General features: G+C 32.5%; 6 protein-coding genes and 1 long non-coding RNA gene across 7 annotated transcripts; all 7 read left to right on the top strand.

Moving 5' to 3' along the window:
• Positions 1-1062: 1062 nt before the first annotated feature.
• Positions 1063-7080, top strand: LOC132725744 (uncharacterized). The gene is made up of 3 exons (XR_009625104.1): positions 1063-1556; positions 2255-2383; positions 5586-7080. It is a non-coding gene; the product is annotated as an uncharacterized LOC132725744 (long non-coding RNA).
• Positions 7081-30383: 23303 nt separating this feature from the next.
• Positions 30384-33773, top strand: LOC132725742 (uncharacterized). Its single transcript, XM_060710931.1, has 2 exons — positions 30384-30804; positions 33430-33773. The coding sequence occupies exons 1-2, from the start codon at positions 30520-30522 to the stop codon at positions 33448-33450; spliced, it is 306 nt and encodes a 101-aa protein (XP_060566914.1). The 5' UTR covers positions 30384-30519; the 3' UTR covers positions 33451-33773.
• LOC132725746 (uncharacterized) lies at positions 33457-35007 on the top strand. The gene is made up of 2 exons (XM_060710934.1): positions 33457-33691; positions 34225-35007. Exons 1-2 carry the CDS (start codon positions 33457-33459, stop codon positions 34752-34754), a joined length of 765 nt encoding a protein of 254 aa, XP_060566917.1. The 3' UTR covers positions 34755-35007.
• Positions 35008-36692: 1685 nt separating this feature from the next.
• On the top strand, positions 36693-43099 carry LOC132725743 (beta-1,3-galactosyl-O-glycosyl-glycoprotein beta-1,6-N-acetylglucosaminyltransferase-like). The gene is made up of 3 exons (XM_060710932.1): positions 36693-37934; positions 41353-41585; positions 42629-43099. The coding sequence occupies exons 1-3, from the start codon at positions 37024-37026 to the stop codon at positions 42943-42945; spliced, it is 1461 nt and encodes a 486-aa protein (XP_060566915.1). The 5' UTR covers positions 36693-37023; the 3' UTR covers positions 42946-43099.
• A 2825-nt stretch (positions 43100-45924) lies between these two features.
• On the top strand, positions 45925-46741 carry LOC132725741 (beta-1,3-galactosyl-O-glycosyl-glycoprotein beta-1,6-N-acetylglucosaminyltransferase-like). Its single transcript, XM_060710929.1, has one exon. It carries the CDS (start codon positions 45959-45961, stop codon positions 46739-46741), a length of 783 nt encoding a protein of 260 aa, XP_060566912.1. The 5' UTR covers positions 45925-45958.
• A 436-nt stretch (positions 46742-47177) lies between these two features.
• Positions 47178-48036, top strand: LOC132725747 (N-acetyllactosaminide beta-1,6-N-acetylglucosaminyl-transferase-like). Its single transcript, XM_060710935.1, has 2 exons — positions 47178-47407; positions 47703-48036. Exons 1-2 carry the CDS (start codon positions 47188-47190, stop codon positions 48029-48031), a joined length of 549 nt encoding a protein of 182 aa, XP_060566918.1. The 5' UTR covers positions 47178-47187; the 3' UTR covers positions 48032-48036.
• Positions 48037-49126: 1090 nt separating this feature from the next.
• LOC132725745 (beta-1,3-galactosyl-O-glycosyl-glycoprotein beta-1,6-N-acetylglucosaminyltransferase-like) lies at positions 49127-52283 on the top strand. The gene is made up of 3 exons (XM_060710933.1): positions 49127-50163; positions 50678-50913; positions 51233-52283. Exons 1-3 carry the CDS (start codon positions 49163-49165, stop codon positions 51553-51555), a joined length of 1560 nt encoding a protein of 519 aa, XP_060566916.1. The 5' UTR covers positions 49127-49162; the 3' UTR covers positions 51556-52283.
• The last annotated feature ends 19806 nt before the right edge of the window (positions 52284-72089 follow it).

Genomic DNA, 72089 nt, shown 5'->3' on the forward strand with positions numbered 1-72089 from the left:
TGTATGCGAGTCAAATACGACTAGCATATACTCGCTGTTGAGGCTAGCTGTACAGCATTTTAAAAATGAGTTGCCTAAAACAATAATATGCAAACTTGTTTTTCTAAAAGAAGATTTTATTGAATATCATATACAATTTCAGTCAATGGGAAAGTAAAAAAAATTACACCCGCAAGGACTGGGATCCTTAGACTGATGATTTTTCCCCCGCCCAGACTTTGACAGGTTTTTTTGTAGGTATGGGGGAGGGATATTGCCAAAATTATAAAGAAAGATAAGTAGTTGTATTAAAATTCAAAACCACAGGTCGATAATAATAAGATAACTGATTATATCATTAAATATAACAGATTCCAGATAATGTGAATATCGGCATATATTACGCTTTAAAATCAACTAAAAACGTACAAGGTTAACAATTTGTTGCTATATGAATTATCAGACTCAACTATAAGATACTAAAGAAAAAAATATACAGAAACATAATTGATAAAACATTAGCATAATTCACAAGAAAACAATTCATGTACATCTTTCAAAGGTTTAATTTTGAAGATTGGAGAAAAAATATGTTTTGGTAAAGAAATTATCCGAGACAAGATGGTGGCTTACATTACTTAGCAAAAACTGGTCGTATAGTGGTGATTTTGGTTATCTTGGTCTGTGAATACAAGCAAAAATTAAAAAGATAGATCAATCTTGGAAGCTTTGCATATTTCAGAAGGCCAAAAATTGTTTCAAACTGGCTGAAATTTTATTCGGACATGACAACTGACTGTATCGAAATTTATCTCGACCCTACTGATTTTTAGTTGGCGAGGTCCGAGGACTGACAGCCTTTTCGTACAGACTGCAGTTTACAGTTGGTATAGTAATTTGTAGTGTTTGATGATCAAAAGATTTTTTTTCCTTCTGAAAATCATGGAGTTGAATAATTTAAATCTGTGTGAAAGAGAAAGAGACTGAAAATTAATTTATTATATTTTTATGGACATTATTATATAGATACATTTGTAATCAAACATGTGGTTTATTTTCCAACAGTAGTTGAATTATGACAAAGTTTTTTTAATAATTTTATTTCACTTTTAGCTACTTGAAAATTTCATGCTGGATGTTTGCTTACCATTACATTTTGCATAAGAGCTCTATGATTGACATTAAAGTCCACGGGCCAATTCATTTCTGATATATCTTTCCGATATCTTGTTATAATATAAAAGGCTGAACGTCATCGTAGAATTATTAGGAAAAAATATATATGTTCATTCTTTGTAAAAATGTTAGAAGACTTGCAAGTTACCAATTTTATCATTGCATTTATTTATTATGGAAAAAATGCTGAACGGCTATCCTCAACAGTGTGTATAGGCTAGAACTTTCAGTTTGCATTTAGGGTCAAAATATATTGTTACAGTTATGACAGCTTTCCCGTTGCTGTCAACAAACTTCAACCTTTCATAACTTTTCAGATCTTGGTGTATTGTCTTCATACTTGGCCACAACAACCCTTCAAATAGACCAGACTAAACTTGACCTCCATATAAACATTCAAGGTAAAATATTTAAATTTTCCTGATTTTTGCTATTAGTGGCTATGACTTTGTTATTTTTGAATGGATTGTCTTCAAACTTGTACACAACAATCTTTCAGGATAGGACCTGATTCACTCATTAATGTCCTTGAAGCTTTTGTGATCAGAAGTTGTGTAAAATAATACAAATACAGAACAATTTCATTTACTTGGTTTTGCAATTTCTGAGACAATGGATTTTAAAGATAGTTGTTTTCTTAAAATTTAAGGACAGTATAGTAGATTGAAAAGACATTTAGTACATACTGTATATACACTATAACTACTATAGTATACTATAAAAATCTTTGTTCTTGGACAATTTTGAACAAATTGTTTCTTAAACAGTGTAAGAAATTAGGATTTGAATCGACTAGTCTGGTCAGACTACCAGATTGGAATATTCACTAGCCCAAAAGACATTCTCTGGCACGATTAATTTGTTTCAAAACAGTTGTTTATATTGCCTCTTAAAATACAGTAGCTTGGTCAGGCCTGTTACTGTGAAAAGTTGGTAGCCCGAGGAGAAATTTAGTATTCAGGGGCTATAGGACTACTGCTAATTTCTAACACTGCTTAAATTATTGATTTGACTATTGATTTCAACTAACATAATTATTGGGATACTATATGTATATCTAATAATAATTATATTTTATCTTTCCAACTTTCTGTTTCAGATGGTCGGCCTACATGTCAGATTTGTAAATGTGAACGGCACGATATCGATTTTAAGGATGCTTTAGGGTCAATGAGGATGAAATAAAATGTGAGACTGTCAATCTGACAAACCTTGCAGTGAATAAATGGTAAAATGTTTCTTTCAGTAGCATGGCATTTAAGGAAGCGGTACATGATGATTTAGAAGTGGTTGTATATGATATTTCTTAATTATTATGTTCTAATAGCTATTTAGTCCCCTACCGGTTTAACCGGAGGGGACTTTAGGTTTACCCGGTCCGTCTGTCTGTCTTTCCGTCTGTCAGTCCGTCAGTCCATCTGTCCACAAAACTGGATCCCGCAATAACACAAAAAGTACTGAAATATTTTAATGAAACTTGATATATGGATATATGGCAGTATGGAGATTATGCACGTCTTTTTTTTTTTCTTCCTATGTTGAAAATTCTGGTTGCTATGGCAACAAATAGCCTGAAAATATGGCAAATTGAACACATAAACTGGATCCCGCGAAAACGCAAAAAGTACTGAAAATATTTTTATGAAACTTGATATATGGATAGATGGCAGTATGGAGATTATGCACGTCTTTTTTTTTCTTCCTATGTTAAAAATACTGGTTGCTATCACAGGCAATCGGTGCGTGGCTTGGATAGTATACATGTACATGACCACTCCCACTTACTTTTTTATAAATATTTTTTTTTTTCACTAATAAAATATTTTTTTATTCAAAATATTTTTAAAATATCTTATTTTCAATAAATCAACAAAGAAAATTTGTTTTTAAAAAATTTCATCCATATATACTATTAATATAGTAAAGGTAGAAAGGTTCGCCAGCGGACCTACCACCAGGCCTTATGTTACCTCCCAGATCTTTGTTAATTGTCAACCAATTTTCACCAAATAAAGTGCAATCTACGCAGAAATGATTTTTCTTTCGAAAAATGTACAATATTAGAACAGTTGGTACGACAAAAGATGGAATTTTAAAGCAAAAATGCACTTTTTGTCTAGGTCGGCCATCGCATGACCGAGCCGAAAGTAGACGATTTTGAACATAAATCGATCTTTTTCTTAATAACAAACTAATGTCAGTGCATGCAAACAGTTGAAATAGAAAAGGCAGCTATAAAACTATCGCTTACCGGTCCAAAGTTAATCCAAAACGTCTGCAGGTACGCACTTTCAGTAGTTATTTGCACTAACTTTTTAAATTTCCCGACATTGTACATGTATACAAATTCTGATCCGGATATTCAAGGTACGCATGCTCGGTTCCCGCTGGTACCCAGCTTCGCTCAATTTTTATTATGCGAAAAGGGGTACGCATCAGATACATCCGGGTCAGCATTTGTATACACGTAATGTCAGGGAATTAAAAAAGTTAGTGCAAATAACTACTGAAAGTGCGTACCTGCAGACGTTTTGGATTAACTTTGGACCGGTAAGCGATAGTTTTATAGCTGCCTTTTCTATTTCAACTGTTTGCATGCACTGACATTAGTTTGTTATTAAGAAAAAGATCGATTTATGTTCAAAATCGTCTACTTTCGGCTCGGTCATGCGATGGCCGACCTAGACAAAAAGTGCATTTTTGCTTTAAAATTCCATCTTTTGTCGTACCAACTGTTCTAATATTGTACATTTTTCGAAAGAAAAATCATTTCTGCGTAGATTGCACTTTATTTGGTGAAAATTGGATGACAATTAACAAAGATCTGGGAGGTAACATAAGGCCTGGTGGTAGGTCCGCTGGCGAACCTTTCTACCTTTACTATATTAATAGTATATATGGATGAAATTTTTTAAAAACAAATTTTCTTTGTTGATTTATTGAAAATAAGATATTTTAAAAATATTTTGAATAAAAAAATATTTCATTAGTGAAAAAAAAAAAAAATTATAAAAAAGTAAGTGGGCGTGGTCATGTACATGTATACTATCCAAGCCACGCACCGATTGCCTGTGGTTGCTATGGCAACAAATAGCCTGAATTTCAAGATTTCTGATTTAAATTTTTCAGCTTTTTCACTATAAGTTCTTTATTTCTTAAGGTGTTTACTTCAAACTTTAAATATAAGTTTCTGGTCATCAACCACATCATATGTGACACGGTTTACAACTCTAGCACAAAAATTATCAGTATTACCTCCCTTGAACTTAGAATTTTTATGAATATAAAAATTGTCTTTTTAAAATAACTTCTTTATTTCCTAATGTATCTACTTCAAACTTCATATATATGTTTCTTATTATCACTCAACATTTTTGAGAAGGTTAAATACTCTAGCAAGACTATTTCCAGAATTATGTCCCCCTTGAACTTTTTCGAGAAATTGGTATTTTTCACTCCAACTTCTTCATTCCTTATAGGATTTACTTTAAAATCCAACATTGTAATAATATGACAAGGTTGTATAAACATAATTTCCTTACTAGGCAGGGAAACTTAACACATTACTGTGATATAGACAAACTTAGAACTCAAAAGATTCAAGTTCATTCATGTCATTCATTCACTGGTAAAATTGACTGGCCAATGGCCCATCAGAAAGTTGCTGGGGTTCTAACCGGTAGGGGACTTATGGATTGCTTGCAATACTATGACAATTGCTTGTTTTTCTTGACTTGTTTAAAGGCTGACACAGGATAGTTTATTTTAAGTCAGTGAGCTTCTATCACTGGATAGACTATAGTCACAAATGTCCAAATTTATGAAAAGGAATTACAGTGAATTTAAATATCATCTTATAGAATAGAAATTAGGAACAAAATTAATAACAAGAACAATTGTGACATGTAACATGTATAATTTAGGAATTCAGCTTTCCTTTCCTTTTCACCTCAGGAGAATTCACATTAATTTAAAATAATGGATATTCACAATAAGCACTCCGACATATCTGACATATATGATTATCTTATCTTCACTTAGCTGTCTATAGCTTATCAGAATCACTCACATTTATAAATTTAAATGATTTTGAAAAAATTGCTGCTTAGCAAATAGATAAAATACTTGGGGTGTCTGTGGCGATTGGTTGACTTTAAACCTTTAAGCCTTTCACTGCTGTAGGTTCGTGCTCTGCAAGTGTTTACGGATCATTTCATGTGAGAAAGCTATCTAGCTCATTAATGGAGCATTGATGGTACCCAGGTGCCTGAAATCATACACATAGGTGCACCAAGGTCTTCCTCCAGCAGTTAGGCTGGAAATTGTGCTTTAAATTGCCCCCACCCCCCCCCCTCCCTGAAAAAAAAAAAAACAACAAAAATAATTGAATTTTTATTTTGCTATTAACTTTTTCTAAACAAATATTTCAGGAAACAGTGGCGTTTGTATGATAGAACAGTAATAGCAGGAGTGATAAGGACAGATGCATGTAGATGTGTCTTCATGTCGGAAACACTAGAGAAATTGACACATTTGGGTTTTTCAAAATTAAAGAAATTGGAATACCAGGAGACTGCTTGCCATTTGCAATGTTGAAATGTGTGATGTCGAAAGCCTCATGAATAAAGTAACTTGACTTAATCTAATAAGAAAAAGAAATGACATTGAGGAGAAAACTAGTCACCAGTCTTTCACCAAGAACATGAGATAACTTTCCAATATTTGAAATATCATAATATGTATAGAACTTGAATAAGCGACATAATATGTATTGATATTGAATGAGCGACCAGTTTTTCACCAGGAAAATAAGATCACTTATCTATTTTTGAAATATGTATGAACAGAACTCTATCAACTTCAAGGTGAGAGTTTATCATGAAGAACATGAGATAACTTGTGTATGAACAGAACCACATTTGAATATAGAGGTGCCAGTTCATCACCAAGAAGATGAGCTAACTTATCAATGTTTGAAATCTGTTATACCCCCGCACAACAAAGTTGTAAGGGGGCTATACTGGAATCAGCTTGTCCGGCCGTCGGGCGTCCGTCGCTTTTTTCTTGTCCGTCCATAAAATTAAGATTCCTTTGACCCACAGTCTTCATATTTGGCATGGAGTTAAGTCATGATTAGTAGATGACCTCCATTAATTTTGAGAACACCAAGTCAAAGGTCAAGGTCACAGGGGTCTTTACTGAAGAAAGCTTTTCTGCCCAATAACTTAAGAATCCTTCGACCCACAGTCTTCATATTTGGCATGGAGGTTAGTCATGATTAGTAGATGACCCCTATTTATTTTCAGGTCTAAGGTCATGGTCACAGGGCCTTGGCTAATTAAAGCTTGTCCACCCAATTACCTAAGAATCCTTAGACCCATAGTCTTAATATTTGGCATGGAGGTTAGTCAAGATTAGTAGAATACCCCTATTGATTTTGAGGTTACTGGGCAAAGGTCAAGGTCACAGGAGCTTTTATTACAATTAGCTTGTCTGCTCAAATGGTCTCATATATTCATCATAAAACACCTCCAGGCAAGGCTGCATGAAATGGGGGGGGGGGGGTTATTGAAGTCATTCAATGGCAGTTTTAGTTTTGAGGTCAGTAGGTCCAAGGTAAAGTTCACTTTGATCTTTTCTACTAAAACATGTAGAATATATAACTTAGCAATGCACTGGCTTACTTCCCTCAGATTTGGCTGAGCTGTAAATGACTACTGTTGATTCTGACAAATTGGTATGTGGGGGTATTCACGCCATGACAATGGCAGTTCTAGTTTGTACAGAAAATATCAAGATGCAAGTTTCTTTTATTAAGAATAGACTTATTGATTAGATAACTTACAATATTTACAAACATTTATAATACCACACCCATTTAAAGTATTTCAGCAGAGAGTGTATTATCCAAAATACATGTATTGTTATAATGTACTTTATAGTACATGTATATTTATTGATATATTTATTGTAAAGTTTTGATTCTTCTAGATTTTAAAAACATTTAGATTTTACTTGATCTTGAAAATATTTTGTTCCATGCTCTTTCATTTAATTTTGAATAATGAATCCAATAAATACCTATAATAAGTATAGGATTAAAATTGATAATGTTTTCTATCTTTAACTTATATAAAAAAGTAATGTTTAAACTGCTGGTTAGATTTCAAACAGGACTAAACAAGGGTGTACAGTGCCATCCTTAGTTGTGCACATTGTTGGCATGTTCTCATTGTCGGATACCCATGGCCAAACCATTAATATTCATCATTGATTGCATGTTATTTGACATGTTTATCAATTGTGGGTCTCCAACGATGGCAGCCATGTCCTGTTTCTCTACACAAAATGGCCGAAGAGTTAAAAAAAGAAAAATCTATCACATGTACAACTGCCAAAATTCAAAAGAGTGATCAGAACCATACACAGTTTTGGGAGACATGTTTTTGTGACAAAAGCCCTTCAAGTTCATATATGACTTTGACCCTTATTTGATATAAAATATCTTTGGAGTTAGCTGGAATTGTCATTACTTTGTTATTTTTTACAGATTTGAATCATGCTTGAACAAACAAACACAGAACCAACATGTTGATTTTTTTCTGATATACTTTGACCTTTAAATGACCATTACCTCCAAGGTTAAACAATTGAAATTCACTCACATTGTCATAACTTTGTTTTTGTCTATGATTTGATTCATCCTTGGACAAAAGAACAATTATCATTCAACTATGACCTTTACTATTCAAATTTGAAATTTACTTTATACATTTATATTATTTTTTCTAGGAGTACTCTAATAGATATTACAATATTCTCCTACTGATGTGTTTGACTTTCAATATAAGAAAAAGCCAAGCATGGCCCAAGCTAGATAGTGGCTCTTGTTTTCAATGCCAACTTGATTATATGTATCCATTCCAATTTACATTCTCACATGTATTATCTATTGTGCTTGAAAGGTTTCTACAAAAAATAAGTTTGTTCTTACAGTCCTGGTTTTATTTTAGAAATATTTTATAGACAGTTAAATTTTCTGTTTATTTTCTATCTGCATAATCATTTCTTGGAATAAATATAGTAAGTACACTGATTTATGTGTTATACATTCACATAAGGAAGTACTTTACATGAAAATTGGTTAAACAACTAAAGTTTCCCAACAAAATCCAATGTCATAATTTAAAATGTTTATTCATGATAATATGATATCAATTATGCATTTTGCCTGGGTTTGTTAGTATGTTCTTGGTACATGATTTTCAATTTTGACAAGAGTTTGGAAGCGATACTATTATATTGTGTACAAAATGGGCACTTATTCAACTTTGAAAGAAGAATGATATCAGATTGGAACACCTAAAGTAGATTGCTATACAAATCTCGAATTTAGCACATATTGCGCCCCCATCAGTGCTTTCAGCACTTTGATTATCCAACGTACGCACCGGACCTCTAAGGAAGAGATGGATAATGCCTTTTATATATGGCAATGAAATAGAAATTACTTCATGTCTGTTTTCTTATTTGCATTTTCATCTTGTACCATGTGTTTAAAGATAATCACTTCTGTTGGTATTCAAAAGTACCTTTTTATGTTAATTTTGATACGCTTATTAATAAACAAAACCTCCTCAAGCTTTACAAAAGTCAAATTGCGTTAATATCAATTTATAATTATGGTTTTGTGTGTTTCAAATAAACTTTTTAAAATCAATCTATATTTAGATTTTCGCAGGCTGCAATCGGAACGTCCTAAAAATAGTTATAAAACATAGTTTAGATGTGAGTAATGTAACACGGAAGAATATATTTATCATCCAACGACGATAAAGTCTGTTTCGGTACAAATTCTGATTAAAAATATGTCTGGCAACCATTGTTGATTTAAATATGCCCACTGATGTATATTTTTAAACAAATCCGACTGAATGTCAACGGGTTGGAATTTTGCACAGGTGGCAGTATCAGTGTTTGGACACCTCACTCACCACACCCTGCCCCTGAACCCCTGCTACAACCCTGAAAAAAATCACTGATTAGGCTAACTACGTATAGGATACTAAATACAAAACCACCTATAAAATTATATATAAAAAATTCACTTGTATATAACAATAATTTTGATTGTTATATGATTTTATCGGTGGTTTAGTATTTAGTATCTCATAGTACTAGTTAGACCTTTCTATCTTAAACTGAAACGGAATAGCAGTAAATCTTAGGGGTTTTCTCAAACGTAGTAAACCTTGAATTTATTACTCAACAAAATCACAGGGTTTCGTATTTTCTAAAGTGACATTCGTCTCAAAGAGATGAAAAGATACATTCCACTGATAATGAAAATAAATATAGTGACTGTTCTACAAAAATTACTACATAAAAATATCTTTGGTTAAAATAATACGTCACATCTCTGCTTGTAACATTAATTTAGAAACTGCTTATTGAATGTATTTTGTTGACTTACATCTTAATTCAATTATTTTTTTTGTTTAACATTTTCATTCCGAATTCATAAGTCGTCATTTTAATGTATCATTTGCAGCAATTTTCTTCGTCGCACCAAAGAAGTACATATATTAACGACTCGGGGAAGTAGAAGTCTAGAATGGCGCCAAATTGAACTAATCGACCTGTATTTCTTGATCTCCCCTATAGCATGTTCAACTAAAACTCTATATTTCTGAATAAGTCTGTTAATCTTTCTGCATTTTCTTTTCTCTCGAACATTACGTCTGTTAATTTGCTGTGATGTATATGGGGTCATAAGGGGATGTCGATTAGGATAAATTTTATCTCCTTGAAGAACACATTCCCCTGGAAATGGAAGTCTGTCGCTGCCAATGTCTGGCATAAGATTAAATTGCTGAACATCATTCAGATGACCGGGAAATCCTGATTCTATATGACAAACGTCACCATCGGAATCCACAATAACTTGCGTATTGATTGGAAGTGACGGTATCCAGAATAGAATTGTTCCTGTGGCACATTCATTGGTCGCAATATTTCGTGTGATGTTCCATGTATTGCACCAACTGCGGGGTACAGTTTATCCCAATCACAACGTTTACTAAGCCACTGATCTATTGTAGGCCAAGTAATGTAATGCGAAAATGCTGCGTAAAATGTGCGAATCATTATGCGAATTTCAACATGTACATACGCGGTGCACACATTGAATATTGCTAAAAGTGTCATGAGAGTTGGGTAACACTGAATCCATATAACAAACAATAAGATTCTGTTTACTGGAGACAGTTTGTGACGACTGTTATTCCTAAGGTTTACAATTTGTAACATATCTATTAATGTTTCTGGTGTTTCACCAGTAAGATTATAGAAATTGTACCTATTTGCAGAGAATATTTGGAAAACGTTTCTTCCTGAATATATATATGAATCATTTGAAAATAAACGGTGACGAATTTACTCCTCAACATATCAGGTCAAAAATCAATGTCCTCTATGTGTCACTTCTTTACACCCCTCCCACCCCCCTACAATTATGATACAGAAGAATGCAAACTTCATTTCAAACAGTTAAAAAGAGGACAACTGCAAATTTGCAAGATTTATCGTCTGGTTTTCAAATGTCGTATGAATCATTTCAGGTGCATTGCAACGTCGAAGGAAAGTTCCTTTTTCAAAGGAAGAAACCTTATTAATTCTAAGAGCATATGAACTTCACCAAAGTAGCTGCATGGGCCAACGTTATTACTGATATCAAGGCAAATATAGAACAACTAGTTGCTGTACAGAACGGCTACATCAAATCAGTTGAAAGACAGAGTTTCAAATAAGTTTGGTCGACTTCTTCACAGCAATATTGATACCATTGAGGATGCTGATATAAGGTAAGATTTTAACAATGCTCAGAGGAATAAAACAGCATGCTAGTATCTAAGCTAAGAAATATTTCCTGTAATGAAGACCAACAAACAACATTTCAAAATTATGGATTTTACAAGACAACATTTACGTTTAAAAATCGGACATGTTTTGACAGATGATTTATATAAGCGGTCGTGTAATAAGTTTATATAAAATACTCTTTTTTTCAAGCGAAACATAATTGAAATAAAAAAAAACAACTGCACATTGTCTTGTCAACAAAATATTGCTGTTGATGATAGACACTACTTTTGTTTATAGTGTAATATTTTTATTATTAAACTTGATGTATATATGTAAAAAATAAGTTGTACATGAAGTGACAGTCTCTTAAAGTATCTCCAGGGATACTAACTGAGTTAGTTCTCAGTTCAGGACATATGTGCAACGTATACGGGATTTAGAGCGTAGACTTGTTCCTCCGCCAAGCGAAGTTAACACCAGGCAACAGAGCGATCAAAGGGAGCTCCTACTTCAACAAGTCAGTGAGTCCGACGACGATGATGTTGGAGGAGGAGATAGAGCAGCTCCACAGCCCGCAGGCAGTCAACATCAGCAAAACTTGCAGGTTGACAACAACGAAGAGAGGGCAGGTCCAAGCAAAGTTCAACCCCCACTGCCGGCTGTTTCAAACGTTGCAGCCGGTCAACGTAATCGACCGGCTCAACGCAGGAGGAATAGGCGCTCCCTTGCCGATCAAATTAGAGAAAACCAGGCTCTCTACAGGAGATTCCTGACAAAAAAAGTTCCAAAAATACTCCGTGAACTTGGCGTCAGCAGTGACAGCATTGATGACAATTACGTTTAGCCCCTTTTCACGTACTCACAAATAACTATAAAAATGGTCAACTGAGTTATCTTTGTTGAAAAATTAACATGACAATAAAGTATATGAATTAAGAAACTTGTTTTGTTTTTTTTTGTCTGTATAAACATTTTGGTTATATTATATCTATTATTGTGTTGGTGGTTTATACAAACATATTCATGTAAAAAAACGCTACAAATTACAGCGTCTTAGTTTCCACATTTATGTTCTGAGAAAATCCTCCATTTTATTCAGTATTACGGAGTCCGTTTACATATAGAAAGGTCTTTTTTATGCTTGCTGCATGAAAGGTGTTTTGTAAAATGAACAAACATGTCATCAGATATTTTATATTTTAAAACATTTTCATGGAATGTAATAAATCACGGATTTATTTGTAATATAAATCCTAGAATAAATGTAACATAATATTAAAGTTGTATGCCTTCAGATGAGAAAAATAATTTCAAGAAAAGAACAATGCACGACCAATTTACTGCTTTAAAACATAAACACAAAATTACACATCTTCCACTGAACATACCATATGAAAATCTTGCAAACCCACAGAAATAGAAATATAAATAATTAAACCCCGTTTTGCTCGCGCATTTCTTTGTTTTCTGAACTCGTAAATCTGGTCACCAGTTTATAAATAAACATAGCTAACACGGACACGATCTTTTTTCTTTCTTTCTTTTTTTATCTTACCCATTCTATAATATGTACGTGCTTCAATCGGCAAAAAGAATAAGCTTCTTGTGTAGTTAACAGTTACTTGCTGATGTCTGTGAACATGCTATAAATGGAATTTACGTTGACTCCGTCGACTGCATTGCTCTGAAGCGGACTATAATTGATCTGCTATATGCGATAATGATGCAAAAACAACACTCATAGTAGTAAGTTTTGGAAAGTGAACACAATACATTCTTTTTAAAACTACATTCATTAATCAGAAATGACATGTAGCAAAAACAATATTGCAAGTACTGAGTTCGTACATTGATAAAGGTATTTTTCAGTTGTACGAATAAGTAACACGACAAAGCATGGCGGTTGGGCGAGTCCATTTAAGGGGGCAGGGGACCTAAAAATGAACAATTTTGTATTTCAGTGTGGCCAGAAACACAATTCCAAATATTTCAAAATCTGTTTCACGGCAGAATACCAGTTGCACAGCATTATATCAATGATATATATGACATACATTGGAAGAAAATAATAGTTTGCATGAATTGCTCCTTAAAAAATGACTGACAGCAATTTATATAACCCCACCACCCAGCCAAATCACACCTAAAAATATACCAATATGGGCAATCTTCAATGAAAGGTGCAGCATAAACCAGAATCCCCCCGATTCCTTTAGAAAAATATCACTAAACACGCAGTGCAAGCTATGGCATTTCAAAAATGACCAATAAAGTGTCTGTCCATACCGTTTAGATTTTTCACAAAATTATCCGAATTTCTTACTTGTTTGGCGCCAACTGTCAAAGCTTTGATTTTAACTCTTTCACCTCCATTCGAGAGTCACAAATACATACAAAGCTACCAAAATGCTTAGTTTCGGGTAAAACCCAAAATAATACTGCTCATTCCTACACACAAACAAGAAAAGAAATTACAATGCAGAAAAAAATCAGAAGTTTTCCAGTACCTTCAAAAACCATGTCTGAGTTATTAAAAAATATGATCGGGCCTTCATTCGAATATGTCCCTGCCCCCTTAAGCATCCCTCATTGAAAGATTTTTGAGGTCCATTTTGTTATCATGTGATATTGAATTATTCGCTATGATTGGCTAAAGGCAGGCGGTGTACATGTAGAACTGTTCAAATCTTGTCAATTGTATATATCGCCGTCCAGGAACGGCGGTAATAATGTTTCTTTAATTGATTTATTAAAGTTTTTTAGCAAAGTTTTTTCCAATATATCAGAACATTGATAACATGCTTGACTTTATTTGTCTGTTTTGATCAAAGCATATATTCTTTATTTTTTAAATTTAAGTGTTTTACCCACTTTGTTTTACTCGATAATTACTGCCAAATTCAGAGTGTCATTCCTATGTTTGTCTTTGTTTTGTTATATTAGATTAGAGAATAATTAATTTACTCTCGAGAGTAAGGTTAGTTGTTGTTTACATTTAGTACATTTAGATGTTTTATCGCTGTCCCCATGTTAATTACAAACTTTATTTTCTGTCATGTTGTTCTGTATATGAGCCTGACATGAAGAAATGTTTATGTTGTTGTTAACTTGTTGTATATATATTCTACAGTCCTTCCCACTTTATGAAATGTAAGTAATAATGACATGCTAGTAAAAATGACATAATTGTTTTTAGAATATACTTTTGCCGAATTCTTGACAATTTGGTTTTAATTAGATCTATACTGTTTGTTACTATGATGCTCACTGCATGACTGTAAAAAATTGACATTTCAATGTAACTTGGGGAAGTCTGTCAAATACATTACTAGAAAAAAAGTATTATAGTCTGTTTTTTGTGTGTAAATTTGTTATTTTTACAAAAAAATGTTCTAAAACAGGTTGTTACTAGAACCCTTAAAAGCTCAATGTGGCGGGGCCCTTAAGTCGCAACGGCGCTAAAAAGTCGAAAGTCCCCCCGTAAAGCGCACCATTTTCCCCTAAAAGTGAAAATCCGTTAATTGTCCGTTTAAAGTCCAAAAATTAAAGGTTAAATGGGGGGTTGATTTCCCCCCACCGTTTAAATAAAGATAAATCATCGTTTAAAAGTCGCAAAAATCAAATTTAAAGTACAAAAACGATAATTTTGTAAGTAAAAGTATTAGTTTAAAAATTCTAATTTTTAAAAACCCCTTTACTTTTTGGTTATGAAAATTTCCCTTTTTCAAGCTTTATTTATGATGAATATTTTGTTTTAAAACATTAAGGTAAGTTGGTTTCGAAAATTAACCGGGAAGGAAAAACGTGGGGCAGTTTTTCGTTAAAGTTTGCCCAAATTTAAAAAGGTGTCAATTTTACGAATATTTTAAAAGGCGGGTTTTTGGAAAATTTTGCGGCAAATGGACAAATTTAAACGGCGTTGCCCCATAGAACCGCGCCCCCCAAAAATAAATTGACTTTAAAACAAAACCTATTGTTATTGGGAATTTCAATTACCCCAAAATTAAATGTACCTTTTAAATTTTTTATTCAAATTTTTAGCATTTTAAACCCAATTTTTCAAAAAAATTTTTTACGCCCGGGTTAAAAATTAAGGGGGAGAAAAATGCAAAAAACAAATTTAAGAAATTTTTAAGTTGGTCTTAAAACAGAAAAACGTTTTTAATAAATCGAAAAATCCCAAACCCTTTTCCCCTAAAAATCGAAAAAAAAAACCCCGTGTCAGGGGTAATTTTTTTGAAATTCCCGAAACCCAAAACAAATTAAAAAAGCAATTTTTTGATGTTTTTCCAAAGTTATAAAGCAGTTTTATTTTTCAGATTTCCAAGGGTTTTGAAAAATACAAACAGGACTTCCCTTTAAATTCCCTTTTTTTCATTATAATCCCATTTTCAAAAAAAGGGAATTTTTTAATTTAAGTTAAAAACCCCTTTTAACTTTTGAAGAGATAAAATTTTTTGTTTTAAAAAACAAGTATAATTTTAAAAATTTAACTGGCAAGTTGAATGTCGTTCTGGGTAAATACGGGTGTGTTTGTCCCTTTTTCCAACGTGTTTCCCAAAACCTCCTTTTTGGGTTGAATAAAGCAATTCTTCCTCTTATGGGCCAAAAATTGAAAAAATTGGTGTTTTTTTGAAATTTTTCCGTGAAAATTTATAAAATCAAAGGCCCTGACAATCCCAAACAAAAAGAAAACTTTTTCGGTTTTCTTTTATCCAATTAAAAAAGACGTTTTTTTTTGGGGGGAACAAAAGGTTTAAAAAAAGATTTTCATCAGTAAAAATTGACGAAATTTTAAGGCTTGGGAAATTATAAAAATGAAATTTCGTTGGGCCTTTCCTAAACCTCACGTAATCAGGATAATTTTGCAAACCCCAAAATCGACAATACATTTCAAAGGTATATTTTATTACATATTAAATTTTTTAAAAAAAGAAAATACCAAGGTTTTCATGTGCATTCAACTTCTTATCTGTTTTTATGACACTATTCATTTTCACTCTCTTAACGATCGTTTAACAAAGGAATAATATTTTTGACGAGCATTGATAATTTTTATGATGGACATTATCTGTGCTATAAAAAGTAATCCTAGAAGTCAAATTGACAGTAGGCCCTACTTATTAAAGCGAGTATCGCATAAACAGGTTAAAATGTTATGTAGTCAATATTAGTAATTGTAACATGCATTATGTATACTATATATTATATATGTACTTTTTTCATTTTTCTTTTTTCATATCTATTTTACTGTCCCCTCGAAAATAATCATACTTTGTTCTAAGTTAAACCCACATACTGTTTTTGAAACTTATATTGATTATATGTCATGTTGTTACTATTGTAAACTCACTGGAAAATAAAAGTGATTGTTGCTGTTGTTGTAATACCTTATATAATAGCATTGATCTGAAGAACTTCCGTAATAAAATGGGATTTTGAATGTATTTTATTCTAATTAACACGACCTATTTCAGAGGAAATTGGTTACTTTTCAATATGATTATTAGCTTTTAAGTTATATGTTTGTTAGAATGAGTCCATACTTATATTTACCATGACCTTTGTGGTGTAAATAAGTATACTGTGATCTTAATTGTTGAAGGTTTTCTTTAGAGTTTTGTTTCTGACGAAGCTATTGCTAATTATTTACAGATAATTATGATAAATAAAATACCACTTTGCAAAGATATCGCACATATTCAGTGACACTTATTGTAACATTTTGGACTGGTTTCTATTACTTTTACCACGACTGTACTATAGATGTAAGGTGTAGATGATAAGTGAGCCGCGCCATGACAAAACCAACATAATGGGTTTGCGACCAGCATGGATCCAGACCAGCCTGCGCATCCGCGCAGTCTGATCAGGATCCATGCTGTTCGCTATCAGTTTCTCTACTTGTTATAGGGTTTGTAAACGAACAACATGGATCCTGATCAGACTGCTGGTCGCAAACCCATTATGTTGGTTTTGTCGTGACGCGGCTCAAGTATTCTATGATCTTAATTACTGCCAGTTTGAGGCTTAATGTTTCCTCTGTTTGTCACTTTTTTTACAACGGAATTGATGAGGCATATGCTTTAATTATGTTACGGAATCTCGGTGATAATGGTTAACAGTAACATTAATTTACATGTGATCTCTGACGACATTAGACAAGTAAGTTTTCATTTACTTCTATATCTTAACATTTACTTTCTTTTTCTGTATTTACTTTTTTGAATATATACGTTATTATTTTAATTTAATATAGATTGAACAAAGTATATAAGATATAAAAGTAATCAATGAATAAAATGAAAGTAAACAAAAATAGATCGAATAGCTGCGTATCGGAGCGAATCTTTTAAAGAACTGTTTTTGCGCAAACATTACATTACATTACTGAAAATATCTTATCCAGAAAATGAACGGTTTCCACATGTTTTAAAGGAGAACTGAAAAATAGTTTCAGGTAAACTAATCATCTTTTGTAGTTTTGTTTGTTGTCTGTTTTCTTTTTCTTTTTAATGCCAATTTTCACATTTTTGTCATATTTCGGCGTCGATCCAACTTTTGACGCCTTGTCTTGTTGTCGCTAGCGATAAAACGACGCACAAAAGTGTTCCAAATCAGCCACCATAGTATGATATGAATGCATTCATTTCATATGTTTTACAATCTTACGTACTCCGACGCACTCCCTTCCAATTTATTATTTCTATGATGATTTTCGGGGACGTTATTCTATCTTTCCTTCAAACAAAATTGTTGTAATGAATCACATCTATTCTAATGTGTTGTTTCGCTTGCAGTGAATTGTGAAATTTAACTGTGTTGGCGACTGTGGACAGTTTTGAGTGATATCCATTTACCACAGCACACACAATATGCCGTATTCCGGTAAATTCAGAAATGGCGCCTATATATGATTAAATGCTTAAATCTCATTTTCACCCACCGAAATGCACTTTAATGCAAATTTATCACATCACACCTATCTACATACGATCAAGGTAATGCATAGGGAGTTATTTAAAGTGGATCTGCCTACAATGGGTATATTCAAAATAGGCCTATATTATTATCATTATTAAAACAACAGCAATGTATCATGAAATACATCTGGTAATAAATGTTTTGAGGAAGGTTCTTAAGTAATTTAGTTTGAACATTTAGATCTACAAATGTATATATATGATGAATAATAACATTTTGTTCTAGAACACTTTATTACTTTCCAATGAGTTCTGGAAAATAGTTGCTGGTTCGAACCTAAGTGGCAATTGTACATCGCAAATCAGTCTTATACCAGAAGAAAATACAAATTTTTTTGTAATAACTATTTTATTTCTTGTGGCGCATAATTTCCATCATGAATGGGTATAAAAATAATTTTAGAACTTTTATATACACATCATATTTGCTGCGACAACGGTCGCAAATAAAAAACACTTTATGTTAAATTTCAGTTCAGAGAGTCAAATATGAAATATGAAATATTGCAAACTAACACAATTAATTTTAATATGTACCTACAACGGTTGCACGTGTTATGTATGTCCGATATTTCACACAAACATTTTTGTGTCCTTTGAATCATATCATAGTGTTGCAAGAGCACCGACAACGATTGCAATTAAGCAACTGACTAATGTCTTTTCGATTGGCAATCGTCTGTAATTTTAGTACTCCGTCGCCCAGCGTATATAACATTTGTTCCGGTCAAGTCGAAATGTAGCTGACAGCAGAAAAAATGTTGCGGTGTGTAGAAAATTACAAATCCTCAGACTGAGCATGCGTATTGATATGCAGTTCTAATGATCGATAAATTAAGAAATGTGTCATTCGTGTTTATTCTTTAATAATTTAACTTTGATATTATCTCATTCTGCTATGTTTTATAAATAACTTCCAGTTACCAACAACATCCGCATGTATAATTCTTTTTTCTGGTATTAATTAAAGATCTTCCATTACAGACCAATTCACTTTAAATCCTCCTAGACTACGTCAGTACACATTTGTGACGTCACGATTTTAAGTTATATCGACCTGTACATGCACACATTGGAATATGTTTTTATAAGGTTTGAATTTTCTTATTGATTTATTACACATGACTGAATTAAATAAAATTTAAAAGAAATTAACCGATACTGTATTATGAAAATTTGATTCGATTTGTTTTATAGATCAGTAGATTTTCAGATCTATTGTAATAACATGCATAACCTGTAATGTATACAGTACAGTGCAGTACGTTCCTACAGAAAAACAAAATGAAATGCCAGGGACAGGGTGCATATATTTTTTTAGACAACTCGTGGACACACGGACACGTGATAAACAAAATTGAGCCGCGTCACGACAAAACTAACATAATAGGTTTGCGACCAGCATGGATCCAGACCAGCCTGCGCATCCGCACAGTCTGATCAGGATCAATGCTGTTCACTATCAGTTTCTATACTTGTTTTTGTTTGTTTGTTTTGGGTTTTACGTCACATCGACACAGTATAGGTCATATCGCGATGTTCCAGCTTTTACTGGTGGAAGAAGACCTCAGGTGCCCTTCCGTGCATTATTTCAGGCACGAACGGGTACCTGAGTAGAACCACCGACGTTCCGTAAGCTAGCTGGATAACTTCCTCACATGAAAGAATCCAAAGTCCCTGTCGGGATTCGAACCCACAGAGGTGGGGGGCAAGTGGTTTGAAGTCAACGACCTTAACCACTCGGCCACGGTTTTATACTTGTAATAGGGTTGGTAAGCGAACAGCATGGATCCTGATCAGACTGCGCGGATGCGCAGGCTGGTCTGGATCCATGCTGGTCGCAAACCCACTATGTTGGTTTTGTCATGACACGGCTCAAATTTTGTTCGTTGAAAATACGCTTTAAACTTTTCACAGTGCTTAAAAGTTGAAAAAGGCAACAAAGAAAAGCGGGCATAGATCTATTAGATCTACTGCAAATACAAAATAATAGATAAGTGACCATTTTTTTAAAGTTTGAAGTGATTTACTTTGACAATTTTTTTGTGAAACTAACCTTGAAAAAAGTAAAAAGCTAAAAAATAGGATTAGATCTATACAGTATCTACAGTTCTGAAATGGTTATAAGGTTTGAAAGTGAATATAATGTAGATCTATCGAGATCTATATCAAGTTTGAAGTGAATAACTTTGATAATTATAATTAAATTTGAGACAAAATGGATCTTAACAAAAAAGTTAATCAGGGCTAAAAATTATTGTTGAAAACTTTAAAGGGGCGTAACTTTTCAAAAATAATTTTAGGATTAACCTCTCTTTTGAAATGGCCTCCTATTATGACAATAAACATGTATCCCGAGCTTGAAGTGAATATCTTATATAGATCTAGATCTACTTTGTGAGAAAAAAATGAACAAAAACATAACTCGTTGCCAGGAAAAACAACATGCCCCATCCCCCTCTTGTGTTTCCGTACAAATATTACAGGGATTTTTTCCAACATAACCCATACCCATGGAATTAGGAATTTTAGCGATATTTTGTTAAAAATTAGAAAAAATGTATGCAAACATTCACTGTCTAGGATGACATCCTCAAAAATTAAGCACTTTTACCAGTCGGGCATACTTCCTGATCGGGAAACAAGGGGATTCCCCTTCAAGGCTTCCCGATCAGGCAGTAAACGTCAAAATCCTTCCCGATCGGGAAGTTTTTTGGCCTATTTTTACGTTGTTCAGGAAAAATGGCCGGTGCATAATAGTTTTCAACCCACTTCAATATGAACATCACATTTAAGTGCAGAAAAGATACATCTAAAATCCTACCGAGTCATTTTCTTTTTAAATGCCTAAAACTAAAATTATCTGAAAGTGAATTTGAGTGAAATTTTACGATTTTACTAAGAAGTAGCGGCTTCCCGTTTTGGAAACACTGTTTCCTGATCAGGTATCTAGCATAATATTCACCATTAAATGTTTCCTGTTTGGGAAGTTTTCTTCTTTAAGTTAGCGCGTTCTATTCTGGAATTATTGCTTGGGACAACACCAACAAATAAAGTTATCTGTGCAACAAATCAACATGTGAGTCATGGTGTGAATGTTTTGAAGTCTGAAGTGTCTAGCAGTTCAGATACAAATGATAGCATCATAGGCGGTGTCTTCTCAAATTTTGTAAAAATGAATATTTGAATATATTCAAATATGGAAAACGAATATTCGAACATCAATGTAAGTTCTTATTCTTTCCCGACCCTTGTTATTTTTATTATGTCCCACTTTGAAGAAGAGCGGGTATATTGATTTGCTAATGTCCACACAATATCTGTATGACTATAAATTGTATGTATACAATTTTATGTTGAAAAAAAAATGTTATGTTATGTTAATGTTGGTCGGTCAGTCCATCGGTAGACTTCACTTATTATCTTAAAAACTATTTATCACAGAGTCTTCATATTTTACATACTAATTGGTCATAACTATAGTAGATGAAACCTATTGATTCCATGGTCACTTTGTCAAAGGTTAAGGTCACAGGGACCCTAAATGTCAGAATGGTTTCCGCTCATTATCTTAATAACTTTTTCTTACAAAGTCGTTATATTTCCAAATTAATTAGTCATATGTAGTAGATGACACCTATGATTTTGTGGTCACTAGTTCAAAGGTCAAGGTCACAGGGGGGCCTCAAATGTCTGAATGGTTTAAGCTCATCTTTTAAACTATCTATCACTAAGTCATTATATTTCACATATTGATTGGTCGTAAGTAGTAGATGACCCTATCGATTTTTGGGTCTTTAGGTCAATGGTCAAGGTCACAGGGACCTTAAGTATGTTTGTTTATCCGTCGTTGTACCACATTGTTTCTGCTGATTATCTTAAAAGCTATTTATCAAAAAGGCTTCATATTTCATATATTGATTGGCCATAACTATTAGATAACCTATATTGATTTTGGGGTAACTAGCTTAAAGGTCACAGTTGCAGGTGTTTTAAATTTCGAAACGGTTTTTGCTCATTATCTTGAAAACTATTTATTAGAAAGTCTTTGTATTTCACATATTGATTGGTCATAACTAGAAGATGACCCTTTTTGATTTTTAAGTCACTAGGTCAAAGGTCAAGGTCACAGTGACTTGAATGTCAAAATAGTATCCGCACAATAACTTGAAAAGTATTTTTCACAAAGTTTTCCTATTTCATGTGTTGATAAGTCATATGTGGTAAATGACCCTTATTGATTTTGGGGTCACCAGTTTAAAGGTAACAGGGTCCTTTAATGTCATAATGGTTTGTGTTCATTATTTTGAAAACTTTTAACTATTATTTGAGAACTATTTATCACTTAACCTTTTATATTATTCCACTTATTGATTGGTTATAATTAGTAGATGACCCCTGTCGATTTTGAGGTCTTTAGGTCAAAGGTCACAAGGACGTTAACTGTCAGAATGGTTTCTACTCATTATCTTCAAAACTACCCGTTATCAAGTTTTTGTGTTTCACATTTTAATTGTTCATAACTAGTAGATGGCCCCTGTTGATTTTGAGGTCACTAGGTCAGATGACAAGGTTACAATAACTTTGAATGTTCAAAGTAGATGCTCAAAGTTACATTTACATGATAGTATAACATTTATTCCAGCTACTCTCCATTTTGTTCAACTTAATAATGATAGATTTCATTCAATTTCAGCTAGAAGAGGGGGGGGGGGGGGCATATATGTCATTATGATATTTCTTGTTTTATTTATTTATTTATTCTATCTTATATTTTTATTCATTTTTTTTAAAATTAAAGTGGCTTAAAGGGTATGCTCTATATCTTACGAAATATTTAAATATTTATTAACAGCAAAAATTATGCTGGTTCCCATTATTTATCATAATATGGTTGACTCCTGAAAAAGTAATGTAACATAGAATATCACTGTTATTAAATACAAATGAAATCTTGTAAAGTAAACAGGAACACAATACTGTTTTGCTGTATTAAATAGGGTTTTATCCCTTTTAGCAATGATTTTGCTTCTTTGCGCCATTCGCGTTTTAAGGCAATAAATTATCATATTTATTTCATACATTTTGGAAGTATACTTTTTTAAAAATGTTAACAATAATTTTTTTGCATCAGATATTGCTTTTACACTTAAGTTTCAGAAATATGACACAGTCACTACAAACACATGTAGTATGCAAACACGTCTTGAGCTATAGCCAAAAAAAAAATTTAAGTGAGCTCTAGTCAACATTTGAATTATTTGAGCTGCATGGTAATTGTTTTGAGAAATTACACTCTATGCAATGTTGTTCAACATGTGCTTTACAATCTTAGCAGTATGAAACTTTTGTATTGTAATGATGATTTTTGAACTGTCCGTCAAGTATAGCTAATGTTTTGATAGGTATTATTTACGCCTAACAAGAACATAGTTTCGCCCAGATATATTCTAATCGTCGTGATTGAAGTATGTGCCACATGTCTTTAAAAACTGACCAGGCTTTTGGCAATTTCTAATCATCAAGGCCAGGTACTACAATAAATATAAGGTACTTCCAGATTGGGAAGCAATGTATCTTAAAACTTTTAATGATGAATATTTTGGCTAGATGCCTGATCAGGAAGCAATGTTTCCCAAAAACGGGAAGTGGCTAGTTTTTGGTAAAATTTAAAAACTTTACTTAAGTTCACTTTCAGATTATTTAAATTGTAAACATTTAAAAAGAAAATGACTCGGTAGGATTTTAGATGTATCTTTTCTGAACTAAAATGTAATGTTCATATTGAAGTGGATTGAAAATTGTTATGCAGCGGCCATTTTTCTTAAACTACATAAAAAAGGCCTAAAAAACTTCCCGATCGGGAAAGATTTTGACGTTTGTTGCCTGATCGGGAAACATTGAGGGGAAATCCCCTTGTTTCCCGATCAGGAAGTATGCCCGACTGTTTACAGTGAAGAAGCCCTTATTTTTTGAGATTTTAGAATTCTTTATTAATTTTTTTTTATTTTTGTTACTTTCAAATGGAAATAGTGTCCTATGGATTGGGAAAATAAATTATTAATATACTATTTTCAATTGGGAATGTGACCCAATAACGGCTAAAATAAAATAAGCCCCAAAAATACCTGACTTATTTAACATCTAGGTGATGGTTTCTACCCTCAAATATTTTCTTTCTTTTTTTGTTAATTTTATTTGTTGTGAATCGTATTCAAACAACTAAATTTCTGAATTATTCAAATCAGGTTCAATTTGCCGGAAATAACTTTCGTAGGTTAAAGAATGCCGAAAATAATGTTTGTAGGTTAAAGTATGCCGAAAATAACGTTCGTTGGTTAAAGAATGCCGAAAATAACGTTCGTAGGTTAAAGAATGCCGAAAATAACGTTCGTTGGTTAAAGAATGCCGAAAATAAAGTTCGTAGGTTAAAGAATGCCGAAAATAACGTTCGTAGGTTAAAGAATGCCGAAAATAACGTTCGTAGATTAAAGAATGCCGAAAATAACGTTCGTAGGTTAAAGAATGCCGAATATAACGTTCGTAGATTAAAGAATGCCGAAAATAACGTTCGTAGATTAAAGAATGCCGAAAATAACGTTCGTAGATTAAAGAATGTCGAATATAACGTTCGTAGGTTAAAGAATGCCGAATATAACGTTCGTAGGTTAAAGAATGCCGAAAATAACGTTCGTAGATTAAAGAATGCCGAAAATAACGTTCGTTGGATTAAAGAATGCCGAAAATAACGTTCGTTGGTTAAAGAATGCCGAAAATAACGTTCGTAGGTTAAAGAATGCCGAAAATAACGTTCGTAGGTTAAAGAATGCCGAAAATAACGTTCGTTGGTTAAAGAATGCCGAAAATAACGTTCGTAGGTTAAAGAATGCCGAAAATAACGTTCGTTAGGTTAAAGAATGCCGAATATAACGTTCGTAGATTAAAGAATGCCGAAAAATAACGTTCGTAGATTAAAGAATGCCGAAAATAACGTTCGTAGGATTAAAGAATGTCGAATATAACGTTCGTAGGTTAAAGAATGCCGAAAATAACGTTCGTTGGTTAAAGAATGCCGAAAATAACGTTCGTAGGTTAAAGAATGCCGAAAAAAACGTTCGTTGGTTAAAGAATGCCGAAAATGACGTTCGTAGGTTAAAGAATGCCGAAAAAAACGTTCGTAGGTTAAAGAATGCCGAAAATAACGTTCGTATGTTTAGGATTGCCGAAAATAATGTTTGTAGGTTAAAGAATGCCGAAAATAACGTTCGTATGTTAAAGATTGCCGAAAATAATGTTCGTAGGTTAAAGAATGCCGAAAATAACGTACGAATTTAACGTCAATATCATTTGAATGTTTTCATTTTTATTTCATTTTTTTGAAAGCCTAATATTTACTTTGTTACAATATGAATATACAAACATGCATGTATTGACCAAACCAACCAAAATGTGACAACTATTTCATTCATTGACTACGGAATTTGGTATTTTATCTATAGTTTAAACTGTCTGTAAAGATTTATTGAATCTACTCAACATTTACGTGTTTCATGATATGTCTATTTAGTCTCCAAGACTGCTGTTGATGGAGTAAGATTAACTAAACGATAATAAGGCAAAATTCAACAAGTGTACATAGACACACCCAACTCAAATTGTGACAACATGAACTTGTTAAAGTTACTTTTATATCACAAGTTGTAATCTTAAACTGTATCATATAGGCTCTATTAACAATCTCTGCTCTAAAATTCATCTAAAGGTTTGACTAAGTAAAGAACGTTATCATCTGCTTGTAAAGTGCCGACCTGATATAACTGTCCTACCCTTAGTGTATAGACTTAGAAAACTAGGAATGTTAGTTTACGGACATCGGGTAATATATGTGAAATTCTGCCACAACTATTGAGCGTATTTTCGTATTTATTTTGTGATAAGATTCACTATTGACATTTCAGGAGGAAGATAAAGATGATAAGAATTATTGAGAATGGTGTAATAGTGTAATTAATGGAAGGATTAACCAGTTTACAATATTGAAACCTCCACGCTGATTCTCGTGTACGGATATCGTTAACTGGTAAGAATCAGTTTCTTTCTTTACATATCTATTTATTTTTTTTCCTTTAAAACATCATAAGGTTTGCGATCTTATATTATCATTTTAATTGTAAAACATTTTTCGTATATTGATTTATATTTTTATTTTTGCAACATTTACTGTTCTGTTGTTTTCTTACCGGTTCATTCTTCGTTTCATTTGCTTATTTCAAAATGTTAGAGCATATGCGATAATTATTGGCATAATTATATCTAGTTTGCTTATTTTCTGACTTTTTCTTTCTAAGCATTACAAATTAATCAAAAAACACTATTCTGCTAGATACTATAATATAAACCGAGAAAGGGACATGACTTATATTTTAGTATATACGTAAAATATACTCTATTATCCATATATAACAGAAGCCTATAATAAAACGCCTCTACCAAATTGAAATGTTCTTAAAAATTAAATCATCCAATTTTTCCAAAAGCCTGAACTGACACCATTTTTTCTTCCCAAATTAACTATTTTAGCGATATTCCCCAAAATCAAGAGGCTAAGGCCTCTTCCCAACCATACATGTGAGAAAAATCACTGCTTGTTTGACTATTTAGTATTATACTCGTATTTCAATTTTTCAAATCATATATTCATGTATAATATCATTACATTAGCTTAAGCTTTGATGCCTTATGTTAAACAAACAAAAAAATACTTGTGTCACAATACAATTAAATGCTTTTTTCTTATCTCATTTAGTCATATGTTTATGTGTGAATTTAATCATTTTGCATGGATAGAAATTGAAACTTTATCTTACAAATTTTATGGAGGGCACTGCAGCACTTATATTAGTATGTTTGATAATAAAATTCTGTGCAGATAATTCTGAGTATTGTTGTTTAACAATTAGTAGTATATATACGTACATGACGAATTATACAAATAAATAACTGATTTCATGGAACATGTCGTATTAAAATAAATAATCATAAAAGCTTGTATAACTTTTATGCTGAGAATGCATATGAGCCGCGCCATGTCAAAACCAACATAATGGGTTTGCGACCAGCATGGATCCAGACCAGCCTGCGCTTCCGCGCAGTATGATCAGAATCCATGCTGTTCGCTATCAGTTTCTCTACTTGTTATAGGGTTTGTAAGCAAACAGCATGGATCCTGATCAGACTGCGCGGTGGCGCAGGCTGGTCTGGATCCATGCTGGTCGCAAACGCACTATGTTGGTTTTGTCGTGGCGCGGCGCAATTATATTTCCGTATATAACCCCTCATTATCGAGTGTTAATGTATAAGCAATGTATTCCTTTGTTTAAATATTTAAAGCAAATTTTTACAAGACGTTTTATCAAATTTGAACATCTGATCAAATATTTGTGACATGGTCGGCTATTTGCACAAAAAATGCTTATCGTTGCAAAACAGATCTATTATAGTGAAGTAAAATTCATTACTATGTTTACATTATTTTAATGGATAGCTTTTCTTATATTAAAAATATGCTGATGGTTTAAGCATGATTTTATCATATATTTTTATACTTATCTAATATTTAATTCTCTACATAAATGAAAGTACATTATGATTACAAAATTATCAGAAAGCAGAAAGCGGAAAGCAAACGCTTATTGATGCCAATATTTGAAATGAAGTATATTGATTTGGTAAGCAATTAAAACAACTGATACTTACATTTAAAAAATATAAACGTTTCATATTGTGATTTCTACTTTTTTCATCTTTTATTATTTAAAGCCCATTTTTTTTTACTTCCGTTTATATATTTTACTCTTATTTTTATCGTAATCTAATATTTATATACAGGAAAATAATAGATATGCAAGTGTACGCCTTTGATAAAGTTTAAAAAGCTTAAATATGATAAAGGACTGATCAAGCGAATTGAATTAAAGTTTCATTGAAAACGTGCACTTGAATTTCTTTGATAAAAATGTCAATTTATTTCAAGTGTTCAAAATTTACATATAGACAGCAGACACCTATCTTTCCGTTATATAATAAACAAAATGTTTTAACTGGTCCTTATAAAGGTAATTGATTCTAGCACATAAAGTGTCATTCAGCCGGTGCTACAGGGAATGCCAGTTTTTTTTTCATTATCTCTCACGAACAGACTTGCAATATTATTGAGAAGCCATGCTTGATCATATCTCTCATAAAGTACACACATTTATCATTGACATTAGGATTTTACATTGGGCACTAACGTATTTAATTAAATATATCAATTTCAACTAACAATAAAAGTAAATATATTTCGAACCTTGGCTCGGAACGTTTTATTCTGTCAAAAGCTATCTTGGGGACGGTATATCTTAAATCGTCCTGTTATCTTGACATATTCATTTGCGTGTTTTTTCCCCCGTTTTTTTCCCATAATTTCTATGTAAAAAACACTCGTGATTCACACCAAAAGTGACATTCTTACTTGAGGTAACAACGAGGAAGAAAAAAAACACGTGAAAATCGTGCAAGATAAATATTTTAACATGTCAACGTTAAAGTGACATTTTCCTATTTTTTTTACTACCAAGTTGAGCTGAATTAATACAATATTTAAAAAGATTGACTATTATAATGGTGATTTACCAATTATTTATGATGAAACATGTTAAGCATAAATTATAAAAAAAACTACTTTAACTATGAAAGACTGCCGCACTCTTTTTTAATTTAATGTAACCGACAAATTTCAAATGGTATTTATAGAAATGTCCGTGGGTCACATGGATTTAATCATAATAATTTTTGCATCGTAAAATGTTAATCTGAACATAATTACGATAAAATATATATAAAGTTATTTGTTTTTACCTGTGTACTCCCACTTGGATGGACATATTGTCATTTTAACCTTGTATACAAACATCATAAATTATGGTCTATCGTTAAACCACAAAGTACATGGAAGAGCATGCATGTATATTCATTTTGCCCTGAAGAATATATCTTGAAACAGGTGCTCTATATTTTGAAAACTCATTAAAAAAAGTATAGAAAATTTTAAACTACATCATTGCAATATGAAAATAGTATATCTGCCGAACCAAGCTTGCTAAATTTGCGACAAAATCAAGCTATGGTTTCGGCATACCTTGTTAAAATGTTTAATAATAATGTCTCCAAATGTGATCATATCAATATAAACAATAACTTGATTGTTCAGTTTTTTAATTGTTTTAATTCTTTGATTTTACCACCCTTTGATAATTAATATGTATACATGTATAACGATCCATGCTTAAATGCGTTGTATCTGAAAAATTTACATTATATGCTAAAGGATGCACCCGTACGAAATGTTAGAAATTGGACCGTTTCTTGAAAATATATATGAACAAATATCTAAAAATATATTCCTAAACAAACCTCAATTAGGGCTATTTTAAGTCTATTTACGGCAATTTAATATTATTCAGTAATATGTTTGGAAAATGTTCAATAGTCGTGCATTTGGATAAATCAAGGACTGAATCAAAACATCTTCTTTGACAGGTCTAATTCTGTTTTTATAGAGAAATATGATTGGACGTCGGCGATTGTCACGTGGTCGTAAAGACTGGGCTTTGGGGTCAATGTGTCTCGTTGTTGCCGTCACTTCCGGTATCATCTTTCTACAGACGCTCAACACATCTCCTTTTGTCAGAACGACTTCTATGGAGGACAAAGCAAAATATCTACAACAAGTACATATAATTATTCCCGACGAGCTTTCAAATCGTGTGCAGTATTCAAACCGTCCACAAGAAACTGGGTTATCTACGAAATCCAGTGTTGTAAATCAAACACTGTATAATACGTCTTTAGGGTTGCCATCTACTACCACTTCAAGTGCAATAAAAGATTCAACAATTGATCGAAGACGTGACGCTATTAATCAAAAGTTTGTTTTACCAAAGTTTAAATTCAACGAAGAAGCAAAGTGCGACAACACTACAGAAGTCTTGGTTTATTTCCAAAGTAAATGGTCTAACTTCATGAAGAGGAGGACTTTAAGAAATACATGGGGATCAAAACCCGGCTTCTTTGACATTTAAACGGGGTTAAGTTTGTTTCTAATTGGTTTAAACCAACTGATATCAAGACCGTGTAAAATTAAAAAGACACTTAACATGGGGATATTTATTGAAGGAATTTTATTTTATCGTTTATAACCTTACATTGAAGAGCAAAATCGCTTTGGGCCTTTATTTTAAAAGATTTTAAAAAAAAACCCAAAACATTTATAAAATCTATACGATTATTTTTTTAATTTTTCGCAATTTTTCAAAAAAATTATGCCCGAAAATAAAACCCCGACAAAGACGTGATCGCGTGTCACGTCATTGAAGGTGGGAAAAGTCCAATTGTGAGAGATAAGAATTCTAAATGGTATATACCGCCAGAGGTGTTTACAAATCGTACACACTTGCCACAATTTTGCTCTGGTTATATGGTGATAATGACGTCTAAAGTAGTGTGTGACCTACTTGAAAAAGCTAAAGTTACTCCGTTGATAAATGTAGACGATGTGTACATGTTCGGACAGTTGACACAGGAATTACCAAAACTTAACTTTATCAACATCAAAGACAATCTTACGTTGTTTCAAGCTAATGGACTAGATTCATACAGGAACGGAAAAAGTAACTTGATAGCAATTAGTGTTGGCTTTCCGTCTGCTATGGAAGAGTTATGGTCACTTACATTGATTGATTCATATGCATTGAAACAACAGGTATGACGTCATGATGACACACGTTTGATTTCGACATCAACACGAGTATGGAATTGATTCATAGGTGTATATGAGAACCAAATGTTAAATTAATGTTTCACCATGTTTCTTTTTTTGATATAATGAAATAAATTCATATACAAATGTACTTATAGCAGTATACTAACTACAGAATAGGTTTTACAACATTTACTGATATTTCAAAATATTTTACTTTCCGATATAACGGTAATAAGTTAATGATATAAGAATTATGACTTCGTTAACATTGACTGAAGTTTATTGATATAATGTATTATGACTATCTTCAAATACTTTGTCACCAACAAGGCCTATAACACTATATATCATATGAAATACAGTATTTTTGAAGTATATCAATGTTAAGCATTATACACAGTAGATCTGGATCTCTCATTAGCCAATTTAACGCTGAAGTTGTTAAATAGACCTGTCCTATTTCCAATTTTAGAGCTGGCCAGTATCAATTTTAAGGATATCAAAATGAATATTAAAGTAAGTCAGCCAGTGGTATAGAGCCTGGTCAGACTGTGCACAATGATGTACAGGTTGGCATGGCTCTATATTGCTGGCAAAGACGTCACTGTCAGTTACAGCAGGACAAGGGATTGATCAACAAATCAAGCCGTCAACAGTGTCTGCAAATTGACCTCTTTTCAACTTGTAGTTGTTTTTAATCGTTTCTTTTGATTACATTTTTCATTATTTGAAGTCCCGTGTGACTGACAGGTTTCCTTTAATTGTTGACCTTTGTAACACCTGAGTTTAGCGAAAATCATCCTTCAAGTTTTGGCGTCATATAACCTTCACTCTGTTGGGGCGACGTAAAATTTAATTGTTGACCTTTGTAACACCTGAATTTAGCCAAAATCATCTTTCAAGTTTCGGCGTCATATAACCTTCACTCTGTTGGGGCGACGTAAATCCAAACAGACAACAAACATCAAGAAGAAATTATTAGAATGTGTTACATGCAGCTATGTGCACCATCAAGTGAAATATTTAAGATTTATCCATTTGACGTGCATTTTTATATTTTATATACTTACACATCTTTTTATTCTTTATAGGAGGCAATTCGAAATCTTTTTTTTTTTTTTTTGAATGCAGGGATGAATCATTTAATATAACCGGCTTAAGGAAAAACCTCCGTCGGACCCTAGTGACTGACCGACTTGTTTTCTCCATAAGGAAAACTATAATATTTTATAGACACAATACATAAAACATAGGTGCAAACAGTACACTATACATGTCGGTATATTACCCTCATGACAATCATAAAGGATACCATTGTGATGTTTGCAAAGACAATATAAAATATAATGGACGCAAATTAGTGATATTTTCCCCATCATTTCGTTTATTCTTTCAATGTCAGAGTAAAACGCGGCGTCGGTAATATATGAGTACTCTTAAGACCACTTTGAGTCAGTCTCGTTGTGTCTTAAAAGAGAGAAATTTTTTGTATTTTTAAAAAATTTTTTTACGCAATGACGGTAGTTTAAAAAAGAAAACATGTTTTAATTTTCAGGGCGTTTTTTTTTACTTGAGGACCTGAAATCTTTTTTCATTCTTTTTGTATAGAAATTACAATGATAAACAGCGTTAAATTTTTTACATTTTTTTAAGAAATTTTAGCCAAAAAAGCTTATCATCAAATTTATCTTGTTTTTTAACAATGTATAACCCATACCTAGTAACCTCTAAGGGATTTTTAAAAAAAGACAAATTTGGGTTTACTATAAAAATAAAATTTTAGCTTTAACATTCCAAAAAAACCCTGTTTTTGCGGCTTAATAAAATTTTCCTTACTTTTAAAAATTTATGAAACTTTTTACTCTTTACAAATAAAACAAAGTCTTGCATTGCTGATAAAACTGCAGTAACTTAAAAACTGTATTATTACCAAAAATGGTTTGCAATCTATTCTCATAAACATAAAAGTTACCGTTTTTTCCGTTGTTTTTACGATTACCCTCTTTTTCTTTTCGGAGAATATATTCAGCAGAAATAGCGCTTTCTTCTATAGCTATCGTTTCCAGCATAATTATGTACAATCTTAAAAATTTCGTTTAAGTAAAGTTTAACATCTTAAAGGCTGCATTTATATGATTTTTTTTACTAAATTATTTGAAACAATAAACTCTCCCAACCGAAAATCTCGCACATCTCTTCATGTACAGCCTCACAGCTATTATCTTTTCAAATACCCCTTATCTCTCTTTTTTTCACCTACATTTTTCTTTCAGAACTAAGTATCGTATACCAGCAAAAATTGACCGCCTCCGTGGTCGAGGGGTTAGAGTCGATGACTTCTAATCCAGTTACCTCTCTGGCGTGGGTTCGATCCCCGGAAGTGCTTTGGTAGTTCAGGAGGAAGGGAGTCTAGTACTGGGGTAACCCCCAGGAACGAGTTTGGAAAATGCCCCGGGGATTTGCTGCAAATACTGTTGGGAAAAGGCGTAAATGAAACAAAAAAAACAAAAACAAAATAACTTTTTTAAAAAATAAAATTACATATTTGCTTGCAGGTTTTCTCCACTTTCAGAAAAATTTTGCTGACGCTTCGTATTCTTTATTCTAGTTATTATCTCTTTTCAGCATTTGCCAATGGACCTTTGATTTAAGATGTCAGCCAGATCTGCACGAATAACGGCTTACCGTTTGTTTTTCAACATCTTCCGTGGAGAAGTGAACTGTATCTCAGCAACATGTTTTCTAGTCGTAGTGTTCGTTTTTCTCTCCATGGTGTTGAATATGAAACGTGCACCAACAGTGATGACGTCATTGGAACATGCTAAGTTAAACTGGAAAGAACTAGATCGCGAGTCCGAAAATACCATACTGATTGAGCACGAGGACGGCAATGTATATATAGCTTTTAAAATGAAACAGTCTGCAAAACTTGTGAAAGATTTGAAAATTGGAAAAAGGGAACTTTAATGTTGCACAAAAGATTAAAAACAAAAAAAATTTCCCCATAAAAAAAAGCCAGTGGGGACGTTTTTGCCCCAAAAATGGAACTAACAAAAAGAAGGGGCTGATAAAAAACCTTTGAAGAAGGGGCCGGCCTCGACAATTTTGGATCACCGTATAACATTAAAAAAGTTTTTTTTTTTAAAAGGTTTTTAAAAAAAATTTTCGTTTGTTGTTGTTGCATTTTCGACTACACATTTTATGAGACATATTATAAGGGAGACTGGGGTAACTTTAAACTTTTTAAAAAGTTTTCTTAGAAATTTACATTGTAGGCAAACCTTAAAGATCTACACAAAACGCTTATTTAACACGATCAAACGTGCATAAAGATATAATTTACAAGGGGAATTTTATATTTGTAGGAACTGAACAAAAAAAGGATCTTAGGGAGTGGTTTTTGAATTTTTTAAACAACAGAAAATTTTTTTCAAAGTGACGACGATGTTTTCTTAAATGTTTTTAAACTGATGGAAGACATAGAGTCCAAATTTAGGAACAAAAAAAAGCAAATATGGTGTCCAGTACGGTACAAAGGAACTAGTCTTATTCAGAGAAAGAAAGGAAAGTGGAAAGTTGACGAAAATGAGTTTAAGAACATGACGTATTTTCCAGTGACGTACTGCAATGGATTCTTCACAATTCTTACAAAAGACTTGATACAAGAAATGTACGAAGCAGCCAAAGTTACACCATTCTTTTGGGTTGATGATGTGTACTTGTTTGGACTTTTACCGGACAAGATCGGGAACGTCAAGCATAACCCACTTCCGAATCTCAATTTGAACGAAAAAGACGCCAAAACGTGTTTTGAATCTAGGGACAAGAAGTGCAATCTCCTAGTAGCTAATGCACACTCTGATGGTATAATGGATAAATTCTGGTTCAGTGCTTTGGAGCAATATAAAACATTGGCTCAAAAATACTCAAAAGACGCTTTATTTGTTTGATTAAAAATCTTGGAAGATGGAAACTGCAAATAACGTTAAGGTAGACTGCATGGCGACTGTAAGTCGTTATGAGCAAAACTTAATTGGAAATAACACATTAAAAGCAAAAGTTACGCATGGGAAATGGTGGCTAAGACTTTCCACTTATACAATACGTAATGTTTAAAGGCTTCTTCCTGAAATAAGAGTTTTTGTTGTCTGAAAAGTGTTCATGAACTATCATTGTAGAACATTTATTCATGTCATTATCATAGCATATGTTCCTAAGAGTTTTAAAAAAAACACACAATGTTTCTGTTTTTAAATGTTAATTCACAAGTATATGTCTCAGGTGTTAATTGGCATGAGCTATTGTGTTTAAGGTATTTTACATTTTTGGTTTAATTGATTTAATACATTATATATGCATGTATAATCTTTTTCTTATTAATTTTGAACAAATATCTTAAAACAATAAACACATTTCACCGGTGATTACTTTTGTTGTACAATGTAAAATTTAACTATACACCACCAAGAACCCCTCTGTTTACGTTTATAACGACAATGTAAATTATCGACTGACATTGTAAATTATCATCTGACAATGTAAATTATCATCTTACATTGTAAGTTATCATATCTCGTGATAAGTTATCATTTAACATTGTAAGTAATCCTCTAATCATTGTAAGTTATCCACTTATATTGTAAGTTATCATGTGGCATTGTAAGTTATCATGTGGCATTGTAAGTTATCATGTGGCATTGTAAGTTATCATCTGACATTGGTTAATTATTGTTTTTAATTCATTTTTACACGTGCATTATTAAGAGCATATAAGCGGCTTTAATGCCTATTAGTTTTATTTTCTTTAACATGTCAACACATGAATAGCAGCTGGACATAGATACATCATCTTTTATTGCTGGGTTTAGATTAACATTTTACATAACCGTTTAAAATTTTGTCTGGACAGAAAACCAACACATGACCAGTTTGTTTTGGCATTACTTTTTAAATACTCGTATATGATTATTTTAATGGGTTAAAGTGTTGAGCCCGCTTATTCTTGTAAAATCCAATACTTAAAATCATTATTTTTCTTACTATAAAATGAAACTAAGTGAATGTTTGATTAATCAAACAAACACGAGGATTTATTTCCCGTAAAATACTTTTATTTCCCCAAAAACGTTCTGGTTCTACACTGTATCTAATTGATAATGAAATATTAAAAAAGTAACGAAAGAACACAAAATATCGACCGCTGTATAGATACCTTCACTGATAAGATTGTACTAAATGGTAGTCTTGTTTTGTCTATAATTTCAAAACTGCTTACATAAAATTTGCATAATCGGAAGTATTCGAAGTGCTCTTTACTGACTCACAACGGTTCATTTTTGAGCCCCCCCCCCCCAACTTGGCTACTCTCGCCATTTCTCACGGTAATTGATATAAAAGCGATTCGGGTGGGGGATCCGGGGTCTGGATTTCCAAATTACACCTTTCCATACAGTTTCGTCATCGTCGGATACCCACGATTGATAAACATGTTACATAACATGCGATGAATGTTAATGGTTCGGCCGTGGGTATCCGACGATGCAGTTTCGTATACACACATTAAATTGGTATAAGATAATTAGATTCGTAAATATCAATATTTACATTCTTAGTTCAAGATTTTTGTTCATATATTTGCTGTCTTTCGTTTACAAAATCATTGTTTAAAATTTGACAATTTCAAAAGAATATAATATAAAATTAATGTTAAATAATGTAAAAAAGTTGAAATTCTGTTTAACACGTGTCATGTTATTTTATTTTATTCATATAATTATTACATTCAGTAGGTACCCCGAGGCTCACTTTAATTATTGTTTAAAATGTTTTAGATTTGCTATCATAGTTTGCACATGTCATTTTATTATTTGCTATATATGTCTTCAAAATTAAGTATATAATATAATGATAAAATATTACATAATATATTTAAACTTTGGATGTAGTATGAAACTAATGCAACTGACGTCATGAAATCTTGGTAAACTTGTGAGCTTAGAATCTTTACACATTGATCAAGTATAGAGGATATTCTGTTTAAGTTTGAATGGATTAGATAAAAAGAAACAATCGAAATTTACCGGATTTTAACCTGATTTAAGTGACCGATAACCATGGACTTCTTTCACATAAACACCTACAACTTATTCGGTTAATATCGCTAGAAAAGTGACGAAAATTCCTGTTATAACAGGGGTCAAAGGTTCATGAGCACTCAACATGCGCTTCTTACTAGGGTATTCTTCAAAACCCTTTATTCTTGCTTTAGTGATATGTGTGACTTACACTTTTTCATATCTTTTGAAAACCATGTACGTATCGTTGTTCCATAATCACGTCAAGGTCAAAGGTAACCCTCTTTTTCAAGACCTAGTAATAGCGGGATTAAATAGAGTGTTTGAAGATATAAAATATGACAATGATAGGGAGAAGGAAATAAATCAAACAGACGACAATTTCTGGGGAATACCGCCAGAGTTACAGCTGTATTCGAATCGAACTGTGACGAAAAGGAGAACACAAATCCAGATTAACATTAAACGAAAATATTTTTTACGCGATTTTAGGGTTGACGACGTGAATTGTCTTGAATTAATTAACAGAACCAGAGAGGAGGTGAAGAGAGCCAAATCTATTAAAAGAGCGAGGTTGAAGGATGCAGACTATATAGAAATGACGAAAAACTGTCCTACTTTTATTAAAGACAGAGGCTATATAATGCACTATTTAACTAAAGAAGAAGAGTCCTTTCCCATAGCATACAGCATTTTAATGTATCAAAATGTTGAACAATTTGAACGACTTTTACGGGCAATCTATAGACCACAAAATATTTATTGTATTCACGTTGATTTTAAATCTCGCGAGACTATACATAACGCTGTGTCAGGAATTGCAAGCTGTTTTGACAATGTATTTCTGTTAAGAACTAGAGTCAGTGTAAAATTAGGCGGCATGTCCGTCCTGGAGCCGGATCTTAAATGTATGAACGAGTTGTGGAGCAGAAGTAAAACGTGGAAATATTTTATCAACTTGACAGGGCAGGAGTTTCCATTAAGGACAAACTACGAACTTGTTAAAATTCTAAAAGCATACAACGGTTCCAACGACGTGGCTGCGACTATACAAAAGTAAGTTACATAAACTTGATTTTTTTTAAATAATATAATCATTTGCTGTCTTATTGTATACAATAAAGATGAACAATTCCGTTCTGAAATATATTGCTAAATATATGTTCTTGAGCTATTCATGTATTCTTTGAATGAGGGCTTGTGTACTAAGCCCGGCTACGGCGTCATGCTTTTGTTAGGTTTTTTGAGTTGTATCTTTAAAACTACTATAGGGAATGGGTTGAAACTTCGCACACTTATTTAAGAACATAATAGCAGATCACTATCCAAAGTCAATAAATCTAACTTGAAATTTCACATAATTATGGCCCTTTTTTGTCCTTGTTTTTCTGTCAAACACCGACAATAGTCAAGCATTCTGTCCTACCGACAGCTCATGTTATTTACTGTTATAAATATCGCAGTTTAACTGTAAATGGAATGAGTAAATCTGCTTAAGCCCCTGGACTATTTTAATACCTTACCATGCAGGTTCGGGGCCTCAGTGAACCCCCATTCCCCTGCTTCTGCATATGTTATTGCACGTAATTATGTGCACAAAACTATCTTATATAACGGTGCTTATGTTCTGACAAAAGAAAACCTTTTTACTTGCATGCATGAATAATTTTGATAACATCAATGTGTTGGAAACAGCTCTTGTCGGACCGTATTTGGTACAAAAACGAATATGGTACAAATTTGTACCATATTTGGCCGAATATGGTACAACTGTCTAATTGTACCATATACGTATCTGCAGTTTTGGGGTAAAATGCCTGACCAAATATGGTACAAACTTGTACCATATTCGGATGAAAAATGTACCACATTCGTTCCGAATATGGTACACACTCATCATCGTCATCATCATCATCATCATCATCATCGTTATCTCATCATCATCACCATCATCATCATTATCATCATCATCATCATCATCATCATCATCACCATCATCATCACCATCATCATCATCATCATCATAACTACAATTTGCATCAACGTCATCAATACCTTCATGAAAATAATCATCATCGTCATCTCATCATCATCATCATCATCATCATCATCATCATCATCACCATCATCATCGTCATCGTCATCATCATCATCGTCATCATCATCATCATCATCATCATCATCATCATAACTACAATTTGCATCAACGTCATCAATACCATCATGAAAATAATCATCATCGTCATCATCATCATCATCATCATCATCAGCAGCAGCAGCAGCAGCATCATCATCATCATAATCATCATCATCAGCGGCCGGTAATCATTGGCGTCAACATAATAAAAAACTTTTTTCATCATCATCATTATAATCATTATCATCGGCCGATAAACATCGCAGTTATCATCATCACAATCATCAAACCCCAATCATCATCACCATTTTCATTATCATCAATTACATCATCATCGTCACCATTAACACCATCATCATCATCGTCACCATTAACGCCATTATCATCATCATCGTCATGATGATGACAAAAGTTGAATATTGAGTAAAAAATCGGACCAATTTTTTCGTATTCAAATAAAAAAAAGGTTAGGGTCGGGCGAAAAAAATAGGTAGGGTCGGGTCACCGGAACCAGACAATTTTTTTCTTTTCGCCTAATGTTTAGGAATACAGTCACACCTGTCTAAAGCAGCCAGTCAAACATCCTTATTTTTGGAGAGATATATTCATTTAAAAGAGCTCAAAATCTCTTAAATCGGATTTTGGTGAAAATACACTTTCGAAAAAAAAGTTTTAAAAATTTGAAAATTGCTATTAATGATCTTGTGAATTGTTTGGGTCAATCTAAAACTACTGACCAAAGGATATTGAATTATATCGAAGAAATTCTATCGTAAAACAACTGCAAATGCATGAAATATGAATTTCGTTAGTTATTTTTTCGGCCCAATTTCTTGTTTATTTTTCGGATTTGCTCATGCAATATCTTCTTGTCAGAAGTTTTAGATTGACCCAAACAATGCACGAAATCATTAATATGGCTGACGCGACGTCATTCGACCAATCGAATGCGACGTCGACATTCCTGCAACGACGTTTGCTTAAAGCAATCATATCTGGACAAAACCTACCAATTATTATTAAAATGTATTAAAATATAAGCATTAATACCGAGGGGTATTAAACGATCAAATTTTCCAAGAAGCGCTGGCGCGCTTCATGGATTTGCTCGCCTACCTTTACCCTTACAAGTTCACACTCTATGAACATAACCAAAATGCGATAATCCTCAAACTTTTACAGAGTTACCTGGAGCAAGCACGTCTCTAGTCTTAGAGTACTAGTACTTAGTAACCAGTACTAAGCAGATACATTCGCCAGTAATTGACAACTGCCCTACTTGAAACAGCGGTAGGGGAAGAATGGCCGTAGAAATCATTTCGTGACCAATCTCCACGAAAGTATCTGGCCCGCCCGGGAATCGAACCCAGGCCGCCTGCGTGCCAATCTGACGCGCAACCGACTGAGCTAGCCGGTGAAACAGTTACACAACCAGCAAAATCCATGTAAAGTGTGGTTAGGTTAGCTGTTTCTGTTACTGCTAGTTACGACGACGCAACGACGACGACGACGACGACGATGATGATGATGATGATGATGATGATACTTTTGTCACTTCCAATATTAGGTTAATACAATGTATTTGAGTTTGAAAAAAAGTTTACACATCGGCAGACTATTTCATTTATTAAGAAATACACAATTTATGTACCATATACGTAGGCCATTTTCATTTTATGAGTTTTTTTGGTATGTACCAAATACGTTTTGGCGAGCATAGAAAAACTTATTCCAACCGAATATGGTACAATGTTTGTACCATATTCGGTCGAAAATTGTACCATATTCGGTCCGAATATGGTACATTTGTACCATATTCGACCGAATATGGTACATTTGTACCATATTCGTTTTTGTACCAAATACGGTCCAACACAGCTCTACTGCATACATACTGAAACAAAATATGTATAAAGTTGTTTATCTATATAAAATTTGATAACGCCATTATTACACATATAAATGAAATAATTTGAATTCAAACAAAGTTCGACCGCTATCTATAGAAAAGAAGTTACTTTTATGCAGAATTATAATATTCATAACCTTTTTGAACATCTTAATATAAGCTTAATTGTGAAAAGTTGATGCAACTAATGTTGATTAATTTCACGTCCGCGTCTCGAAGATTACCAGTACAAATCAAATGAGAAATTGTGACCTAGTATACGTAGGGGTCGAACCCACGATCCCTGGGATGAGAGGCAGAGACCTTTGCCACTAGACCACTGGTCCCCATAACTATCATACTATGATAAGATATTGTACTATCTGAAAGGTTTCGAATAAAAGACTTAAAGGGAATGTAAAAACCTGTATTTTTGACATCTTTTACAGAGACACAGAGAGGTGTGACAAACCACGTGCAGTGGCTCCACCCCATGGAATTCACGTGACAAGAGGGTTCGTGCACGTTGCTGTTAACAGAGATTTCGTAGATTTCACCTTACACGATGAAAGGGCACAGCACATTTTAACATGGATGAACAGATCCTGCTATGTCCCGGATGAGGCATATTTCTCAACCCTTAACCATAATCCCCATTTTGGGGTCAAAGGGTCATTTAAAGGTTATTACTTTGTTTTCATTATTTTCTTATGGTAAAATTGAAGAAATTGGGGAAAAGTGGTAACAGTGAAGAAATGGTGAAAAAATAGATAAACGTGAAGAAAAAAGAAGCTTTGCATCTATGTTAACTGATATTCTCAACTTGATTTGTAGAATTATTTTCCCTCTGACTGTGTTAGAAACGATATCATAATAACGAAAGTCCAGTTATAATTTGTTCAGATCAAATATCCCCTCTCATAGAGAATATTCCCAGGGGGATATATCTTAAATATCATCCTTATAGAGAATATTCCTTGGGACATATTTCGTATATTACCTTCCGTATACAATATGTAATTTTGCTATAAAATGAAAACATTACATACAGATTTATGTGTTATTAGAGTTATGTTCCTCAGGGTGATATTATAAATATATCACCCGTAGCATATTCTGTTTCAGGGTGGCATTTGGCCAGAACACATTTTAACATGCTATTTTGCCTATCGGTTCAGATTATACATACGGCCATATAATCCTACACGTTTGTAATGTTGCTTCTCATTGGATAATCGTGACGTTTATGTGGTTTAACATACACGGCTGCTGTCAATTTATGAAGAAATCTTACTTTTTTCTCTCTAAATATTAATTTATGCTTGCTGTATCATAAATTCGTTATAAGTATTTCTGACAGGTTATATGGTCGTATATAAACGGTTGTTTGCTATAACCGTTTATATAGGGCCATATAACCTGTCAAAAATCTTAATAACTCATGATAAAACATGCTAAGAGTTTTTATGACGAATTTATGATGCAGCAAAACTTCCATGTTTTGAGGCACCCACCCCAAACAAACTTGGTAAACGCCTCGATTATCCAATGAAAAGTGACGTTACAAACGTGCAGAATTATAGTGTAATACTCATAATAACATACCGGAGCGACCTACGGTACCCACAACAAATTATTATGTTCATCAGTGTAAGACGTACCTTTGATTATGATTATATGTTGTTTTGTTACAGTTGGACATTTTCTAATGATTCTCATTTGCAGGACATCCAGAAACGTCTCGGAATAGAAGGAAACCTTATATAGCACGTTTCAAAAACGTAGTTGAATCTGAAGTTTACGGCTGGAAATGTCACGGAAGAGAGATTAACGGGCTGTGCGTTTTTGGTACAGCTGACGTTCGCATGTTATCCGTAAGGAAAGAACTTTTTGCTCACAGATTTCATTTAGATTACCAACCGGTAGCTTATGAATGCATGGAAGAACTAATATATAACCGTACACGTGATGAATTCATGGGAACGCTAGCGTTCAACGCTAGTTTTTATTCAACGTTAGGTTTTGTGTTAGGGCAAGGATAACGAATGAAAAAAAACTAAGTTTTGAATTATGGGGAACGCTGTACGGCTGCCGGTTGACAAAGAACGCTAGCGTTCAACGCTTGAAATTAAAAATATGTATAATGAATGTTATGTTCTTGTAATACATGCATAGAATATAAATAAAAAGTGACAAAATAAATAAAAAGGCTATTTCTTTTCTTAACCAATGACAACTGTCCATCTGGATTTCAGAGGTCGTCGGTTAAACTTACGTTTTTCATTGTGTCTTGAATAATGCACAGAGGCATGCCCAACTTTAAGGTACATTCATGGTTGATTATCAGTATCACAAGATTAATGGGATACTGCATAACTATATGAGCCGCGTCACGACAAAACCAACATAATGGGTTTGCGACCAGCATGGATCCAGACCAGCCTGCGCATCCGCGCAGTCTGATCAGGATCATGCTGTTCACTTACCAACCCTATTACAAGTAGAGTAACTGATAGCGAACAGAATGGATCCTGATCAGACTGCGCGGATGCGCAAGCTGGTCTGGATCCATACTGTTCGCAAACGCACTATGTTGGTTTTGTCGTGACGCGGCTCATATTATCTTTTATTACTACATATATAATAAATAGTGGGATATATGGTACATTTTTAGGGACCTTGGTTTACTCAAAGAACGCCAAAGAAATTTCAGATTGCTGAAAAAGTATCTTAGTGAGGGCATGGTGTATACATAAGTCCCTAACTAAAAACTCCAGTCTTCACTTATGAACTTCCACATACATATACATGTTTACATGTCTAACTAACATATGCTGGAAAAAATATTTTTCTTTATGCTGTCATGGTTATTTTAAAAAACCATACATAAAAAATGTGGAGCAATATCGAGTATTAAAAATGACCTACGTGCTTATGTACAGAATGTTTAGAATGATGTCCGTCATCTCCACGCTAATATTAACAATGAATAAAAAGGAATCTCTATTTGAAGTTATTTCAACACAAGACAAACTAATACAAGACAAATCAAGACAAGATAAGATAAGACAAACCAAGACAATACAAATTAAGAAAAGACAAGACAAATCAAGACAAGATAAATTAAGACAAATCAAGACAAAACAAACCAATACAAGACAAATCAGGATAAGATAAGATAAACCAAGTCAAGACAAACCAATACAAGACAAATCAAGACCAGAAAAGAAAAGAAAACCCAATACAAGACAAATTAAGACAAGAGAACACAAGATAAATCAATACAAGACAAAAAAAAGACAAGAAAAGACAAGACAATTCAAGATAAGACAAATCAAGACAAGAAAAGACAAGTTAAACCAATACAAAACAAATCAAGAAAAGACAATACAAACCAAGATAAGACAAATCAAGACAAGAAAAGACAAAATGAACCACTACAAGACAAATAAAAAAAAGACATGAAAAATCAAGACTAGGCATATCAAGATAAAACACCTAAAGTCAAGACAATGCCAGAAAAAACAACAAATAAAAGGTAAGTCAAGACAAGACACTCAAGACAAGACAAGATCAGATAAACCAAGACAAGACAAAACATACATAGACAAGACAAATCAAGACAAATAAAGCAAGACAAGAGGGACCAGACAATCCAATACAATGCAAATCAGGACACACACAAATCAAGACAAGTCAAAACAAGAAAAGAAAGACACGGAGAGCGCATCTTTTGCTGCACATTTTGTAAATTAAAGCTCATTTGTTTATTCATCTTTACATTCGTATATTTGGGCTTATTAGAATAACATTTTAAATAAATATATGTTAAATGCAGTCAATATAAGGTTTTTACAATAGACTCTACTAGTTTTAAAATAAATCCATAGACTATGGTTATTAATGCACATTGGAATAAGCTGACCTAATCAACATATAGATGTGACGGTTAGCCATGAGTATGCACATGAATGTATATATTGTTATCGTATCTTTTGTCTAAACATGTATTGATTTTTTCATTACTATCGATCATGATGCGATTTATAATTTTTCTTCTGCAAAGCACTTGACATCACTGATAATTCGCTTGAGTTGCATCTCAAAAGTCATTTAAAATCATGCAAGGCGTCGAGCAAGGTGTCCCCCTATGACTGAAATGATATATCATATATAAGCACAGTACTTTTTCATATATCACTGAATATTTATATTGACCCACAAATGAACAAGTATTGCATTTACGATTTTGTAACATATTAAGATAAACAAATTAACAAGATTAAATAATTACAACATCAAAATGGAAAATCGAAACACCGCAATATCATTTGATCATATGAGCCGCGTCACGACAAAACCAACATAGTGCGTTTGCGACCAGCATGGATCCAGACCAGCCTGCGCATCCGCGCAGTCTGATCAGGATCCATGCTGTTCGCTATCAGTTTCTCTAGTTGTAATAGGGTTTGTAAGCGAACAGCATGGATCCTGATCAGACTGCGCGGATGCGCAGGCTGGTCTGGATCCATGCTGGTCGCAAACGCACTATGTTGGTTTTGTCTTGACGCGGCTTAATTATCGTAGCACATACACTATACACAACAATATTTAAACAGTCAGTTCACCCTTCAGAAATAACATCATTTCGAACAACGATGTTGTCAAACAAAAACACAAACATATACACATAGAACTGACTCTGGCATAAAAAAGAAGAAGAAATATTCGGAGAAATTTAATAGATGCCATAAAATTTGGGAACAAAGAATGTTTTTGAATTAAAAAAGAGAAATAAATGCCGTAACGTTTTACATTTTCTTAAGGTAAAATTTCTCGTCGTGCGATTTTACGACAATCTGAGATGTCCCGGATATGTCACCATTCTTAATTGAAATATGATAATGATCAATGTTTGTTTTACAACACGCGGACTTAATTTTCTTTATCGTTTACATCTTAATTATCTCTAAACGCTGTTGTCATTTTTTTATGTTTTTTGTTTTTAGAAAAAAAGGGAAAAGAAATTGAAATACATTTTAAAAATAAATAAAAATGTCTACCGTTATTTCAAACCATGGACTAAAAATTATTAAAGTGAGTATTGTGATGATAATTATTCTATTATCGAAAAGTATTTATCATTCAGTAACATATAGGAAAGGAGTAAATAAAAATTCAGAATTGGACGAGGAAGCAAGGAAATCCCTTGATATAGACACGTTTTTAAAGAACAAGTTATTCTTTTTGAAAAATAGAAATGAGAAAAACATTAACTGTGCTGAAATATTAAAGGAGAATGCTTTAGAATTTAACCGTGCTTTAACGTTTAATATTGAAAGTCTGTATAAATATACCTCCGAGGACTACATAGAGATGACTCGGAATTGTTCTGCTTTTATCGCCAATAGAGGTTACATCACTCATCATTTGACGGAAGAAGAGAGAAAGTTCCCTATCGCGTACAGTATTCTTATGTACAAAAATGTTGAACAGACCGAACGACTTTTACGTGCCATTTATAGACCGCAAAATGTTTACTGCATCCACGTTGACTTGAAGTCAGACGAAGCGACGTATAAAGCCATGGTGAAGTTGACGCATTGTTTTAACAACCTCGTAATGATAAAAGAACGCATCAGCGTTGTGTGGGGCGAAATGTCCGTACTCGAACCAGAGCTTTTATGCATGAAAACGCTGCTTCAGCGGAATAAGAGATGGAAGTATTTTATTAATCTTACAGGGCAGGAATTCCCATTGAAAACTAATTATGAACTTGTGAGCATTTTAAAGGCATACAACGGTGCCAATGATGTTGATGGATCGGTTGTCGAGTGAGTTATAGGTCTTCATCTTTATCTTTTCTAATTATCTCCCTTTTTTGTTCAAGTATGTGTTCGTGTAAAATACCAATTACATATTCTTTATTTTGACCGTAAAATATACCATATGTATGTTTATATGTAAAAATTGAAAAACGTATATTCACCCATATCAATTACTGATTAACGTGAGCTATGTGACTTCTTAAGTAACGAAATTTAGTTTTAATGATACAGGTACTGTAATGGTTATAGTTGCAACTTAGCAACCTTCCTTGTACAAGAACATCTCAGATGCCCTTCGTGCATTATTTCAAGCACGAACGGGCACCAGAGTTGACTGATATTAAAAAGCTTCCTTGCAAAAATATTATATATGTAACACGCATTTTCTTTTTAATTTTGCACAGGAAAACCATATTATGTTGAATTTATTTTATTTTTAGAAATCTCAACAGATGCATGCCAAATTATGTCCTGTCTCCGCCTCCACATGGTATTCTCATATCAAAAGGAGCTGTTCATATTGCCGTTAGCCGCGGATACGTTGATTACGTCATTAATGATCACAGAGCACGTGATATTTTACAATGGATGAACAGATCATGTTTTATACCCGATGAGTCGTTCTTCACAACAATGAACATAAACCCGCATCTTGGTGTACCAGGCTCGTATTTAGGTAAGTTTGCAAGTCTGTGTTTTGTATTTAAAAACGATCAAACTGAACCAACTTGATTTAATTATTTTTTTATCTAACATGGCCATGCATGAGTCATCCAATTGTGATGGAACAGCAGTTCATGTACCATTTATGAATGATCCTCGATTTAAATAAGTATAGAGGAATACCTGATCCATTTTCTTGTAAGATTTAAATCTTTAAAATTTAAATTTTGCTCGAACGTAATATTATCGCTTGAACTCAATAATATTGCGTATAGTCATTCCCATCATTTTCTATCAATATTTTATAGGACATCCAGAAACTACCGAGATCAAGGACACCACCAAACCGTATTTGGCGCGTTTTAAAAATCGCCAGCATTCTCGTCTGCATCTATGGGAGTGTAAAGGTGAATGGGTCAGAGGGATGTGCGTTCTTAGCTTCCTTGATCTACCATTTCTCTCAAAACGTAAAGAAATGTTTGCCAATAAGTTTCATTTATATGAACAACCTTTGACGTTCGGCTGCCTAGAGGAAATGATATACAACAGGACACGTGATGAATATTTAGGAAAAAGAAAGTTTGATGCAAGCTGGTATTCAAGTCTTGGCTTTGTAAAAAATCAAGTAAAACGCTAAAAATCTGTAGTTTATGTTTTTTTTACAAGTATAAAGTATGTCTTTTTATCCTGTTTGAAACATATCCTGTGTGGAATTGTGTGATATAAAGCAAAAGGTAGGTAAACGAAATTACTGTACCATGTCTTGCGAACCACTACAATTCAATGTGTACCTTGTCTTGCAATTACAAGCACATGTTACTTCCGGTCACTGTACCTTTCTTGGGAGCCTTTATATTTTAACATGAACATTTCTTGCGACAACAGGAAGTAGACTTGTTAAATACATGTACTGTGTAGTCCGTAGACCATGACTTTAAAAGAAAGTATTAGTTTATAGATGAAGCCAAAGCATTTAGTTGTATGACCTCTTTATTTAAAGCACATTATGCCTCAGAAATCCATATTTATTAAATTCTTTTCAAATGTCAAACAAGTGTTAAATAATGATTTAACCATGGATGTAGAGTATGCTAGATGTATTACAATTGAGGAATGTAGCACTGTACAATAGTGTTGTGTCGAAAAGGTAGCAAAATGTAAAAAAGTAGTATTTTGACTTCCATACAAAATACTAATTCACTATAATTACACCAATTGCCAACAAAGCAAAAGAAGCAAATTCAGTTCATCTTTATGGTAAAATGAGATGTTTTTTTTTAATCTGTAACAAGATACTAAAACAATCAATTTTATTTACATATGAAAATTATTATTATAAAATAAAATGTTGAATTGAATTGAATTGTACATGTTATTTGTGCGGATAGGTTATCAGTGACATTTTTGTTAATTGTTAAATTATTTTCTTAGCCCTAGGGCATAATTTTCATTATCAGAACAATCCAGCAAAATAATTACATGAAGTTTAACAATTTTCAATATCTATACATGTGTATTTGCTTTTTCACCTGTCAAAAAATAAATACATAATTATATTCAAGTGAAATTTTAACAAAACAAAACATGTTAATATAATTTGTAATAAAAAGCATTGTTAGAGATATAAACATTTGGATAATATGATTATTTATTGTTTACATCTTCATTATTAGAAAAATAAAGGATAAGGTGTTCTTATTTATACTGTGAAACGTTTGTAACTTAAAATAGTATGAAAGGAAAGTGATATACATGTATTCAATAAAATATGGCACGTGAAAATCATGCAGTACCAAGACAATACACAAAGCAGTTATATTTGAATAAAACTATTTCAAACACGAGAATTTTCGGGCTTAAATTTATAAAATATGTATTTTTCCTTGTTTTAATATATATACTACAGTTTACATCTATTTTTCTTCACACAAATTATTTATTAAAACCTTGTGAAAATGTTGGTGATATTTTGAAGCTGAAACAAAACATTGCTCATATTCAACCACAGAATCAGGTATTATTTCACGATACATCTAATTTATCAAATGTGATGTTAAATAATAAAATACAATTGATTAAACGGGCATCAGACCTTAAAACTGATATGACGTCATCAGGTCGTGCTCATCGAGATCACATTTACAAGAAATTCTTCAAAGTTCCCAAAAATATGAAGAATGTAAATTGCAAGAGGATATTTAACGGAAATGATACTGGTAAATATAAGCGCGCTTTCAAAAACAACGTCACTAACAACGTCAATAATTCGAATATCAAACCGGAAGAAGTTACACCGGAAGACTACATAACCATGGCTCGGGATTGTTCTGCTTTCATCGGTAATAGAAGATATATTACGCACCATTTGACGGAAGAAGAAAGAGATTTTCCTATCGCATACAGTATTCTTATGTACACAAACGTCGAGCAAACTGAACGTCTTTTACGCGCGATTTACAGACCACAAAATGTATATTGTTTACACGTGGATGCTAAGACAGACGATAAAATTTACAAAGCTTTGACAGATATAAGTAAATGCTTTGAAAATGTGTTTGTATTAAACGAACGAATAAATGTTACTTGGGGGGAAATATCAGTTTTAGAACCGGAACTTATGTGTATGAAAGCTCTATGGAAGAGGAACAAACTTTGGAAATATTTTATCAATTTGACAGGTCAAGAATTTCCACTTAAAACCAACTCCGAAATAGTGAAAATTCTTAAAGCTTATAACGGTTCCAATGACGTAGAAGCTACAATTGCAGAGTAAGTGAATTGTACATTTTCATTTAAATTAGAAAAAAAAATATGGATAAAATATTAACCTCTGTCAAATTACCGTAATAGAGCTGCAGTACAAAGACATGCATTCATACTTATTTTTATGAGAATTTTAATGTTGATTTTTTTAGAAACTGCGCCAACTAGTGTCAAGCGCATGCTTGCAATTGTTAGCTTTCCTTTAGTTCTTGATTGACGAATGATAACTGGTATCATAAAAATTGTTGGCACCACACAGTAATGGCCCTTTATGTTAAAAATATACTTGTACTAGTCGAAAATAATTTGTTCTCTCAAACAGTCCCAATATATTTGCGATAAACAATAACAACAACGCAAGATTATCCTTAACATTACAATCACATTTTTATATGTAAAACTCGATTTGTGCAATTTCTTACAATTTCTGATATTTAATAAGGATAAATATCTTGTAAATTATTCTTACAATTGCAAATTTCTGGTTAATAAGGAAAGGATTCGTATATATATATTTCAGCTTTAAAGACAGATGTATGACGTCGAATCCAACTTTACCACCGCCTTATGGGATAAAAGTAACGAAGGGGGCAGTTCATGTTGCAGTGAGTCGGGGATTCGTTGATTTCTGTTTACATGATAAAAAAGCACAAGAGATTTTGTCATGGATGAGATTTTCATGTAAAATACCCGACGAAGCCTTTTTTACAACATTGAACCATAACAGACAACTGGGGGTACCAGGGTCTTATAAAGGTAAGGTTTTCCCTCTTGTACTGTTTGTAATGAATTGCGTAAAAAGCTAGACTTTTTTTTCAAAATAAGAGTATAGTTTTATAACTACTTTGATTACTATTTTCAAACACGATGCAAAAATCTTCATAATGAGCAGTTATTCTTTCCTCGTCAAAAAGCAGTTGTACATAAGAATTCAACGATCAATGTTTAAATGATAGTTAAAGACGAGATACATGAGTAATATTTGATGATGAATGAAATGCATACTTTTTGTATAGGTCTCAATCTCAAAAATAATCAATTATTGAATCATATACTAATAATATTTCTCAAACAGGCTATCCGGAAACTACAAAGATGTCGGACAGACGAAAGCCTTATTTAGCCCGTTTCAAAAACAGGATACATTCAAAGTTACACCATTGGGTTTGTAAAGGAAGATATGTAAGAGGAATGTGCGTGTTAAGTATAGGCGACCTGCCACTGCTGGCAAAACGCCCTGAATTGTTTGCCAACAAATTTCATCTGGAGGACGAACCGGTTACGATTGGTTGCCTGGAAGAACTGATGTTTAATCGCACACGTGATGAATATCTGGGAAAGCGAACTTTTGATACGAAATGGCATTCAATGCTCGGTTTTGTTCTTGGCAAATTATAATATACATGTATCTAAATGTTTTAATTGCTTTTTTAAATTAATTTACATTCATAAATGGTATCAAACGTAATTAAACTATAACAAATTTTATAGTCAGATAAATTAAAGGGAGAGAAATAAATGATTCCACTTCATAAAAATGTATATCAGTTGGTACATTGTAAGTCATTTTATGATTTCATACTTTTCTTTCAAATATTTTAAGATCAGACGCTTTCTCATATGATTGCTATCCGAACACGCCGGATTCTACAAACATGCTAAATACAGCCCAAAAGATAAAATCTCTGCCTTCGTTTTCGTTAAGCAAAACACTCGAACCAAATACTTAGATAAACGAAAGCAGTGTACCCTAACTTACAAGTGTATACAATTCAATGTTTACCATGTCATGCATAGGAAGCACATGCTACTTCCGGTCGTTGTAACTTTCTTGGGCGCCTACATAATACAACTTTTGCTTTTCTTTCAATAACAGTACAATAGTTTATTCACTGTCTTTTCAGTACGTCCAGTACTTTGATTTTGCAAAATATAAACAACTTAGTCTATTAATTCTCTTTCCAATTTCATAGACGGTGTTTTATATACATGTATTTGCATTTTAAAAAGTCGTTTCATTTACGTTGTTTGAAATAAGAATATTTACTTTCTAAAAACAAGAACAAATATTGCAAAGTAAAGGGAAATAAAACGTCAACATTATATTGAATACCTGACGATATTTATTGATTGTTTCCCCTGAACTGTAAGTAAATAATATAAAACGTTCGTCTTGGTACAAACGGGGAAAGTCTATCCATTATGTATTATATGTTATAAAATGTGTTTTTTTTTTATTTTTGTGCAAATTTAGTAAAGATATGGAAGATAGATATGGAAATTGAGCCAGGAGGAAGTCTTGCTAAGCACGGAGGCAACACGAATGAATACTGAAACGAAGTCTCTCTGTTCCTATCGTTTGTCTAAAAAATTCTTTTCTACACAAAATATTCCATAACAGTGGTTCTTCAACAGAAAAAGCAGACTCAGTCTAAAACTACGCTGATACATGTATATGACAGGTAAAATTACATGTCTAAAGCATGTTCAGTCTAAAGCAGGCTAAGTTTGAATCTACACTAATACATAACCAGATAAACTTACATGTCCAAAGCAGGATCACTCTAAACTTACACTGATAGTTGTTGGGAAATAGTTTTATTTGTTTGTTTGTTTGTTTGTTTCATTTTACGCCTTTTCCCAACAGTATTTCAGTCATATAGGCGGGTAGTTTTCTAACCATCGTTCCTGGAAAGTTACACCAGTACTCGACTACCTTCGTCCGCGCTAAACTATCAAAGCATCTCCCGGGGATCGGGAAATAGTTTTATAACGTTCGAATAATCTCAGTGTTCATTGGTTTATAATCATGTCACAATTAAGATAGACTAAACATTGTAATCGTGACAAAATATTTCCATTATTACAGAACAGAAAAAGAGGAAAATATATTTCCCGCGTTTAGAATGACTGCATTTACGCTTTTGTCTAATTATTTCTATTCCATTGCCATTAGTTGCTGGTTCTTATTTCTGTAATAACTAACCGTACAATTATCAATATTGCATGTTAGAAAAGGTTTGAATTATTGTTATATCATATTACCTCAATTTTCCCAAGAAATATAATGTCATAATGTAAAAGGACGTGGTGAAAACTGAGGGAAATATCTTTTTTCCCCATTGTATTGTTATAACGAATGATTCGATATCCCAGCTGAGCTTTAATATAGGATTATAAACGATTACTTTACAATGAATGCGTTGAGGATTGTTGGGTACATTTCAACAAGATAAAAGGCTTTCAATCCAGAGATATGTCTGATTAAAACAAATATAAAACATATATTTATGATAGACACTTAAACAGATATAAATAAAATGAAAAATGAAAAATAAATAAATAAACAAATAAAAAATGACAATGTCATTATTTGTATGAAATCCTAATGTATATCCATTCTTGGAAGAGGTGGATTCCCATCACGTAGACGTATAAATAAGTTGAAATGAATAAAAATATTATTTCCGGTGTTGTGACTACCACAAAGGCATTTCTACTAAGGATTTCCCGCTTAACAAAGGCGATTAATGACCGAGGGCGAAACGTCTGGTATATGGTCTAGTCCGGTAAATGATCTAATTCCAGCACAATCCTTTCCCCTAAAATCCAACCATATGTTCTTATTTTGTGACTTGATATAACTACGCTTGGTTTAAACAGTATTTATTTCATATAATGCAAACATATACAATTATGATACAACAACATTATATAAACAGGATTAAAAAGGAAGTCAAAGACTTATGTAGATTTCTTTCCTGTAAATTGTAAAAATAAAGCAAATTGCAATGTAACAACACGTACTTGTAAGTATACTAGCTACTAACATGAAATAATTATATTATTACGCCTAGAAAGAGTGAGATAAGTAATGAAAATACAACAAACGACGAAAAAATGAGAATTACAACAAATGTGCGATTATATATAAAGAGGGTACGGAAGGGGAAAAAAAGCTCGATCTTTAGTCTGAACAAATAGTTTGAACTTTTTGATGAGAACACTCAAGAATTATAGTAAAGAAGAAACATATATAGAAGGATAGTTATAGAACTCAGAGAACGAGAAGTGGCCATTGTCTTTGATTGGGATGATAGGTCAGTTTTGCACAGCAAATATCTGTGATAATTTTTATATAAGAAAAGGAAATTTTACTTATGTGTCAATATAAATTATTTGAATTATTTTTGTGGTTATCGGGAGTATTTAAATCCTGGATATAAGACCTAGTATCTTATTATTATTGTTAAATAAGAGACAAATTATAAATCATAATAATATAGTATAGGATGAATTAAAAGAATGTTGAATTATGAAAGCACGTGATAAACGCTCGTAAGTACACCATTTATATTGTTTATGAATTATGTAAGGAGTTAGGCAAGACAAAACCGCTGTGTGCTAGAGATATATTCATGTACAAGATCAAATATTTTGGCATTTGTTTCATCGCTGAGACCTCTATAACTACGCTTAATTTAAAAAAAAATCTACTAGACATTTTTTAAATAAATGATGCGTTTTAGATTACACAAATGAAACGAATCGGTTTCAGAGCATATCTGCAAACAAACATTTTTTAAGAATTATTGTATAGCAAACGAACTCGATTCTGGTAACATGACGTTTTACAGCAGATTTTAGTATAATAATGATTCATAAATCTATTTGTCAATCAAATATCTTCGGATCCTGTAAGCGAAATAACAAAACGGTAACATTTATGAAATGTTACACCACGAAAAGCTGTAATCATTCACTTATCCAAATTAACCTGCTTCAGGAAGAACAGGGATGTGCGTGCGTGAAAATGCCAGAACAGATTTTTGTTCCGTTGGCTTTGACATTTTATTCCAAGGCCTAAATGAAAAGCTTTCTTCTTCTTGGCGATAACTGGCATGACAACAATACATTAATACATTTAGTCCATATAGATTGTGAATTAATCTCTGTAAAAATCACGATCCATTTGTTTATTACGATAAACGATTAAAATATCGTATGACTAGAAATGCACTTTTAAAACATTAAAGTATTCTCGACTTTCAGCAGAATGAAAAATATCCATTAAAGAATTATGTTTTTAAACCAGAAATAAAATCAGATGTTTCATTTTGAGCTTATTTAGAACCTGTTAATCTACTGCAAAAGAAAAGAGATAAACTACAAAATATTAAAACTGACGGTCTCACATTTACCAAGTTGATTAAAAGTAAAATCAAAAGACCAAATACTTAAATACATGTACAAACGTTATTGACTTTTGCAGCAGATATATAGCTAAATAAGTAAAGTCTTTTTCTTTTTATCTCCAGCCAATATATATCATACAGAATATTAAAATTATATATAAAGAAGAAAACAATTTAAATTGAAGTCTTGTCTTTAACATTTGCACATTTATAAATAATTTGTTCACAAATTCTTAAGGAGAAAGTTTTTAATTGGCCTTTGAAACTGTACCTAACGACTTTTTATTTGCCATGTTTATGAAACAAAAGTGGATACAGTATAAGTATTGTTTCAGCCAATTCCGTTTAAATCAGTAATTGTTTTTAGCCTCTCCTATTGTATGGATACATGAATGCAAATATTCATTATTTATTGTTGATAACTTCTCTTGTTTATTCTTTTCTCGAGCAGATGATCTATTTTCATCAGCTTTTGTGTTTTGAAATTCAAATTTGAATACATATACATGCAATTTCTCCGTAATAAGTGGCGTCTCATTGCTGTGAGAAAGCAAATATCACAATAGAGTACTGGAGCAATCCATAAGGATTGCAATTGTCGCCAAAATTAAACAACCGCGAATACTGCTGCGTATAAGTACTATGGTCAAAGACACATGTAACAATATGAGGAAAGTATCAATTTTAAATGCAAGTGTAATATCGCACAAGGTGCTACTTTTAAAATTGTGACAGAAGATTGTTTGCGTTCGTTTTGACATTTAAAACTATTGATTGCTGAATTCTTTTCAGTAGAAATTATTTTCGCAATGCAACATTGAGCGTTTCTCAGATTTTAACAATTGTTTTATCACTTTCTATTTCTATATTAGTATTCGATTTGGTAACTTTAGTGGTATTTCATGATTCACATTGTAATGGATATCTAAAGTATATTGGTCTGCAATGAACACATTTTCCACAAGTACTTCAAATATTGACAAAACAATAGAAATGTATGAGTTTGGACATTCTGATAAAAATTTGTTCTCAAAAAATGTTGCTAGCGTACACAGTGATTTAGTATGAACATTTATATGATAAATAAGAATATTTTGTTCTTACTAGAACAATTAATATTTACTATACATTGATATGTAGATCTGATCATATCTTTCACACTTACAACAGCATCCATATATGATTCTTTTGTGGTTGTTGCAATATATGATACTAGACTACCATCATAATTATTTACAGAATGACAGACCTTCTATTATGGGGACACATTCATACATGCCTCCGGATGAGCCAATATATTTTAAGAAAATCAAACTTGAAATAAAGTATTAAGAATTTGAGAAACTTGAAAAGATTAAAGATACAAGTAATAATTTACATTTAACGTGCGATAAATGACTGGTTTTGTAGTGTTTATCATCAAATTTCTACTTCGTGACTAAGGCAGTAAGGGTCATTTTTTGCATGCAATGTGTACATAATTTTCTTTGCTCCCTTCACAACCTTGAAAATGCCTATATGTGGTGCAAACAGAATGCAATGATGCTAAATGCAAAGAAATGAAATGAATGAACCTATCATCCAATAAAAATGAACAACAATTATATGACTGAAATACTGTTGGGAAAAGGCGTCAAATGAAACAAACAAACAACTACTACAACCACTACACCTGCAAGAACATTAAATTGAATTTACTGAAACTGAAAAGTTATTAGGTGTTCATGTTGACAATAACTCTAAGTGGAACATCCAAGTAGAAAAGACGTAAATCAAATGCAATACTCAGTTGTACCTTCTTCTTAGAATAAAACAATACCTTGATGTAAATGCATGAAAACTGTTCTTAAATGCTTATATCTTACCACATATAGATTATTGTTCTACAGTCTGTGGAAACTGTAGCAATGAACATATTTTAGATATAACAAAATTTCAAAAAGAGCTGCAAGAATCAGTCTCGACAAAAGTTATGATGCTCCATCTAAAATTGGATAACATTTGATACAAAATTGATAAAAATAAGATACAAAAAGCTGTCATTATGTATAAATCTTAAAGCAATGATTTATTTACAAAGTAAATGAAAAACAAATTTCAATGTATTCACCAAAGGCATGAGCGTAACTTGAGGTCAGCAAAAAATTCAGATTTATTTCTACCTCAACCAAAAAAAGAAATTTTATAAAATCTCTGACTTACTCGGGCCCCAAACTATGGAAAAATATCCCTCTCTCCATTCATAAATCTGAAACTATTGGAAAATTCCAATCATCATAATCAAATGTAATTTCTCATAAGTACCTTGATCTTGCATATATTTAGTGTAAAGTAATTTATGTTCATGCATTGTATTTTGAATATGTGTAGTGTTTCAAATCTGCATTGTTTTTGTAAAGTAATATTTAATATTTTGTGTTTTCATGTATATATATATATTGAATGTTTCATAGTATAACCATGATGTAAATTATGAATATTTTCTAAATTATGTATGTGAGGCCCACATGGAAGATTGGGTAACCAAATATGTAGCCTCAATAAATCAAGTCTTTACTTTATTACTTTAAATATTTTACTTTTAGATACATCTCCAAAATGTTCATGAAAATAAGCATGGCTATTAAAGCTAAAAAAACGTTTAACAATAAATTTTCGGGCTCATTAAATGATATAAATCAAGTGGCGTGAAAATTATTTTTATATGTTTATGCTTCATTTGGCAGGAATAATTGTGGATAATGTCATACGGGAAGCTGGCTTTATTGATAGCGAGAATTAGCGCTCTAACAGTGCTTTGAAATATGAAACCTTATATCTCAAACCTTGTATACAGTTTCATAATTATAGATGATACAACATCTCAATGTTTATTATCATATCGCATGACTAGATTCTTGTTATATGAAACTTCATTTTTAAGTACATGTACGTGGGCATATTCTAATTAGTGACAACAACTCAATTATAACCCTGATTTGCAGGTGAACGTACATGTATAATACACTTTTGGAAAGATTATTGATTTTTTTAACCAACAGTCTATTTTCGCACGATTTGCACGTGCAATAAAATTTTAAGCAGGATTCAAGTGGTGAGGGGCAAATAGTTTGAAATCATCAGCTTTTAATCACTCTATGTTGTTTGAAAAGATAGTAGATGAAGATGCAAGATACACAGTGGAGGAGATAAATGATATACCAAGCCTTAATGCATCATAAGTGTTTTCCATCTGGAAAGCAAAGTTGAAGTTAAGGAAAGTGTGCGCCCGTAGAATCCCGCATTTGCTAACTCCTGACCAGAAAAGGGAGCGGGTTGAAAAAGTCTCGGCCTTATTGACTAGGTTCCAAGATGAGGGAAATTGTCTCAGGGGATGAAACGTGACTTTTCTTTTGAGCCCAACAATTAAGTCAGTAATAAAATGCGGGAAAGTGAAAACAGCGATCGCCCAGCTGTTGCTCGACATAGCTGAAGCGTTAAAAGAGTTATGTACGCTCTATTTTTTGGCAGTGATGGAATAGTGGCCCTTGTCACGGTGTCTGAGTGAGGAAGTGCCACTGGAACATTTTACCGTGACCATGTTCTAACTGTTGTAGTTAATCACTACCTTTCAAAAAACCGTAGATACGGGATGCGCAGGTTCAAATAACTACATGTTGATGCACCTGAGCACCGGTCGGCCTTAGTTCAATCTTTTTTAGAGGAGCAAAGAATTGAGGTTTTGCTAAATCCCGCTTATAGCCTTGACCTCTCTCCTTGTGACGTTTGTTTATATCCATACATTAAATCTTGTCTTCGTGGTCGCGGGTTCGAAACCGGTAGTGCCGTATGAAGCGCTCTAAACCAATGCTTATACATTAAACCCAAAGAACAGTTCAAAAATACTTTTTTGGAATGGATTCTGAGGCTGGAAAAGTGTGTAGAGGTCCATGGTGAATATTTTGAAGCACCCAACTAATCATTTTTCACAGATATGACTAATTTATAAAAACGCACTGCCGTTGCCACTAATCAAAATATGCCTCTCGTATAGTGTTTGAAATTAATATGTTTGTGATTTTCAAATATAAAGAGATATTCTAATAAAACATTATTTGTTATAGTTAAAAGACATTTGATCATTAATAAACTATATTAGTTTGTTTTAATAATCTCTTTAAGACATAAATAAATAAGAATAAAGTAGAAAATCATGAAAGAAATCACATGATTCAAATGTTGAGCCATCCCCGATTGGACATGTAATTATTTCGAACACGAGCGGGCACCTGAGTACAACCACCGACTTTCCGTATGCAAGCTGCAGTTTCTTTACAATATAGAGTCTAAAATCCCCCGCGGGATTCAAGTGGTGAATGGCAAATGGTTAAAAGTCAACAACATTCATCACTATATGATGTTTGTAAGATGATATATACAGACCTGGCCGTGTAATGTTCTCTATAGTTAAATCAACTTTAATACAAGTCAATAATTTACAGCAGTACATGTCCATTTAAATAAGTTACAGAAAAATTTATTATTCGTGATTTCATACTGGATACAAGACAAACCAGCTTGAGTTTAAGATCAATTTCTTTGAGAATATCATAACTTTAAAGATCCTCTAACACAATTTTTTTTATGGTTTTATATCATAAATATGATGTTAAAATTAAGATTTATCAATTTTGTAAGTTCCAAAAAGCATTATTAATAAAGATATTACCGAATTTAACATTTCATGTAAATAAAGGGAGGCAATGAAAATATTTTCTAGAAACTGTCAAATTTTTCGATAAGAAATGAATGCTATATTTTAATGATTTCATATAATATGTACAAATATTTGCAGTCCTGAACTATTATCATCAATTACCTCCTATGAACATACTCAAGTATTTAATAATTGATTTTGCTTTTATTGCTCTCTATTTCCATATTTCCCTAATATCAAAAATAGAGTTTAACAACATTGAAAGTTTGTTGAAGTAGTTTAATAATTTACTTTTTCAAATTCAAACATTACGGTTAATATCATCAATCGGGTTTAGAAATAAATTTATATTAAATTATGCCCTGAGGACCCCTGAGGTTACCCGAGTCGAACCACCGACGTTCCGTAAGATAGCTTCCTCACATGAAAGAATCCAAAGTCCCTGTCAGGATTCGAACCAAAAGCGTTGAGGGGCAATTGTTTGAAGTTAATGACCTTAACCACTTGGTCACTAGATATTCGTTATTTTGATGAAATTGTAATGAAATACTTTGCAATAGATAATAAACATTCGCTGAAAATGTGTATAGCATTTTTATACTTTATTATTTGTAATTATATAGTAATCGAGAAAAGAAATTACCTCTAAATTATCAAAACACTTAATATAATTACATAATTGCACAAATGTAATAACTCTGTATTTACCAATGGTCATGCCTTTAAATGCATCCGAGGGCGGATATACTATGGAGTCATATTTACGATATTTAAACCTTTGAAATCTTAGTGTTTTGCAAATAAATAATTCTTAAGGAATATCACTCTCCAGAGAGCTTTGTCCATTGCGTCATACCGAATGTAGTTCCCAGAAGATTTATCCATCAACAGCAATCATAAGCATCACAGGGGATGTCACGCTATAACGAATATAGCTACCCGTAATAAAATTGGTTTGATATAAACAGCGTCGTTTCTAAGAAAATATTGACTTGCAATTTAGATAAGTATTATTTAGTAAAAGTGCTATGAATGCCTACATCATAGTTATCATCGTATTCGTCATCATCATCATCATGATTATAAAACGCTTTACAACCACTACCTTCATCATTTTCGTCATCAACATCATCACTCTTTAAAAATCATCATTACGTCTTTCGTCATTATATCGCTATCAATATCATCATGATTAACATCATCACATTTATTATAATCATCAAAATCATTATTTTCTTAAAATCATTCCTTCCGTCTTTTGTGCCATCATCACATCCCGTGTAGCCATCATCAGATATACAGTTATACATTGGTCATATGGTTAGCGAGGCATTGGTCCGGCAATGCGGATATACATTGTTCCGGTGGTTCGCGGGACATTGACCGGCTATGCGCATCTACATTGGTCCAGTGGTTCGCGACACTTTGACTCGGCAATGCGGGAATGAACGAGTACCAAAAAACGCGACCTAATTCCCCACTGTCAAAAACCGTTTCTAAGAGATCGTAATTGAACGATTGCCTACCTGTGAAAGAATATTTTTGAGCGAATTATATTGTGTTTACTTTGATCTTTGAACGCGATGTATGAATTATATTTTACTTTCCTTTTTTGGTACACATACACATACACGTGCGCGCGCGCGTTTGTGTTAAAATATCATAATGTCTGGTGGATAACAACATAAACAACAAATATATCGTTTGCTCTTTTCAATAGTAACTATACATTCCACTACTTGTTTATTTACAACACGAACAATACTAGTATTCCTTATATCATCAACATATAAGTATCACAAGAAATAACTTGTTCATTATTAGAAGGCAGAAGAAGGCAGGTTAGACAGAATTACCGTATCTGTTCTTTGTATTCTTACTATTGTGTTCGAATTCCTTATCCAAAAATTAACGAATTGGACCGAGAACATGCGATTGCTACCTAATGTGATCATCGTTTTTTTTTTCAAAAATAGCCTTCATTGTTTTTTTTACATCAGAAAACAAGATATTGATTGGCTTTAAATAATACCTTAACCTTGATACGGTGCGCTGAATTAAACCTTTCTTTCAATTAATGGATTAATGTGTATGCTTCATTAATAAGCAATAATTGTTACATAAACCACCATACAGGATGATTTGTTCCAGTTTTATAAATGCAAATTGAACGACGGAATTACATTTTACTGGGTACCATTGTATTGAAAATTCAAACTCCATATTGATTACATGTACGCTTTATAACACCTATATTTTCCTGATTGTTTGAAATTAGTCTTCGAAATTTCTTTTTAATATGGATTGTATTTCTTTTCCTAAATTATAAGAAAGCATAATAAATTGCAACTAATGCTCACAGAAAACTTGTTTGAACCCCAAGTAAAAAAAAACACTGAATAATTAAACAAGTCAACAGCTTACGGAATTGAAAGAAATTGCAACGTATAAATGGCACAGACATTTTCAAAGAATGAGAAGAGAAATACCCGAGTTTATTGTTTGTAAATAAGAATTGAAATGAAAGGAATTAACGATTTTATGAGAGACTGTTAAGAATTAATATGCACTTTCAACACCTATATAGAAATGTCATGCACGTATTTATTACCATATTTATAACGCCAATAAACTCCATACATCATTTGTTAAATTTCAAAGACGTGTTCTTCAAATAATTAATTTGAAAATTGTTAATTTATCGAAATGACTGGGCCTTTCAAATTGTTTTAACTTGTTCTACTTAACATTATATATGAACACTTACTTTTGTTTATAGAAGATTATCAGGCACTTATAGAACATGTCAAAAAGGTGAGAATACTTAAGATCTTACTAATATCAATCTTTCAAGTAGATATTCATATTCTAAGTATGTATTCTTAATAATAAATTGTCCAAAGCGATATAGATACATGTGAAAATGTCACTTTTTGTGACATATTCATACGTTTTTGTCATACATGTGACGTATGCGTTGAATTTGATGAATTTTATGTTCAACAGAGCTATTTACTTAACAATGAATATACCGTCCACTTACCAAATAATTTGTTATAGAAAGTGTATCGAAACACTCGGCTATCTCATTTGTATGAGGGGCGTAGCATAGACTTGTTTCACTGCTGGAAACGCATATGCATTTAAACCTTTCAATTTTCATGATACAAAATTCTATATGAAAATTGTGTTCATTAATTTAAGTTTTCCTTCCTTGACGTTTTGAAATATGAAGAAAATACAGGAAACGGAATTATGAATCGTTGCATTCTTATTTCCTAGCTTAATATGTACAGACATGTTTGATGAAAACCGGATCAGTCAAACAAATGTCAATATATTACAGAAATAAGTATAACTGTCAAAAACACAGACATGGGCATAGATTGGCCTGAAGTATTCAACATATGAGTAAACTTATGATAAAACTGTGATAAAATAATGCACCATAATGTTGCAACTCTGACCTTATCACTCAATGGGAAAAGGATGCCTTTGAAGTTTTATCCGTAAAGACCACGCACTGCGCGGACAATGGGGAAATTAATTAATATCACTACCCACAAGATGAAAATATCTCTCATTTTTTTACACCAAAACAACCAAACCCTGTCGTTTCCACTGCATATCTCTTGGCTGAGGACCGAGGTCGCAGGCTATGACCGATGGCATGGAAAGGACCGAGTTAGCGGGTGACGACCGGGTTAAAAACTGACTGATATATCATCACGGCGTTACAGACATTTAATTAAATTTATTTTGATTCAACAACTAAATTGCCCCACAGCTGTCAACTGAATTTTATTATACCGTATATCTCATTTATATCTTTTACCAGTCTTCTTTGTCAGTAGAGCTCTATACAAGGTATCGTGCTAAGTATCATCGGATACCTAAGGCAGTACCATTAACGTTGATTACATGTTATGTTACATGTTAATCGACCGTGGGTATCCGACGATGCGTGCTAAGGTACTTGCTAATGTACCTTTGTTTTCAATACACGCAATTGTTCGTTGTGATTTGATAGGATAAGTAAAGGTAAACATTTGATCTTTTGTTTGATTAATTGAATTCACTTAATTCGGAAGTGCATGCACATAGTGCTTAAATGTATTGCACATAGTGCGTAATTAAAAGGCAAATAATTATGATATCCGACCTCAGAACATCTGCTTTTAAATGTTGATATTGCCACATGCATTGTTATATTCATCACAATTATCAAATTCGACCTGGATAATTATTGTATTTATGAAGGTTGTGCCTGTAATCATTGCAAAACTCTCTTGGATAATGATCAACTAGATAGGTCAATGTTTTAGAACTATGTTTTTTGTATTCATAAGAGGGTCTTGATGTGGCGATAAAATAATAGATTAATGACCATTAAAATTAATTTCATGAGCTTTATTAACGCAGATTAAACATGGAAACACACTTTGTTGGTGAGAAACGTTACTATTCCACTTAACTGAAAATGCAAATTCCATATTGATTGCAGCATTTTCCTGTCGTATATAGTTTATACACGATTGCAAGTAATTTGATCTATCGTCGTACAACTGAAATTACTTTTATTACACCAAGATCTTTTGCTGTCTTTTCATATTCACCTTGAAATTTCTCTTCAAAAATGATACGTTTTTTATACATTACATACACAGTATCCGAGACATATGATGAATTTAAGTTGCTTGAACCTTATTCTTCTCAAATTTAATATGTAAATGACGAATGAAAAAAAAATTGTAATTAAAAAATAAAAATAATATAATAAGAACATTAACAATATGAATTTCTTAACACTATCTCTTTTTGCGTTTAATAAAAATACAACAGAAAGAACAAGCAAACAAATGCAAAAGCAGTACGTGTGTGCGTTTCATTAAAAGTACTACAGTTTTCGTTATAGTTAGTTCAAAATTGTCAACTCTCCGCAGCAAAAACTAAAGTAAATCGAGAGGCTTTTTTCAGAACGACTTGTCACGAACATATCTTTAGAACGACTTCACTTCGACCTATTATAAGAACTACTTCACTCCGACATATTTTTAGAACGATTTCACTCGGGCCTTTTTTTAGAACGACTTCACTTGAACATATTTTAAGATCGACTTCACTCGGACCTATTTTAGAACGAATTCACTCGGACATATTTTCAGAACGACTTCACTCGAAACTATTTTTAGAACGACTTCACTTGAACATATTTTAAGATCGACTTCACTCGGACCTATTTTAGAACGAATTCACTCGGACATATTTTTTTAGAACGACTTCACTTGAATATATTGTAAGATTGACTTCACTGGGACCTAGTTTAGAACGAATTCACTCGGACATATTTTTAGAACGAATTCAGTCGGACATATATTTAGAACGACTTCACTAGGACATAATTTTAGTGAACTCTCATGTTCATTTTTCTGATTTGGATGTCAATCTTTTTTTATCAGCTATTAGGGTACATCAGCTAATTTCTCCTATATGATCAAGAACAGACAAAAACAAAACGAATACTTGCATTTTTATGCATTAAAATGTCGGCACAATATGCCTCGGAATCGAAACTTTTCCCCTTCTTTGAAAAGAGCAAACGTTTTTTTTATAGCGCTGAATGTCAAGTAGCAAAATGCAAACGAAGTAGTATTTTGACCTCCACACTAAAGCACTGTACATGTACGTATTGCCAAAGGGAAACATTGAGGTAATCGGTCAGTAAACTTTTACGAGACAGCAAAAAAAATAAAATTTTTAGAAATAAACATTAAACCATTTCTTGGGCTTAATTGGCCTTAAAGATAAAAACAGTATCATTTTGTTTGACATTGACATTTCGTAATGTTTGTACAGAATAAAGGGGAAATTTATTCCTCTGCAAATGTTTGATTTGAAAATGACTGATTTATAGAAATAAAAGTAAGATCGTTAAAATTTTTACGCACACTACTTTATGTTATATATTGGACCCTATAACATAGTCTTGTTTGGATAAGCATGCCAGGTACTTGAGGTTAATCATTCAAATGTGAGATTATATTGGCTATTTTATTTGTCTTCATCTCCTCAGTTAAGCAGTTAAGTGTCCTATGAAATTCTATATAAAACTGTAAAATTAAACGAAATAGATACTTGCTGTTTGCAAAATGAATAAGTTAGGAATACAGGCAATTATTTAAGAACTTAATAGAAACATCACAGATTCGTATATATTATTTGATAATCATAACGTTTCTTGTATGTAAATACATAAAAAACATGAAAATTACCATATAGTTTTTTAGCTATTTAGATATGTGCACGCTCAGTAAAATAAATAAAAATATCATGAAAGAACTTTGCACCCTTTCATAGATTATACTTGGTCGATGACTTAATGTTGTTGAATTCAAACCCCTTTTCCCTGTGGTTTCAAATTCTGCAAGTGACTTTGGATTCGTTCATGTAAGGAACCTATCCTGCAAGGTTATGAGACGTCGGTGATTCTACTCAGATTACTCAGATGTTCGTACCTTAAATAATGAAGGGGCACTGGAAGTCTCCCTAAACCGGTAATGCTGGAAAGTCGCCATATGACTTATACTGTATTTATGCGATGTAAAACCAAGAAAAAAAGGGGGGGGGAGAGGGGGGGGGGGGGGAGATAGTGAAAATTGACTTTAATAACACTGTTAGTTCAATATATTACGCCTGATATGTAAACTATCAATGCCTTCATTCGTAAGAACGATTGTATTTTTTGTTTTTATGGATTTGTGAACAATTAAATACATGAAACTTTACGAAGATGTTATGTTTATCAGTTTTATTTTTTTTATTCATTATGACACTTTTGTGTAAACAAACCTCAACATAAAAAAAACACTGCGAGATTTAGGTCTTAGAGGAGCTCAACTGAGGTCATGAAGCCTAACACTCTTACATAGATCAATTGAAGCACTTAAAATGCAAACATCATTAAAGAATTATAAAGAAATATGCACAGAATTAAATTGAATATCGAATTTTGGTGCGAGTCCGATTTGTGCGAGAAAGCGTTGCAAAGCTTTTCATTTTGGGATCATTTGTTTACAATGAAAATATTTTTCTGCCAAAAACTGGGCGAGGGAATGATCTGTCATTCGAATAAACCTTAGTAAAGTCCCTTGAAGACAGTATTTTTTAATGATACGTTTTTGTGGTAGATATTTCACCATATTTTCTTTATAACTATTTTGTTTACGACTTTTTTTTAAAAAGTAGGTTAAGCCTTCTACAAACAAGAACTCAGAAGCCGCGGTACAATGAAAGCCAAAGGGAAATATTAAAACATAATAAACTTAATAGAGATATGATAAATAAAGTTAAAATCTGCATTTTTGAAGAGGAGTACATGTTCTTATCTTATTTAAGGTCAAGGGGAGGAGCTATAAAATAGCATGTCAACATGTTATAACGTATGTCGAGTATCTTATTTTCCAATTTACAATGATAAAACAAACTAACATAAAAAAATCAAATATGACCTAGAACGCGCGAAAGTAAATGTGGCATGCATGTATGGCCAGAGAAACAAATTGCGTGTAGCCCAAATTTTTGTGAAACATATAATTCTAACATTTTGTCTAGTCATGACTTCTATTTATAACAAGCTTTTCAGTGGACAGTGAAATTATAGTTTATTATTTCACGGTGAAATTATAAAATATAATTTTTACAGTAGTCGGACTACATCTTAGGATGCAAAGTATAATTTAAATAAGTGGAAATACACGCCGCCGAGAAAAAAATGGGCTTTATTTCGAGAAGCACAAGAATATAATTATGCACACATAGAAAAATTATTTGCTTTCTATGTACGATCAAATTATATTTCACTCGTGAACACGAGATAGTTCTTACATTTTCACTCGTGGCTACGGCATTCGTGAAAATATTACATCTGGTGTTCACTCTGTGAAATATATTTCGATCTAATATGCAAAACAAACAAATATAATCTATTTACTTAAGGTGTATATAAACGGTTCATATATGAATAAATAAAACAACACCTAATAGGATCAATTTATACCTTAGACATTTAACTTTAAAAATGGTATTGAGCGGTGCAGAACGCAAACTAAAGCGTATTTTATTATACAAATTAGAATTACTAATAGAGACAGAGATACACGTTCTGCAAAACTATATAATTGGAAAAAAAAATTAAAAACAAAGCGAGCTCTTCACTATTTAAAAATAAGCAAAGTCGATCATTAATTCCATTAACAATTCATCTACACATTACTCTAATACCATTTTTAAGATTGCATGCCATATCATTATACGTCATTTACTTCAAAAATCATTTTTAGAAACTTTCAGATATTTCCCAAGGGAACATCATAAAATCCTATAATAGTTATAAAGATAACGTTTTTATATTGTTGATTTAATGTAATATATATATATGTAACATTCGAAAAACCTGGACATTATTTTGTACAACAGATTTGATTCACTGTCCACAAAAAATTATTTGGAAAGATCAATCCCAAATAAAAAACAATAAACTGAAAATCTAAATATACATGTATAATATTTGGCACATTAATTATTTGTTCAAAGGCATTTTAATTCACAAGAAAATTTTAGATTAGACTTTGATGTGCCAATCAAAGTCGGTCCAACAGTACATTTAGAATAGTTTGTGAAGAATATTCATATTTATTAATTGAAAAGCAAACAGTTAAAATTAAACAAATCATAATTAGACTAGATCAACAAGTGTGTGTGTGTTCTTCTAGATTATTATCTGATCAGTATTTAGAGTTCACAATTGATTAAAGTTCAGCTACTTTAAAAAGTTCTACAAATGTTCTAATTTCTATAAAATTTACATGATTACCTATTGGTTAGCGTTAATAGTACTAGGAAAAATAATTTTTACTAAGAAAGAAAAATAAAATGTAAATAAAAGAGGACAATACAGGCCAGCTCAATGGAATAAATTGCATTTGTATAAATTGTGAGTTTTGTTGTTATTCACCGTAAACTACCATAAGAAAGGATAAGAAAGTAATGAGTAAGCAAATATCCTATTTGATTGTATGACATACAGAACACAAGAACAATACGTGCATATGTCCAATGTTATCTACTTTCATAATTATTTTAAGAACATGATTTCTGCTTTTAAACTGGCTATTTATTTTTTTTAAATCCAGGATACGCTTGTGCCATTCGAATTTGATTGGTTGAAATAATAACAAAAAGAAAATGTGATAACATGTAGTAAGTTACAGCTTTAAAAGTTTAATATGTATAATAAGTTCTTATTTTATGTAAATTAAGGTTTCCAAGTGGCAGAGATCTGATAGACGTGTAGCATGGTTTTTATCAGAAATGTAGAATATCAATCATTGATGAAGCAGTTGACGGTTACTCTCATTCCAAAAATTTAATGTCACCCCTGGTGGAAATGAGAAAGTGTTTGTGTGCAGGAAAGGCAATGTTTGTTTGGTGAACTCAAAAGTTAAAAATATGATTAAATGAGTAGAAAAAAGGCAAGAATTGTTCATTGTCAAATCTCAAAATATGAATTTGACCAGTTTATACCTTCAAATAATTTGTCCAATCAGAAGCTAGTAAGCTGAAACCTTAAACCGACTGTGTCATAAACATTGCCTTAAATAATGGGCATAGTAGAAAACACGTGTTGGTGTCGTAAATATTCATGACTCCGTATCCGTTTTTTTAAGTTTGCAAACCACATTCTCGCTCGAACCAAGTGTGCAACCACTTCACGTCCTGTCTCGGGCCCTTGATTCAGTGAAGTCATGTTATACACTTGGGTAGTAAGACAAATGCTATATAGTTTGCATTCTTATTTTCCTCAGACAAAGAAATGAATTCTTACACGATTCACATATTTTCAATTTTTCTTTCTTTCAAAAAGAATTCTATTTGAAAGATCCTGATTATCATTGGTAAAATATTCATGCTTTATCATTATCATTCATGCTTTGCATTTGATCACTTAGACCAACCAGGCTTAATGAGATTAAATTACTATGCATTTGTAACCTCGCATTAATCTACAAAGATGCGCTTAAAAAGGAATCAGTATTTCGAAAGGAATCAGATTTGCCACCTCCCTTGGGAGTCTGAGTATGCTTTGAAGAATTACCCATTAAATCCCCTTTTAAATCCAACAATCAAATGGAGACAGATTACAATTAGGCTCATTCAAGTGGCCGAATGGTTTATAGAGAGAGCTTATGGGATGTTAAAGTCAAGATTCAGATTTGTAAAATTTTAATGCGAAAAAACAAAACACCAGGGATTTGAAAGTAAGTTATAAACATCAAGAGCTGGAGATGTAATTTATAGACATTTAGAGCAGACCTGTTCACTTAAACAAATATGCTGACACACACTTTCGGTCTATCTTAAAACACGGGTGGTGATAAAATACTTCTTAGAATAACAAGCATATAATATTTTATATGAATGGTACGATAAATGATAAATTTTATCTTAGTTTGGAGACCTTTCTACTGAAAATGTGTGAGAGTCAAATGGTAAACACACACATGCACAGTGCGTTAACTGGAGCGCAGCTATTTGTTATCCGCAATCCAAAGCATGCTCGTTGCGTTGATTAGCTCATGTTTTCTGGGGTTTACTTATTGTGACGACAGGGAAAAAGATAATGAAGAAAAGTCATATGTAGATGCTCGTACATTGGTTACTTTTTACTGGGGTTTCATATTGCGATGACAGGGAACGCGTTTTTAATTTTGCTTATTATACAAAATAAAAAGAACACCAAAACGCTCCGCAATTTAATTTATTTCTTCTTTATTACATATTTCATTCGAATGAGATTTTCTTAAAAAACCCTTATAGCTGTCTGCCTATTCCCTTTTCTTGTATTTTATTGTAATTATATGTAGTATTTATGTTTGATTGAAGTAAAATAAACTGAAGTCATTTGTTTATTCATGATACACTAGCAAAACGAGATTAACACAAACATTTATTAATCAAACACAGTTTTGTTATATCCAAATAATTCAAAATCATACTCATATATAGAAATTATGTCATTCAACAAGTCCTTTGGTATTTTCCTATATGCATCTAGCATCGTCGTCCGTTTTTGTTTCTTTATATTGATACTCAATTGATTTTGATTTTCTATAGTTCTTAAGACAAGATCTGTTAACATTTCAGTTGTGCTATTAAGAAATACAGTCTTGAGCAAATCATTTTTTCGGGAAAGCCGCCCGCCTGTCTATATAGCCGTTATATTGAAAAGCTAACCACAGTCTCTTAGCAACATCGATTTTCTCAAAAATCCTTGTCGAATGGCATTTTCTAAATCAAAATTATATTTTGTTAAAGTTGTAACTTCCTCATGAACCATGTCTAGTTTCGTTGTATTTTTCTTTTAGAGATTGTAAATTAACCTTAGTCAATATGTAGTCGGCATCTAATCCAAACGACTCTTGTTTGCCTATGACGTCATATTGCAGTGACAAGGGCTACACACCATGTGCAATCTTTGCCAATGCTCGTTCAATCCATTTTTTATAAGAAGAAGAAAATTTTATTTAACTTATACATATACATGTATCTCGTTATACATCAATACATATAAAACATTTTGTCACGGTTTGGTATTCAAATGAAAAGAGAATAATTAATGTTTCAGTTTATACAATATGGAGAATAAGCTCTTATTAACATGAATTAGATATTGAATAACTGCAATTGTTCACTTATAAAAGTGTCTAACAGTGAATATAATGAATATAATTATAGTCTTAAGTCTAGGATATGAATTCAATAAATCGTTTCTTTTCTTATTGGCTAAATAAATAAATTTGCTAAGATTTTTAAAAGAACAGATTTATTGTTTGACTTAAGCATTTCTATGAATTTGTACATACTGGGTCTATATAAAATAACGTTTAAATTAATCGAATTTTTAATTCATGGTAAACACTGCATATAAGAAAAAATGTACTCGTCTTCAATCTCAGAGCATTGACATAAAACACTTGGCATAA

The sequence above is a fragment of the Ruditapes philippinarum genome, unplaced genomic scaffold, assembly GCF_026571515.1.
Source record: "Ruditapes philippinarum isolate M1 unplaced genomic scaffold, ASM2657151v2 ctg10300_1_1_1_1, whole genome shotgun sequence".
Taxonomy (NCBI): Eukaryota; Metazoa; Mollusca; class Bivalvia; order Venerida; family Veneridae; genus Ruditapes; species Ruditapes philippinarum.

What these genes read in the sequence shown, in the direction of transcription:
- LOC132725742 (XM_060710931.1), top strand. Translation starts at nt 30,520, where the DNA reads ATGGTGATAATGACGTCTAAAGTAGTGTGTGACCTACTTGAAAAAGCT. An exon ending in CATATGCATTGAAACAACAG is followed by an intron (nt 30,805 to 33,429) that starts GTATGACGTCAT and finishes ATCTCTTTTCAG; the next exon opens with CATTTGCCAATGGACCTTTG.
- LOC132725746 (XM_060710934.1), top strand. Translation starts at nt 33,457, where the DNA reads ATGTCAGCCAGATCTGCACGAATAACGGCTTACCGTTTGTTTTTCAAC. An exon ending in ACTGATTGAGCACGAGGACG is followed by an intron (nt 33,692 to 34,224) that starts GCAATGTATATA and finishes TTTAAACAACAG; the next exon opens with AAAATTTTTTTCAAAGTGAC.
- LOC132725743 (XM_060710932.1), top strand. Translation starts at nt 37,024, where the DNA reads ATGCGCTTCTTACTAGGGTATTCTTCAAAACCCTTTATTCTTGCTTTA. An exon ending in GTGGCTGCGACTATACAAAA is followed by an intron (nt 37,935 to 41,352) that starts GTAAGTTACATA and finishes CATCTTTTACAG; the next exon opens with AGACACAGAGAGGTGTGACA. An exon ending in GGTCAAAGGGTCATTTAAAG is followed by an intron (nt 41,586 to 42,628) that starts GTTATTACTTTG and finishes TCTCATTTGCAG; the next exon opens with GACATCCAGAAACGTCTCGG.
- LOC132725741 (XM_060710929.1), top strand. Translation starts at nt 45,959, where the DNA reads ATGTCTACCGTTATTTCAAACCATGGACTAAAAATTATTAAAGTGAGT.
- LOC132725747 (XM_060710935.1), top strand. Translation starts at nt 47,188, where the DNA reads ATGCCAAATTATGTCCTGTCTCCGCCTCCACATGGTATTCTCATATCA. An exon ending in TGTACCAGGCTCGTATTTAG is followed by an intron (nt 47,408 to 47,702) that starts GTAAGTTTGCAA and finishes AATATTTTATAG; the next exon opens with GACATCCAGAAACTACCGAG.
- LOC132725745 (XM_060710933.1), top strand. Translation starts at nt 49,163, where the DNA reads ATGGCACGTGAAAATCATGCAGTACCAAGACAATACACAAAGCAGTTA. An exon ending in GTAGAAGCTACAATTGCAGA is followed by an intron (nt 50,164 to 50,677) that starts GTAAGTGAATTG and finishes TATATATTTCAG; the next exon opens with CTTTAAAGACAGATGTATGA. An exon ending in GGTACCAGGGTCTTATAAAG is followed by an intron (nt 50,914 to 51,232) that starts GTAAGGTTTTCC and finishes TTTCTCAAACAG; the next exon opens with GCTATCCGGAAACTACAAAG.